The following is a 72,089-nucleotide window of genomic DNA, read 5'->3' on the forward strand; positions in this document are numbered from 1 at the left end:
GTTTTATAATTTATTTTCTATTAAGATGTTGACCGTTTCACTGAATGCAATTATTGTGTGTTTTTAATCATGATATGAAAGCTACACTGAAGTGATGTTTCTACGTCTTTCTGTTCTTCTTGCTTGGAAATTTACCACATTTATCTTTAAAGGTACATTTTAAAAGGTCAATGCTAAAATGTTTGTATTCATTTTCTTTGTTCTTGAGATGCTTTTTATAGCAGATGCAACAGCAGGCTACTGTGCTATTTGTCATACCATTCTTGAATTTTATTACACAGTAAACATTCAGGTAGGATTAGATGTGAAAGTTTATTGCATATTTAAAGCCACTTTTTCTGATTTGTCCTATGAAAAATGTAACTCTTTTCAGTTGTGCTGTTGTTTCAAAATACAGTGCATCTGATTGCACTTGCATTTGTGAATGTTCATTTACATGCACATAAATTGTAGGAGCAAGGTAGACACAAGTGCACTTTGTGCATCCACAGTTAGGGTCTGCATGTGTAACTTCACCAAAAATGTACCAAATAAATCTACATTCTTGAGGAATGGCTGCAATAGTCCTTCAGCTCTTGCTATTATATGAACTTTTATTTCTATGGAGGGCAGAATCATTCTCTCTTCCCTCTTCATGCATGGGTGGTTGAATACTGCCCTACCACTCTCAGGTGGAGAATATGATTGCAAATAAGAATTCAAACACTGTTGTTAGGTAGCTGCTCCAGAATCAAGTGGGTGATGAGTATCAGCAGGTCTGGATAATTAATTGTCCTTTAGTTTATTATCCTATATCAGCGTCTCCTTTTGACACTCATTTGTGTGGGTTTGTTTTTTTTTTATGTTATGTTTGTTGTTGTTGTTCTACAGAAATTGGAGAATATCTAACAAGATTTTTTTCATCCTCATGTTTTCTTCTCAAAGTTTAAGATTCATTTAATTATTACCATTATTTAGTTCTTAACCTTCCAAGTGTTTGAACCTATTTTTTTCAGCCAGTATTTTAGTGATGGAAAATTTTCTTTTCCTTTAATTTCAGCTAGACTTCTATTGTTTATACTAAAGTAACATGAAAATTCAGATTTGGGACTATCCAAAACCAGCATGTTCTATGTCATCTCTACATCACTGTTCTTCTGTCATTTGAGAAACCTCATTGGTGCTGATTTTATTTCAAACTATTTTTAATGGCACTTTTGTTCTCCTTAGCATTCTAATGTCAGAGATCTAATGATTACTTTTTTTTCCCCTTCTTTTGCACTATTCAAGCGACATGTCATTTTAGCTCTAATCCTCTATTCCTTTAGTGCTAGCAGTCTGCTGGACCTGTACAGGAGGGAAATTGAATATCTTTAAATCTTTGTTCCAAACCATTCACACAGAAGTCTGTTTTTTTTTCTTCCAGAGTACTAGCAGTATTACTACTTACATCAAACTTTCCAAGAAGTCACATTAGTTAAACAACATCTTAATGATGAGATTAAATTTTATAGAGTGGTAAGAGTTGAAATGGCTCCATAAACTTTGGAATCGAAGGCAGAGGGTTAGTTCATTGGTTGTTTTGTGAAACATAGCTGATTTGAAGGGTCAATCCACAACAAACATAAAGACCACAGCCGTTTATAGAGCGGAAGGACTTCACAGATAGAGGAAGACCTGGAGAGGGGCTGAGATTCCCCCAGCAATGAGTACAAAGCAGAGCCGCTACCACCAGCTGCAGCAGGGCTGCTTCTGTGCTCACTGCAACAAATGCTCCTCTGAGCTCATGCCTCTGCTATCATGCCAGGATGCTGCGTTAATTCACCAATAAAGAGACCTTGGGTCATGCAGTAATGTGTGCTTTTACCTTCTGCCAGCACCCCCAGGACTGGCTATTAATTTTCAAGTCGTTGAATTTTCACTTAATGTACTGCAGCTCTCTGAAGTGTGGCAAATTTCGTTAACCATTAGAGCAGCTGTAAACTGTATGCCTAAAACAGTAAAGGGATGATGGTGCATCGAGGAGAAGAACCCAACTCAAAACACTACTCTCCATCAGAATAATCACTGAATGGGGGATTATTTACGATGTGATACAGCTGCGTTTTTGACTTAAAAGATGACTACGACAATAAAACAGGTTGTTCTTCCCGCAGAGCTAATTGCTCCAGGAGTGCCCCATTGACAGCTGAATGCTGGGACTCTTCCGGGTCCGGGGAAGTTTGGGGAGGAGATGCAGGCCCCCCCCCCCCCCATGAGAGCCATGAGAGGAAATACGCGTTATCAATGCCCTGGTCCCGCCGAGATGTAGCCACCCGTTCTCCACCGCCGGAGGCTTCTGCGGGTGAGGAACAGCCGCAGAGTTTCTGCTACTGCACCATCGTGCAGATTTGCAAGGTTCAGAATTATTATTCGAATACTTTTCCCCTCAGGTCTCCCAAAAAAGGGAGGAGAAGGAAGCCATAAGGAGAGGGAGAAAAAAAAAAGAAAAGAAAAATAAAAGAGGGGGAAAATAGGGGGGGAAAAAAAAAAAAAAAAAGAGGGGAAAAAGGGGGCGTTCTGCGTTTTCCGCGCATCCTCCGCTTCCCCCCCGGGGGCGCTCCGCGGCCGCGCAGAGCTATCAGAAGCCTCCGAGTCTTGCGCAGCTCTCCTCCCCCGGCTGCGCGCAGATTCCGCACTCACCCTTACGCGCCGAGAGGGTGGCCATCATCCAGTGGGGCGGCAGGGGAGGCGGAGGGGAGGGCCCCTGGGGACGAGCTGGAGTAGGGGATCCTCCATCCCCGAGATTGCTGCCGCCCTCCCCCCAAATCAGCCGGCCCGCGCAGTTCCCGCTGGGCTCCGCGCACGTCACCCCCCGGGGCTCTCTTCCCGGCGGCGGGGCCGAGGGTGCCTCTCGCAACGCTCCCGTCCTCTGAGTACGGAAGAAAAAGGCTAAATATATGCTCGTGGCTTTAAATGCACATTTAATATTTTATATATTCCTCATTTATACATACTAAAGATCTGTTTTATTTCTCTCTTTGGAGAAAATAGCAAATCAATGCCACCCTTTTCCCCCAAGCATGTTTCCCTTCTAGTAAAGCAGGCTCCACCTCTGCTAGGGATTGATTCGCCCGGCAGTTTTTAGGATAATTTATGGAGCAACCTGATGAGCCTATTGGGCGAGTTGCTCCGTCCTTGTAGAGTGGGTTCCTACCTGTTTGGGTGTTTTATTTATTTATTTATTACCCTCCCCCCTCCTCCCTTTCCCCACTGTGTACCACTCGGGGGGGGGGGGCGGTGGGATCGGCAGGGTCGCTGTTCCCGAGCCTCTCCGGAACAAAGTCGGGGACGGGAGAGCGCCCGCACGCCCATGGACGCGTGGGGGGTGCCCGCATCCCGTTGGAGTCGCTGCCGCGGGGCTCGGCTGCTGCTGTTGCTGCTCACCGTGCGCCTGGGGAGCGGGTGAGTGCGGGGAGCCGGGTGGGGGGTGCCTTGAGGAGGGGGGTGTGCTGCGAAAGTGAAAAATGCAGCCAAATAATGGAAGGAATAATAATTAAAAAGATCCTCCGACAGGTTGCGGGAGAAGAGGAAACCGGCGAAGTAAAACTTCTGCCGCATCCCACTTGTTCGGGGGAGAGTTTCGCACCGGTCTCCCCGTGCAACAAGCTGCCCCCGCCGTCGTGCCCCCGCGTTTCCCTGGAGGTTCTGGCTACGCGCTGCGGGGCTGCGAGCGGCGGCTGCGGGCGAGAGAGTGGGCAGTGCGTGGTCGGGGGCTGCCGGCCCCTGTCGTGCACGGCCCCAGTAGAGAGATCGGGCCCACTCGTGCCCGGCTCCGTGCAGTTGGTGACGATCGGTTGGGGCGGTGGGTAAGTTGCTAAATTGAAGTGCTGAAGGCACAACAGTTGGGTGCTGTTGCGTAAATGTGTTATTAGTATCCACGAGAGAGATCTGATTTTTCAACTCCATTAATAATTCAGTGATAACGTGCATCATTCCACAGGTTATACTCATAACAATCACGCGGCAGTGTTGAGTATTCAGCTGTCGCTCAGTCTTTTTGAAGGAAGATCAAATTATCATTCCAAGAGGCTAAAGGAGATGTGGCAAAAAAAAAAAAAAAAAAAAAAAAAAAAAAAAAATCTATAAACAATTTTATTTTATTTTTTTCCCTACAAGCCTATTAGAATGTAAATCCCTTTCTCAAACTGACTGATCTTGTATCAATCTCTGTGAAGTATGTTGATCTCAGAGCATCTCTAGAAGGCTGCTGTGTTATCCCAGTTAGAGACACCACTGATTATACTTTTCTTATTCTGTCTTTTAAAACCTTGTCATATTATGGAAATGTTTTTCAAAAGCATTGATGGAAATTATACCAGTGCAGCTGTGCATTTCAGAATGTTCTTAATGAACATGTTGTACCTCAGGTATGAAATAATTATCAAGCGGTTTGAGAGAAAAGAATCTGCATGCTAATTGATCAGTTCAAAGTCTTGGCTACAGGGAGGAGGGCTAGCAGAAAAAAAAAAAAAAGTTACTTTTTCTTTTGTCAAAGTGGTTGTGATTACAGGACTAAGTGTAGATTGTTATGTATACATCTCATTAATAGTAGCAGTTATGAAGAAGTCGATGAGAAGTTTTCAGTGAGAAAAAGAGGAGACTTGTAAATGTTATTTTGTTCTGTGCTTCGAACAACTCAAATAAAATGTAACCTTTAGTATAAACATGCATATATCTGAATGAACACTTTTCAGCCTTGCCTTTCATTCAGAGGCTACATAGGAAAATGGTGACTATTGAGAGATTTCTGTTATTATTTTAAGTGGCCGCAAATGGACATGCTTTTCAGATCCTGGTTCTCTGATGTGTGCTGCATTACATCTCTGGGCATTTGCAGAGAGCTCAGGAGCTTCTACGCCTTTTAGCAGCCTGCCACAAAGTAGGATGGAAACACTGTTCTGCTTTGGATTCCTTTCTGTAGTTTCAGCTAGAGCTTTTCCTTGAAGTTCAAGCAAACACATATAGAAGCAACTCTCTCAAGAATAGGCTGGGCTGGTTTTCCAAAAACCATCCTGAGGGAGCTAACTCATCTTTCAAGATATACTTTTAAAAGGTTGCAAATTGCGGTTTTCCTGTGCATTTCACAGAATCATAGAATGATTTGGGTTGGAGGTGACCTGAAAGGCCACCTGATTCCAAAACTCCACTGATACACCAAATATTTTGTGATGAGGCTGGGTAGAAATTATTTTAGTTATAATATGTGAAGCTAAAGCCTAAGTGAAAAAATCAGAAGTTGACGTCAACCAAGAGTTTATCTCTTTTAGTGTATTGCTCCCCAAACCATAGTGTATCATTAGATCAAACTTCCTTCACTGAATGAATTTGCAGCAGTTGAACTCTGTCCCATAAAGCTGTTGTTTTCCTATGATTCTGTACACATGGTACAAACAGACCAGGATTTAAGAACCAGTACATTGCAGAGGGATGTTTTCAGTAGCTACACCTCGTTTGTAGGATAATTAGGGCTGTGAGCCTTTCCAGTGGATACGCTTTAGAAATGAGTATCTCCCCCTCCCACTGCAGTCTTACGCATTCAGCACACCCATTATTCTTTTTAAACTCAAATAAATGGATAATTCATGGGGAGACCATGAGGGTTGACAATTTAATTAATATTGCTTAGGTCTTAGTATACAGGTACAGATGCACTGCAATATTTCTTTTAATTTCTACAAAATAGAACGGAAAGCTCAGTTAGAAGGGACTTCCAAATATCAAATCCAACTGCCGTCCACTTCAGGGCTAACCAAAAGTTAGTGCATATTAGTGAGGGCATCCTCCAGATGCCTTTACTGTTCAAATTATATGTGTTGGTCAGCTTTTGTAAGAGTGTATTTTCAGATTTACCTAATGTTCCCATATCTTCTCTTTGGATTTTTTTTTTTTACCTGGGTGTTCTAAAAAATGATTATAAATGCTCCATCACTATCTGACTGGCAGTAGGAGCAAATGCCAACTAACATTTTCTTTTCCACTTCCTGGTATCTGTTAGGAAAATACTTATGTGAGATTTGCTCTGAAACTAATGACTCTTATTTTATTATGCTGGCCTAAGATGCCAGAGGCAAATGTTGGTGTTATGGCAGTTAGAGGCTGAACCTTCCTGCCAATATTCCATTGCATTCTGTTACTGTGCAACATATGACAGCAGAGGGGCAGTCTGACAAAATGGCATTTCACTTGGAAAAGCATATGAAGCAAAAGTGTGTCTCTGAATTCTTCCATGCAAAGAAAATGAAACCCACTGACATTCAACAACACTTGCTGAACATGTATGAAAACCAAACGGTGAGCACAGCGAGGTGGTGAGTGGTGCATTTCAGCAGTGGTAACAGTAATATGGAAGACAAGCCATGTTCTGGATGTCTGTGCAGATATCTACAAGCGTGGCTTACAGGCTCTTGTTCCTTGCTAGTGAAAATGCATAGGTAATCATGGTGACTGTTAAAAAGTCTGCTATAACAAACAGTGTTATTTTACTCTTTGAATCTGTGCTAGTTTCCATGGAAATAAATAGGAGGCATTACTTTCAGAGCGACTTATGCATAATACAGTTTACGTTTTCTTCTTGGATAAATTTCTAAATCAGAGTAAAACCTGTCATAACAACATTGGTTTCTTAATGCTTGATAATAGTGATTTAGTATTTCATTTGAACACATGTGATATTTATTCGTTACTCTTCGTTCATGAACAACTTGTTACTTAGAACAGTCAGTTGTTTAAAATACAATTTATTAACAGTTTATTCATATCCAAAGTAGAAATAGCTAAATATCAAGAATTACTAATTTTGTGCGTAGTTTTCTTTTCTTGTAATGGATTTAAAGAAAATCTTTGAACCATGGCAATCAGAAAAAAAGTTCTCAATTAAACGATATTTTGAATTGGTTTTAACTTCCTGTTTGTTAAATATTGTGTTTTTAAATAAGAACATCCTTGCTTCTAAGGTAAGGCTCACTAAGTTGGGTAAAAAACATTATAGGTGGATACTCATTGACTTTGGTCAGATTTTTCACAAATACTGTGAGTCTGACCACAGTGAATTACAAGAGGTAGAAGGACCAGTGTTTTTTCTTTGAAGCTGTAGAGGAACTGTAACAATCTGGGTTGAAATGCAGCATCTAGATTCTATGGCCAGTAGGCAGGACTACGTAAATGGAAATAACTGAGCCTCTTTGCATATACTCTGTGATGAAATGTGTTGCCCTGGTATGTGCTGTCATATATATACTGAAGAGGTTGTGTATTTTGAACATACGGGGAAAAAAAGCTGAGCATCTCCCAGGATAAGAAAAGAATCATTTTTTTATAGTTATATTTATGAGAGAATTGTGCCTCCTTTTTTAATTACCTGCATAGTCTTTTCTTGCACAGCATACTAAATTGAGCAAGCACTTGGATAAAATAATAATATCATAACATATTTGATAAAAAGTGATGGAGATAAATTATAGTTATAAATGGCAGCACACTGTCAGGAGCATTTCAAATGGTGGTGATGACAGTGACACTACGTTTTATTTCTTAACAACTTAACAGTAATAATTTGTAAGGAGGAGTAACTCAGATGCAATTGAATTAAGCTGAAGGTGACATGGAAGACCTGATTTTTTCAATTTTTCTTGTGTGAATGCTTTTATTAAGAAGGCTGGAAATAATGTGATGTGTTCAGTGGCCTACTGGCCTATGTAAAAGCTCAGTTCTGCATATTTAAACTTAAAATGTTAAATCATGTAGTGACACTGGAGATGTTGTGATAGTGCTGACTGCAGACTAGAAAAGTCATCAGGAATTGGTCAGAAAGGAATTTACTTTGAAGAAGGGGGGAATCTCTGATATGACAAAGATGAAAAGACATGCTTTCAGAAATACGCTTTCACTAATGGATGTTTATATCTGCAGGATCTGCTGTGATAATCTGGTCCAACATCAGAATAAACTAAGCTGCAAATCTTCATCTGACTTCTGCATCAACTTTGTTGCTTCAATATAATTGCTCTATGTCCCTGCATATTGATCTGATGAGGAGCCTAAAATATTTTATAGCATTTCTAATCTGAGGTTTTTCTAGTTTCCAGCCACTGGATCTTCTGCTTTCTTCTGCTTTTTTTCTGCTAGCTGCTAAAGCTGTTTTTTCTTTTTTTTTTTTTTTATGCCTTGTGCCATGTGCTATAACTGACCCAGCCACTGGATCCTATGTGCTTTGATCCATTTCTAATGAAGCCTATGACCCTGTTCATACCTCTGGTTCTGTACAGCAAAAATCTTAGTGCAGACCTATGGCTGCAGTTGCTATTTAAGAATGGGGGAGTGGTCTGCACAAGCTGCTTTTCATCAGAAAAAAAGTAGTTAAAAAACCTCGTTCTTGTCCAATGTGCCTTCGTCAAGTTTTGCCTTGAAGAGAACTCTCAGAGAACCTCACATTCATCCTGAAAATTCTAAGGGAATCTCTTCTTTTTTTTTTTTTTTGTTAGAAAACATTCCATGTTGTTTTCAGCATAGTATAGATTACTTTCCTGCTTGGAGAAATTTCCTCACCTCCCAGTGCTTGGAAACTGCTGTGTAGTTACATGCCTTTCAGTTCTTGTGGGATGAATGATCTAGTCTAAAACAAAAGTTTTATATAAATTTGTTGCAGTCAGGGATATTCAGAGAAGAGTAAAATTTCCCTTGAATTGGATTTACCCAAGCTGCAGTCTACTGTTGGAAGTATTTCCTTGGCATATGTAGTTTAAGAGGGAACTTGACAGCAGCTTACATTTTTCTCTCAGATAAGTAAACTGAGCTACTTAAAATTCTTCAGCAAATATTGAATTATTAGTTTAGCCATTTTATAAACCCTTTGCAATTTTTCTTTGAAGAGCAGACCTCAAAAATGGGCAGATTATACAAATATTAGCCTCACTGATGGTATATACACACAGAATATTACTTCCCTACTCCTTAATATTCCTGAAATAATATATCCTGGGATTAGCTCCAGTACTGCCCCGGTGTACCTTGTGTTTCTTTGACTTTCTGCCTTGATCCTCAAATCCTTTTTCTCATCCGTGGTAGAGTGTGAATGTCTTTCTGGGTTCCTAAATTACATGCAGTCATTTTTCTTGTTTTCAGGAAGGCAGACAGAAATTGTAGATAGAAAAGATCTGAGGTAACATGAGATACATTCCCTCTGGATTAAATTATTCAAGGTTTTACAGAGTTGCTGATGGTTAATCCATTTAATACGGTTTTCTTCCTATTTAAGGCAGTGTACCACGAGGCATTAAGTCTTATTATTAATAATTTAATATTATAGTTCAATTTGTCTTTCAGAACAAAGTTCAGTTGGATGAAATTTATATTAGGAAAAGTTGTATATTAAATATTAATTTATGTTGCTAACTCTGTCACTGATAATTTTTTTATCATCATTGTGCAATGTCACATTTACATGCTAGAATAAATTATGTAGATGTTTTTAAAAATAAACTAGCCTCAAAGTTTTTTTCTTGAGGGAGAAAGGTATTTGACCTCACTAGCTCACAACCTTTTAATATGTACCAGATTTTGTCATATCTGCTACAGGTGAGCTGTGGAGGTAGATCCTAGCATTTTGCTTTTTCAGTGAAGGCCATCCATCCAATGGTCTTCAGATTGCATCCTGTAAGGAACTGCTCCAACAGCCATACATTTTATTTATCATCTGATGAGAAGTGGGACTCTGTTCTTGTAAAATATATGCATGATATAGTATAGTGAAGAAAATTTTGCTTGCAGAGAGACACCAAGCTTTTTACTGCATAGTTTAGGAACTTGCATTAGCCCTTACTGAGTATATATACCTGTTTGTGTTATCATTCATTAATTCCACTGATGTTCACATTGGTCCACAATTGCCTAACAGCAATTATACTAAAATGTTAGTAGACTCTATTAACTGTATTTCTCTTAGAAGTGTGTTGTAATTGTCTGGTTATTATAGTTGTTTGGTTTTTCTATATTAAGCCAGTTTCATCTATATACTGCAATTATGGTGTGCTGTTCAATGCAAGACTCTGTTTCTGTTACTACTTCAGTCTATATATATTTCTTAGTCTGGTACCTGCTCAGTGTGTGCCAGAACTTGGAAGCATTCTGGATAAGCTTGTTTCATTTGTGTTTTGATATTTCTGTAGTAGATTCCCATTTACCTGAAGATTTTGCAGCGAATTCTGTTACAAAAAATGTTCACGTGAGTATGTAGAAATACCAGCAGTTGAAATAATTGAAAATACCCCAGAGATCTTATTTTATCCATTTCTTGTGATGTAGGTGAAATTTCAAAGTTAAAAATCTAACAAAGTAGACTTTGAGATTCGAAGAATTCTGTAGTGCCATTGGATGTAATTTAATTGGGATAATTTTTTTTTTTTTTTTTTTTTTGAGGTTCTATTTCTCAGCAGCACTTGGATTTATGCGTGTTTGTGTGATGACCCAAGTCTGACACTCCTAGGAGATCTGTTACTACTGTGCTTAGTATTTTTATCATTTATTCAGAAGCATGATGCTTATTCAACATCATGTCCTTCCTTAGTAGTTTGGGCATGTTTTGTACTTTATTTAGTAGTTAGTCCATTTGTCTCTATTCGTTTATATCTACTTAAGCTTTATAATTTGCTATGGTTGTCCTTTTGTCTTCTGTTCTCTGAATCTCAACATCTTCCCCAATATTTGATCTGATTGAGCAGTGGAATATGGCTATTTGCACTATTTACATTTTAAGTACTTGTTTGTATGGTCTGGCCAAAACTCACAAAGAAGATAAGACCAATTGAGAAGGTATGACTTACAAATCTACATTGCGAGGTTTCATTGAAATCCATCTGAAAAGAATCTCCCAAAGACTTTCAGTTCATTTACTCTTCAGTTTCAGCCAAGAATGTACAGATTTTCTTAAGACCTACTTTATCTTCCTGATAAATTTTATTTTCTGTTATATATAGTGGTGGGAAAGCTCTCTTTAGAAGAACATCTGGTAGAGGAAGATCAATCTATATTTATTTGTCTAAAAATTTTAAAAATTTTAGAAGGCAAAATATCTTGATCTCTAAGATTAAAGTAGAGATATCATAAAGGTTCTGCTAACTTCTCAGCTAGAATTAGAAATATTTGTACTAAAAAAGTACCAAGTTACTGAAGATAATGGGCACTTTCAAGTACTTCTTTAGACACAGAACAGCCTTAAGATATTGTAGTAATGATTTTCTGAGAATAGAAGGAGTGCTTTCACTGTGATTGTGGGTGTTACAATCAATAAGTTACCAAGCTTTCTTAGCCAAAACAAAATACATGACACATTCTGCAAGTTTGTAATCAGAGCATTGAGTAATTGGTGTGAAGAAACAAGACAAGTGAGAAGTGTGTTCTTTTTTCCTCACTTAGCTAAGGCAGAAAAAGGACTGCTCTGGAGTAATAATGTTAGCATAGTTTTTACTGAAGATTATTTATATTGTTTAACCTATTGAGAGACTGCTTATACCAAGTTCATATATTTGATGGTAGGGCTGCCATTCAGAGAGACCTGGAGAGGCTGTGAGGAACGTTATGAATTTCATAAAGTCTGAATGTAAAGTTGTGCAGGAAGACTCCTGGCAGCTGGATGGGCTGGGGAGCTGCCCTATCATATAGAGGCTGCGTTGGGCAGCAGGGTGCTTTGCCAGCAGAGCAGGTCAGGACTTTGTGAACAGGCACACACTTGGGAGGCTGAGGAAGGTGATTGGTCCCCTCTGCTCAGCTCCTGTTAAACCATGTGTAGATACTGCGATCAGTTTTGGGTCTAAATTGGAGGATTTAGCAGAAGGCCACTAGGATGGTCAGGCCCTTGACTTGTGAGGAAGGGCTATGAGACTGGGCCTTGTTCAACCTGGACATAGCCTTGAGGGGATCCAGCTGCAGCCTCCAGTACTTACAGGGAGGTGACTGAGAAGACATAGTCTCTTCACAGTGCTGCTTGGTAAGAGAATGAGGAGCAATGATGACAAATTGCAACAGGGGAAGTCCCAGTAAGGTATAAAGGAAAAAATAATCACTGAGGATAGCTAGGTAGTGGATCAGGTTGTCCAGTGAGGCTGTGGGATCTCTGCTGCTCTAATTTTCAAAGACCCAACTGGATTATGCTCTGCAGATGTAAAGAAAGTTTTCAGTTGGTTCTTGGACTGTAACTTGATAGGAATAGTGGTGGCAGTTATACCAGGTTGAGCACATCAATTGTGTGTGCCTGTTCACAATGATTTTTCAAGTGAAAATTATCTCAGTATTGTATGAGAGGACTGGTGGATAAAGAATCACTGTGATGCTTTGATTCCACATAATAATTTCTGGGAGATTTTTGAAACTATTTGAACTAATAAGAACAAATTTGACAAGAGTCATTTCAAGTATTACAGAGCATTTAAGAAAGTTGACATTGGAGGATAGAAATTTGTGTTGGTCTTGAAAAAAGTTTTTCTGTAAAGTATCTTTCATAACACCTGTTGTTATGAATGTCAAAAATTTCTATAAACATTATAGACATAATGAAGACACAGATTGTGTCTTTATTAAGTGATCATAATTAAGTCTGGTTGAATTGTTCTTAGTTTTTTTGCATTAGTATCACAGATAACCTTAAGATCATTTTATAAGAAATGTGATAATGCTTTTAAATTATGATCTTTCTGCGACTAAAATTAATTTCACTAAACTTATTGAGTGTGGAAGAAAAGTTTCATGTCTTTCAGAGATGTAATTCAAAACTGTAATGACTTGGAAGAACTCGATCACCCAATACTTATGATATTCATTAAGATGCACAAGTCTGATAGTATTCACGTTCAGATTTGGGGAGTCACATTTCTCCTTACAGGGAATGAATGGATGAGATACCATCTTTTATTATGTTAGGACTGTGACTTTAATTTTTTTTTTTTTTTAACAAAACTTTACCTATTTGATACTATTTATCCTAAAAATGGTTTATTTCTTTCTCTATAATAGGAATCTTAGATTTTTTTTAAAAGTTTTTTCACACTTTTCTCTGATTTTTTTTTTTTTTTCTAACTTAAGGTCCGGATTCATTTATTCAGTAAAAACTTGGAAAGAAATGAGGAAAGAGGAAACAGGACAGAAAATTGTAAGTAGTCTGAGAAGCATGAGATTAGGGAAGGAAAAGAACATAAGAGAGTTGGTATATATAGAAGAAGAATCAACTCAATGAAAAAAAAACTACAGTTAATTCAGGGGGATAAAGAAAGTTATTTTTATATAAAAACAAACAAACAAACAAAAATGCCAGACTCTGGCAAAGCAAAGCAAATAGGGGGAGAGGAGAGAATAAATTAATAAAAGCACCTGAGATGAAATGGATGGGGAGAAAAGAGAGATTTTCATCAGTGTCAAACAAGTTTAGGAAGAATAAAGGGGAAATATGTCAGCTCTATCCCATAACACTGGAAAGAGCTAGTAACACTCTGAAAACATGTTTTAAATAGCTGCATTTCTTTGTTTGCAGCTATGGTATTTTTCCAGAAATTTTCAGTGATGAATAAAGCATACCAGTGAAGAAGATGTAGAAATACATAATAGAGTTTATTTCCACTGAAATTTCCTAAAACAGATAAGTGTGAAGTCGGTCATCAAGTTTTGGAAATAAATCTTGAAAGTTCCCATGTCTTGTTTGTCAGTAATGTTTCAGGTCTTTTTCATGTGTGTGACTTGGCTGGGTACTCTGATTCCAAGTTCTCAATGAAACACACATCTTCAGTGCTGCCTTATCATGCTTGGTGTCATGAAGCAAGGTTATGTGTGGTTAGATGTCTGACCTGCTGGAAGCCTTCCCTGCCAAATTTATCTGTCTGGACTGACTATTATAAAATATTGTATGGTTAAATGATGTATTTTGACCAACTTCTGAAATAGTGTTTTTACTAACAATATATTTTCCCATTTTTGTAGTTTGAGGATATTACTTTCCAAGCAAAAGTTGGAGTTGAATAGAAGTTTTTAAATGAATACTCAAAAACAAAAATTAAATTGCAAAGTTGTGAAGATTGCAAAACTAATAACTAAACTAACTTGTGGGAAGCACAAGTGAATAACACTGTTTTTAGCATGTTTTATGTTTAACTAGTTGATTCTTGTGTGTAACATGACAAAAGCGTATGGACTGCTAGGATCTTAGTTATAAAAAGAAGCAGAGTATATATTGATTGTGGAGTCTCTTTATTTTTTTAAACTTTCTCTTGTGGATTTTATTCTTGTGATTGTGGCCAAGATGTGATCTTCCCATTTCTGCTGTGCTCTGTCATTATACAAGCGTTTAAAAGCTGAGTACACAGTATGTGCTAGGAGCAGACCCATCTGTGGTGCTTTCTCTCTCAAGTCCACTCAATGTATCTAGTGAGAGCCTTTTGTTACTTGGCTGTGGCAAGTGAAGTGCAGATTCTTCCTCTTAGCCTCTCCTTTCCTTTGTAAAAGGCTCTATTTGTGTCCTTAGCTGGTGAACCAGTTCACTCATTGGGCAGAAGAGCAGAACTGAGATGGTCTTCTAGAAATTCAAATATTCGAACATCTAATCATTAAAAAGAGCTTTCACTTTTGTCTTCTGTTTTGATATCTGTTCTTTTAGCCTATCTTGAGAGGTCAGATGTGTGAGATGCCCTGTGCAAGGCAGCGGGTTTCTTAACTTACTAAAATCAGAGAAAGTTAGTAGTTTTTTGGGAGTAAAATATAATTATGCTGATTTTATTCAGATGAGAGATCTGATTGTGGTTTTTTGTTTTTTGGACTTGAGTGAGTATGCTGAAGAAGTGTCACAGTCACTGACTATGTATTGGTAAAATTCACAGAATACTTGCTTTTTGACTGCTGTTGGAGAAGTTCCTCAGAAAAGTGGGCTAACACAAATATTCTTATGGCTTTCATTGATGTATGTAAGGCATAATGAAAAACGACATTGTTCCTTTCAGCTCTTTCAGTATAGAATTTATCTGAAACACTGTATATGCGCATATATATATGAAATAAAGTATGCACTTATGTTTACTTTAAGTGCTCAAACAGCGAGAATATTCTATGTAAAAAAGGACCACTTTATCTCCAAATAGACAAAGCTACTGTGCATTACTGTTTAAACTGCATGGCCTCTGAGAGCTTGATATTGCTTGCGCACAAGCATGAAAATTCAATGGAGATAACTAAGGTTTTCTGGACAGTCTCTAGTGCTTCTCCTGAAGTCTGTGGGTTCCACATAGATAACTCTGCCAGGAGAACTGGGGACCCTTGTGTGTTGTATGGGAACAGGAGCCTAGGAAATGAAAACAAAATTGAATACACCATTTCTGGTATATCTGCAGTTCTATGTGTCATGCTTTGATATGCATGATGTAAATAGCAGTAGCAGTACTAACTATATCCACGTTTTTCTTTCTTTTTTTTTTTTTTTTTTTTTTTCCAGTTCATTACATAATCTGACAGACATTAATCTCAACTTAAAGCTCATGTGATTGGTTTTTCTCATATTTAAAGTAGAACAAAGACCTATGATATTAATGTCTGAACATCACACTGTCTGATGTTGAAAAGGCTTATTCAATCATTAGTTGCTTGTACTGAGGGATTTATTAATCATGGTAATGTCTCCAATTAGTTGAAGGACAGAGAGCATAATTAGGGCACTTTGTGCCTAATTACTGTTCACTGTATACTTGTAGTTTACTTACTCCTGAGTTTGTGAGGCTAACTGAAGTGTTAACAACAAGCATGTTAGAAACAAAGTCTTTCATAGTTATAGAATTATTAAAATTAGGATTAATATAGTTAACAATAGCTGTAAAATAGCACTGTGCCATGAAAAAAGTGTTTCATTGTACTGATGTCGTATTTTTGCCCTGACTTTTCCTTTCTGCAAAAGACCTACTGAAAAAATTACAGTTTACAGTAAGTGAGGAGAGAATCAAATGTGAAAGTCTGTGTATAGTGAGATAAACTTTACAAGAGGTTGGAAAGGAAAAGAATTCCTCTTTAATTAAATTTGCCTTTCCTCTGGGAATTCTGAGAGAGGGAGGAAGGTGCTACTCTTAAGTTTAGGATGGAGTTGATCAGCATTAATCTTATTTCAACTTATTTCAACTACAAAGGAATAAAAAGATGCCAGAGTTAACTGTTGCTGCTAAATGTAAAATTTTGTTTTCCAGTTCAGACTGTTTTTTTTTTTTTTTTTTTAATTTTCTATCTTTTATCCCATTCCAAACTCTGGGGAAAAAGCTGGACTTTGAAAAGTGGATTGAGAAGTACAGAAAATTAGTTGAAATGTAAACAGTTTTGGACCAAGTTGCTCTCTAAAGTGAATATTTATTTAAAGAATATGGTCTAGCAACCTCAGTTTAATTCTGGTAACAGCATCTCAGCAAATCCTGATGGCTTCTTATTCTGAAGGATTTTCTACCTTTGAAATGCATTGGTCAATGAATGTAGCATGACAAAAGTAATTCTGATTCCAAGAAATGAATGTACCTGCTGTCTGGCATATTGCATTCGTGTTTCTGTGTGCTTTGTTTGGGAGCTAGCTGCTTTATACAACTTCCCCAAAAAACTCTGAATGGAGAACTCAGGTTGACAGGTGGTGTATGCTCCGCTTCACTGGAAGGCATACAGAAGACATCCTATATATTCTGGTCACTTCCTTTTTTCAGCTAGACTCATTTCTGTCTTATCTCTGTATGTGACTGCACATCAGTGGCTATGGCTTTTGAATCAGAAGTGGAGAGCTGGCCGCCAGCAGCATTACAAATGCCTTTATTACTTGCTTGATTTTGGTCACATTTCAAAGTAGAGTTCAAGAAAAAAAGATGGTATTCTGGTAGCAAGGTGTTAGTGTCATCTCTGAAAAGGCCAGTACGGTAGGAGTAGAGCAAGTGAGACTAGCTTATTTTATGGTGTGAGCCTATTTCCTCCATATTTGATTATATTAGTTTCAGATTTGCAATATTTTCTTTACTGGTTTAGCTAATGGATGAGATGCAAGTGAGATGCAAGGTAGCGTACTGGTATGGAATTAAAAAAATGTTTATTGTAGAAGTACGTCTTTGAATAGATATTTTTAGTAGTGACTGGAAAAAGTAGTTGGATGTTGGAATGGAATTCTTCCTTCCACCCCTGATGTTGCATTATTAATAGTTTTCAGTAAGCTATTAGTGTTCTCATCTATATACCAATTTTTAGTTCAGACTTTTAAAATTGGAGGATCAGAGGTTTCCCATTAAATAAAATAGGAAGTGAAAACCTGAAATGTACTTACATTTTTCTTTTATTTTTTCTTAATTTAGAATCATAGAACATCCTGAGCTGGAAGGGACATATAAGAATCATAATGTCCAACTCCCGATCACCCAAAAATCAAGCCTTATGTCTGAGACCAGTGTCCAAACACCCCTTGAACTCCAGCACCTCAGGGCTATCTATGGTCACAGCCCTGGGAGCCTGTTCCATCCCCATCACCCTCTTCCTTCACCCAGCCTGATTCTCCCGTGACACAGCTCCATGCTGTTCCCTTAGACCCTGTTGCTGTTATCAGAGAGCAGAGCTCAGTGCTGCCCCTCCACTTTCTGTGAGGAGCTGTAGGCCCCCCCCTCAGCTCCTCTGCTCTGGGCTGAGCAAACCCAAGGACCTCAGCCACTCCTCATACATCTTGCCCTCTAGACTGGTCACAGTCTTTGTTGCCTTCCATTGGATGCTCTCTAATAGCTCGATGTCCTACTTATATTGTAGTGCCCAAAACTGCACACAATTCTCCAAATGAGGTCACACAGCACAGAACAGAGCAGGACAGTCCAATCCCTCACCTGGCCAGAAGTGCTGGGCCTGAGGTACCTCAGGGTACAGTTAGCCCCTCTGTCTGCCAGGGCACACTGCTGGCTCAAATACAACTTTCCATCAGCCAGAACACCCAGATCCTATTCTGTGAGGCCACTCTCCAAGGTGGGCATGGGCCTTTGGCATTATGTCATGTATATTTCATTTGGACTGAATCTAGGCAGTTATTACTAATGATGCAAAAGGAAGACAAAAGAGGGACAAAACTGTGTGCTTGTCATTCTGCATCACTCTGTACAGAGCTCTCAGATCTTAGGTAGTTTCTTTGTACTTTCTGCTGTTTAAAGGCTGGGGAACAAAAAGAGTGAGGGGGAAAAAATCAGTTTGTAGTGAACATTTCCTTTCTTAGAGAGCTGCTTATAAGTGAAGTTTTATTCCTCATCATTTTAATGCCTCAGGGGAGCAAGGATTGCCTCTGCACTCTTAACAACCTTAAGCAAATTTACATAGCAATTAGAGATGGCATACGATATAACAGGGCCAAAAATAATAAGAAAAAAAAAGCAGTGTGGCAGTGAAACATGAAAGAGATGGTAGCTTTGCGTGATGCAGAGTACATACTTACAAACTTTGCTTTCTACTTCTTTAGTGCTCACATTTGCAGAATCCTGCTAATAGGAGATGTTAAATATTTAATATCTGACATTTCTATAATGTCTATGTTGTGCAATAAAGATATTCAGTATTACACAACACATTTCAATTTAAAAGAATGAAAACACTTTTTAGACTTTTACAAGGGGAAGCTAACAGTGAACCTCGTATTTAGACTGCACATCACTTTTAGCTATAATAGACTCTAGTGACTTGTTTGCAGCAAGCTAGGTATAAAAGCCCTGATATATAAGCAGTGCCTTTCATTCACCCTCTGGAAACACACTGAGTTGTGGCAAGCTCCCAACTACGCTTCCCAAATCATCCAGGCATGCGGAAAACACAGAGAAGTTTTCACACTGGTGGTAATCTTGAGTTTCAGTGAAACTTAGTAGTGTTATCTGAAAGGTGGTGCAAAGAATTATAAACACAGACTGTTTTGGTGCGTTCCCACTAAGGGCTACAGTAACAGCCAGGCATGACTGCTCCATCTCTGTCCTTTCCTGACTTTTTCTGTCCTTTACTCCTGTAAATTTAGTGTTGTATCCCCATGGAACACCTTGTGGTCTTCACTTCTGTAGAAGATTCACTGAAAAGTTACTCTTAGTCTTGAAGGCAGTGTATGGCTGTAATTTAAAAACTCTTGAAAATCCCTCTCTAATAATTTATCAGTAATATTTTTAGATTCAATGTAAATACAAATTGGTACAAGAACAGTACTTTAATTTCTTTCCTTTACTGGAATAGCTAAGCTTATGCTAACATTGGAACTGATTTATATGAATTGCATACTCTCAGTAATAATTGCTAGTGTCCATTTGTGAAGATACGTTGTGTGACTGTCAGAGTTACTGCTATCAGTCTGATGTACTTTGTTTGACTTGAAGCCCATAGCAGTTCCCTGAAATATGCTGGATGAGTAATGTAGATTGCAGACTTTAGCACTGGAGGAATATTTAAGTCCACACTCATTTGATTCAAATGGCAAGAAAACGACTTCCAGGCATTCTTTGACCTTTTGGTGATATCTGAGTGAATCTGCAGACATAATTAAGGTATTGCCATTTTTCTAATGACTTAGTGATAAAATATATATTGCTGCTTATCTAATTAAAAGATAGGCAATAAATGAACATGAGTGTTTTTCTTGTGCAATTGTGCTATCCTGATAAAAGAGATAGCTAACAAATAAGATTAAGTTAAAGGAGTGATACAAGATTTTAACTATACCACATCTACATGTGTGTACTTTACTGACACGTGACTTCAGCTGTTTAGTCATGGCACATGGATGCAGTGTTTGTTTGCTTTCTTAATGTTTGGAAGGAGTTGAGTGAGGTTACGTGAGGTTTAATTCTTTATATAATAGCTAGAGCAAGAGGCTATGAAGAAAGGAATGCTATTAATGTTGTTAACAACAAGGTGCATCTATTATGACAAATAAGCATCTCTTAGAAATATTACTGCCATGACTTGAAAATGGGGCATGTATTGGGGAAAGCTTGGAAATTCCTTTTTGCATTTTAAGGCAGGAAAGTGCTGAGAGTAAGGGTAAAGTTTTATGTGTTTGACTTATGGTTTGAGTTTCTCTGTATGCGTGATATGTCAGCCCTTCTCTAGATGAGTTTATTAGCTCATACTTTCTACAGTCATATAACTAAATGCTGATGTTTGAAATAAGGGCTTGCCTCTTTCTGTTGGCACCAGGATGCATTATAAGTGCTTGGTATTTTCCAGTTTCTTCATCTCTTCATTATTTTGATTTACTGTTTTTTTCTAAGCTTGTTTTTTTTCTTCAATTCAATCACTATTAGAGCTGATAAAGCAGATGATGAAGATGACGAAGACTTAACTGTGAATAAAACATGGGTCCTAGCACCAAAGATTCATGGCGGGGATGTGACTCATATACTGGACTCCTTACTTCAAGGATATGACAATAAGCTTCGGCCAGATATTGGGGGTAAGCACTTGAAATAATTCACTAAATAGAAGATGTGAAGCAAAGTTGTCATCACATGCCAGTGATGACAGATGATTTTTTTTTTTTAATTAAAATAGTAATCTAAGTATAATATCAATAAAATGCAGTGTTTTTCTAAAACTTGTGAAAATCATGATCTGTCCATAAGCAGAATTTTTATGCTATATTTATAATCATTTCCTTATGTATTTTTTGAGAGGAAAATGAGCGATATATTTATAATACATCATTAAAAGATAATTATATATTGTCTTGTTACTTTAAGACCTTCTGACAAACATTAGTGTATATATGAATTATCTCAATTTTGGAAAAAAATTTGAGTCTGCAGGAGTTTAAAGTATTATTCCTAGACATTTTCTCTCTCCCTTTAGAAAATGCACTATATGTATATTTTATAGAAATATAACTCAATTCAGCACTGATTTTTCCTTAGCTCAAATTTTGAAAAACTTTGCAAGAATTTACAAAGTCAGTTTAGAGCAATAGCTTTTCTGGAGAATTATAGGGTGGAAGACTGCATTACTGTAGTTTAAACTTTTCAGCTAGTAGTAAGTCAATTTTGTCTTTCACAAATCAAAATGTCAATTTAACTGCAACTGTTAAGTGTTAATATTTGAAAGTATTCATGTTGAAATCCTGGAATACATGAAAACGTCACCAGCTGTCATCTACCATGTGTTTGCTGGATCAAACTAAGAAAAATGTTTTCCTTAGGTTTGTTTTCTGAACCACAAAGAGAGATGGAAGACAAAATTATTTGCTAAATGCCTAGTGTTCCCTATGAAAGGAGTGCAGTGTAAGTCTATAAGCTGCTTATACAATAAACAGTAGAGCAATCTAGACCTTTTTCTTTCAGGTAGGAGAACAAAGAGATGCAATCTCAGATTTAATATTTTCTTTTGAAAGCTTCTGAAAATTTCTTTCCCTCCCTAAGTTTCTTAGTTCTATTTTATTGTTGACTGTTACCCTGAAGATATTGAATGGAAATTTTTCTTTTCCTGTCACAATATGGAATCTCACGAAGTTTATCGTAGAATCATGGAACAATTTGTGTTGGAGGGGACCTTTAAGTTCACTTAGTTCCAAACCCCCTGCTATAGACAGAGACACTTCCCTCTAGACCAGGTTGCTCAAAGTTCCATTCAGCCTGGCCAAGAATGCCTACAGGGAAGGGGCATCCACAGTCTCTCTGGGCAACATTTTACAGTGTCTCATTATCCTCACAGTAAATAACTGCTTCCTAATATCTAGGCTAATTCTACCCTCTTCCTGTTTAAAGCCGTTTTGCCTTGCCCTGTTGCTACCAGCCCTTACAAAAAGGCCCTCCCTTGTCTTTTCCTTCACCCCCATTTAAGTGAATTACTCTGAACAGACAACAAAAAACATCTCCCAGCATATTTTTTCTTAATTTCTCAACTTATAAAAGATGTATAGTATCACTTCTTCTTTTTTTCTTTCAGATTGTTTGATTCATTGGACAACAAAAGAATAATGAGGGAATAAATATTCCCCACTAGGATTCCTTCTAATAATTATCTGGTATGCAGGGATGAAAGTAATGTGAATATTTTTTCTCTCCCTTTAAAACTCTGAAATAATAAAAAATGGACAATAAAGGAAGAGGAGTTCATTCTTAGATGCCCAATGGATTTAGAGGAACACCAAAAATTTTTGATGTTATTCTTACCTTTGCTTTGTTGATTATGCACTGAGTCTTGGTTGAGTTTTGAATCTTTTTTTGAGTACTTCAATGTACAGATTTCTGGATTTCGATTATTGATAGGATTATTATTTCTGAAAGAAAGCACTTTCTAGCTTCTAGCTGCTCTCACATAAATGCTCTCTTACTTTTTCTTTTTCACTTTCCTGATGCTGAGTTTTTGACCTTTTCTATTCTGGACCTGCCTCTGTCCAAATACTGAAAGGCTGGAGTAATGAGAACAGGAGACACTTTGTTGCCAGGAGAGCAAATGTGAAGTCTGGCTCTCTTTTTGTATAGAGAGAAAGTTGCAGAGTTTTGGCAAAAGTAAGGCGAAATGACAGCTTTAAATACAGGTATCACATTCTGTCCAGCTGTTTGAGATATTTAACAGCAGATATCTAACATAGAAAAATAAAATCAGGCGGTGGCACATTCATCTTATTCTGAGTCGATTATGTGGATAAAATCTAGTGTCAGATTATACATCTTCGGAGTATGCCAGTACTTCTACAACGAGGTTATTGACTGGAATTATAATTATCTTTCAAAGTAATAATTTCCCACGCAACGTTATTACTGAATTACAAAGCTCAGTTAAACTAGCAAGACTTTTAGCATATTTTTGAGCCTAGGCTTTTAGGGTTTGAATTACAGAGTCAGATTTAATTTTCCACTTCATGTTGACACAGCATGTCAGAGTAGGAAAAGGGGTTTCATTGTTGAATATGCAGAGTGACGTGATAAAGGAGAGCCAAATGAAAATTAAAAAATCCTTTTCAGTACTGAAATTTCAGAAAACCACACTGTGTCATTTTGTGTGTCTCGTACTAATATCCTTGTGTTGCATTGATTTGTTAATTGCTAATCTTTCTTATGTTTATTACGCTTATTAGACTTTAACTCATTATATACAACATATTTTATATGGAGCACAAAGATACTATTATTAAAGTACATTCTGCTCAGTATGAAATAGTGGCAGTTACCACCTGGAGTTTCTGATCTATAGTATAAATCCTTTTAATTACTGATACAACCTTGGTGTGTTGATATATTAACAAAACAATATTATACTTATTGTAAGGTAAGAATACATATACATATGTATATAACTTATAACCACACTGTTTTAGCTTCAGTCCTTGAGCAAGTCAGAAGTTTTAAACTCTCTTTTTAAGAGAAAAAACTCTCTCTGCTCGCTATTCCAACCCTCACAACTTAGGGATACTAGCATATTAATGTTAGTCTATCAATTTATATTTTTTCCAGCTATGTCTCATGTCCAATGTCGTGTATTACATGAGTGAAACACAACTGATAGTCTGAAAGTTCAGTTAGAAATAGGAGTAATCAATCACATTAGTTCTCTAATGTAGCATTTTCAATCATTAACTTGAAGACAGACATTATTGATACAATTTTTAATGATGAGGATGATAGCTCATAAACATAAGAGAAAATCATACCTAGAGAAATTTGAATAGTTGTAATTGTCCTGTTAGCAAGGCATGGGCAAATAATTGCATCTCAGTGCAGTGTTGTGAAAAGTTATGTACTCGGAGGTATTAAAAACTGCAAGAACAAAAAGTGAACTTTCAAGAGACTTATAGAAGTGCTAACTCTGAAAAGATAAGGATATTAGGGGATATTGTCTTGAACTGGTGCTTTTAGTATAGCATACACAAAATAATGATGTAGGTAGGAAAATAATAAACTCATTTAAGCACAAAAATAGCAGGTAAAACTAGGGATGTACTCTCATAAAGAATATTTTACATGAATTGAAGGAAATTGAAATAAAAGAAGCAATGTGTAGAAGAGCATCTGCAGTGAATTTTAAAAGTACTTGATTGTGTGCCCTGCATAGAAAATGATGGAAAAAAAAATGGTGGGCTAGAGATGGGCTTCTTTTTAAATCAAAAATATATAAGACCAACAGTGAAGAACAGGGTTCTATTTCCATTAAAATCACTTTGAAAAAATTCTTTAGAGATAGAGCTGGAAGCCTGCTGTAGACATTTGAAGCTGAATTGTAATACAGATAGTTGTATAAATAATACTTTTAGATAAATTATTGTCAGAATTGTATTGTTATATTAAATGCTATTGAAGTAGTTTAAAGCATTGAAGACCCTGCTATTCTTGAATGTGGTCATCACCTAATTTCTTTGCTGAATAGTTACTTTATCATTGATTACTTAGGCAGTTATTGAGCAGTTACAGAAAGCTTGCTCAAAAAACAAAAACAAAAACAAAAAAAAACCAAAACACACAACTTGGGTGAAATTCACTAAATTTGTTTAAATTAAAAAAATTGTGGTAAATAAAGATATGTGTTAGACTTTCATTCTAAAATGCATGTTTTTGATAAGTTAAATGAACAAATTAGTGAATTTAGATGCACTAACTTGCTATCAGGTAATGTCAAGAACTAGATTAATGAAAATGGAGAAATATTCAGCAATAAAAAGGGCAATATTCTGTGCTTTTAAAATCAAGACTATAGTTTTTGTCAGGATAAAGAGAGGTCTTCCACATAGCAAGCAGTGCAAATATCAGTGGCTGAAAATTGGACCTGGTTAAATACAGGCTAAAAAAGAGACATTTTCAATAGCAAGAGCAATTACTAAAATTATTTGTCAGTGATTGAAGTGGATATGTATCAGTGTGATTTTTCTAATCCATAGTTAACATTTTCCAAAATACAGATTTTGAACCCAAATTGGTGTTCAGAATATGCCTGGGGATTTCAGCATCATTCTTTGCTAGGGAAGCAGTGGTCATGTATTCCAAGTAACACTTCTTTCCATGTCTTGCTTCTTGTGGGAATATTCATTCTCACTCTTCAACTTCAGGCATAAGAGTCACTTCTTTCCAGAGATTAAGCCTGTCCTTAGGTACATGCTTGTGTTAAATGATGCTCAAAACCAGTCAAATACTAGTTCAATTTCCTAAAGAAGACACCTTTTATTTATCAATACAATCTGGAGCACAAAAGGATTGAGCACAGCCCTGCAAAAAAGGACCTGGAGTGGATGGCAGCCTGGATGTGAGCCAGTAATTTGTCCTCTCAGCCCAGAAAGCCAACAGTATCCTGGGCTGCATCAAAAAAATCAAAAAAATGTCAACAAAAAATATGTCAGCAGGGTGAGGGAGATAATCCTGCCCCTTTGCTCTGCACTAATGAGACTTCAGCTGGAGTCATATCTGTGTCCAGATATAGAGTCCTCAGTACAGGAGAGACACGGACTATTGGAGTGTGTACAAAGGAGGGTCACAGAAATGGTCCAAGGGAAGGAATGTCTCCTGTTTGGATAGACTCAGAGAACTGTTCAGCCTGGAGAAGAGAAGGTTTAGGGAGATATGTAATAGTTACCCTTCAGTATCTAGAGGGAGGCTATAAGAAAGGGATAGACTCTTTAGCAGAGTCTGTGGTGATAGGACAAGGGGAAGTGATTTCAAACTAGAAAAGGGAAGAGTTAGATTGGATATAAGGAAGAAGCTTTCTACAGTAAAGGTAGTGAAGCACTGGAGCATGTTGTCCAGAGAGGTGGTGGGTGCTCTGTTCCTGGAGACATTCTATGTATGTCAGGCTGGACTGGGCAATTAGCAGTCTGAGCTAGCTGTAGGTGTCCATGTTCCTTTCAGGGAATTGGACTAGATGACTTTTAAAGGTCCCTTCCAACTGAAATGATTCTATGATTCTTGTGAAGAAAATGTGACAAAGTGGGAAATCAGAAGTATGTGTGTATTCATATCAGGCATAGTGTATGAGTTCCTTGCATGCATCAGCTACTTTGGGAGTTGATGAACTCTCTCTTGAGGGCAGCTGAGTGGTGCTCTTCACTCAACCTATTTAATATGCAGGGAGAACTACGGTTCTCTCACCTTCTTGCTTTACTCTTGCCTCTTTCTATGCAAATATTTAAAGTGGGCTATCATTTTCTCCTCTTCTTTAGAAATTTATGAGGTCTACTGTACCGCTTTGCACACAGGGTTTATAAAATAGCCTTCTTCCTACTCGTAGTTTTTTCAATGCTGTTACTACATTTCCTAAATAAAATAAGGAGAAATACCTTTCCAAACCATCTATCACTGTTAGCTCTTTGTAGAAAACAAATGAGCCACAGTAATTATTTGGAGGTCAAATTAGTATCAAGATTGTATTTTCTTCCAGCTTTTATCATTTTCACAGGCTCATATTACTACTAGTTCACAAACATGAGTAGAATGAATTCTTCTAATTCACAGAAGCACTGGGATTGGTTCCTCACAGAAGAACTAAGGAAACAAAACATCCCCTTCCAATCTTATTGCACTGGATCTGTCGCTCTGTATCATTTGGGTCAATTAAAATAATTTCAACAGAGGTGGATTTTCAGGCCTTTCACTGGCACTTGATAGCTCTAATAATCTTACTCAGAGCAGTATAGAAAATGCAAATTGAACTCGGTCACACATTACAGGAGAGCCTTTGGGGCAGATCAAGTACTGCTTCCTGCACACTGGAATTTCACAAAATTGACACAGCCCATATTAAAAACTTGCTCACTGACACATCTCAAAATTTAATTTTAATAAGGAAATATCAATGGTAGGGTTGTCTATTGTTGAGTCTCACAAGCATGACTTGATCAAGAATAATGATATCTTGAATGATTTCACCAATGAATTTTTGTAGTAAATTTGGCAGATGGCACAAAGACTGTTGGCAAGAGAGAAGTTGCATCTACAGAGTAATCCCCTCCTTCAGTAAAATCAGAGATACAGACAAAGGCTAATTGTAGGGGAAAAAAAAGTGAGATAACAGTGGAAAGAAAGCCCGTGGCTTATATTTCAATGTGAGATGTTCTTCACAGAAAACTGGTAATTTAGGAGAAAATTTGATCATTCTGTGTAGTGAGTTCTTAAGTAGATATCTCCCAGAGAACTGTTCTGAGGTAAGTCCCTTTTGAAAAGAGACATTTTACGTAGAAAACTAGAAGTGTTCATGAGGTGCTGATAGTACTGTTTAGAAAGAATGCCGGTTCTGGTGTCCAAATCTCAAGATGAGTGTGTCAAAAATAGTGAAAGTTTAGATGTTAAAGCTGAACAGATAAACCATGAGTTGCATTTTCAATGTGTGATATGAACTGCTCATCATATCCAAATTTGAGAGGTGACCTCAATCATTTTGTACAGATACTTGTGTCTGAGGAACAGGTTTAGTATGTGGCTAAGTAATGCTGAAAGTTAGTCAAAGAATTGAACCTCTAAATAAAACACAGTTTCCTACCATGAAGGAGAACTATATATTTCCTACAAATGTGGTGAAGAAATACTAGATTCAGCATTGCTTGAGCAGTGAGGAAAGATATGTTTTGACCCAGCCCCTTGTGTTCTAGTCTGGCAGTAATTAAATTGAAGAGTTTTTCTGTTATGTAGATAAATAAATTCACAAAATCATAGACAGTGGATATGTACTTGTGAGATGTGGCATATGTCAAGTATATGTTACATTATATATATGCATACAAATACATATATATACTTTTTTTTTTTTTTTTTTTTTTAATATTTCAGTCTGAGCATATGAGTTATTGTGCTCTCCCACTTCCTTTCTGAGCCCTGCAGATATTGAAGCCATCTGCAGCTCAGGGAGTATTTTTTTTTCCTCAGGAAACAAATTGATTTCTAGAGTCCATTTAAACTTTCTGTGGAGAACACTGGAGACAGGAGAGTGATCAAGTGACTCGACGTTCTGTGGTTATACAGAAAACCCTTTGTGCAGCCTGACTGGTGTGTCTTAGTCACAAGCTCAGGGAATCAGTAATCGGATTTGGGATCAGGGAGAATTTCCTGTCAAGTGAGATTGGCAGGGGAAAGGTATATGTGGATAATTAGGAAATGTATCTTGCCTGTTATCATAGCTGGCAGGGTTGTTAATGATACCCTATTTCTTTCTGTGTTTTTGAGTTCTAGGTATCTGAGGTTTGAAAAATCCTGTGTTACTTAAGATTTTACATCTCTTATAAAAGGCTTGGTATGGCATGCCATGTGAAGAAATCAAATCTGGTGATGGAGAATTCCTCTTCTATAAAATTGAAATATATTTTTCTTGTACCTTCCCCCTTTCTGTCTACAAATAAACAGAGGGACTTCACTTTAATGTGCTAGATCATGGGAGAAAGACCAGCAGAGCTTTAGAATTAACCCTCTTGTGTTCATTCATTGCCATTCCTTCTATCATACAAGCTGGAAAAAAAGTGCTTAGTAAATTGGTGTTGTTTAAATGCAGACCTCTCCAATAGCACATCCTGACCTCTTCCATTTGTACCTTTTTTCCTCTACAAAGCAGCCTGGAGATAACAACAAAATTATCAGTGGCACACACATCAGATGTGACTGTCATGGAAATTTGCCTAGAGTTTGTGTCTTTCTGTAAATGCATTAAAAATGTATTTCTAAAACAATTAACTTTGTCAGCTCAGAAACAATAATTTTACTGGAATTTCTTGAAGATCTTTCAGGTAGGTATGTGGAGCAATGTATTGGTGAAGCCGATGAAAGTGTATTGGCAATCCATAGGTGTAATGTAATTGTGTGAAGAAATGTGTGGTTAAAAGTTATTTTATTTTTGTTAGATATCTTCAGTAGGAGATGCTGCATATTGATTTCTTGCAGCTGGTAAACGTCTGCTCCCAGACCTTCTGGTTTACTGTACAAATGTTCATTTTCTGAACATTTTCTCTATTTGTGTTTCTTTTTTTTTTTACGCTGGAATAATCTGTTTTTCTTCCCACTTCCTTTACTTTTGATACTTTTTGTATCTATCTTATACCTATTCATAAAGTATAGATGGAATGTAAGTTGCCTTAAGATACAAAAAATGCATCTTGACAATTTAGCTTAATTCATATGGAATAAAGAAGTCGTGTCATATATGATTCTTCACAGAATGCGCAAAATAGAGATGTAGTCTTTCTGAATCTAATAAAAGAATATCAGATTTATTATTTCTTTAATAAAATACATTATCAAGGTAGAGAATAAATTGTATATGTAATTATTAAGGTTGCTGATTTTTTTTCTTTTAGTGAGAACTACTGTAATTGAAACAGATGTCTATGTTAACAGCATTGGCCCAGTCGACCCAATCAATATGGTAAGTTCAGATTATTGACAGAAAACATTATCAGAGAGATGTTGTGGGCTAGTATTATGAAGTAATTCTAATCTTATTCAGATAAGCTTTTTTATTTCTTACTATGTATTCTTATGCTGTTGGATATAATTCTGATTATTGCAAAATCAGATTTAGAGTAGCTGTTTGAAATTGTTTTAGTTATTTCAATAAACTTGTTTTTTAAAAATGAGACCATACAGAAGGCATTGCTTTGGGAGCTTATTTTGGCTCATGTTAAACATTTTCACTGTATTTATCTATACTTGGTTTACCTCTGGTTCAGCATGCAATATTTCCCAGAGCTGCTCCTTAGGGATTTGAAAAATAATGTTTGACCCAACATTTATGAACGTAACTATTTTCAGTGCATTTATTTATTTATTCAGTTCACTGGAAAAAACAATCGAAATAAACTCAACTGTATTCCTTCTTTCATGACTTATTTAGTGTTATGGGTCATCCTCAGTGTGTGCGTGTAGTTGACTTCTTCAAAGTTAAACAGTGCAATTCATCTAATTTCTGGAGGGATCTGCTGAGACTAGATCTCATTGTTTGATACAAACTGTGAGCAACACCTCTGAAGAAGTTGAGTCTGTGGCCTTTCCTGAAATCGCCTAGAATTTTTTTAATTTCTGTCTGAGTTCGATGTGTTAGAGGCCTGGCTGCATGACTTCTCTTGGTCAGTGCAGAGGCAGTATCTCCTCTCAGTAGCTCAGAAGCAGAAGGAATGAGGCTGGGACTGGCAGTTGGATGAGTCTGTGCTCAGCCCCGTCCTGTCTTTTTCATTTTTACTTCCCTATAGAATTGCTCAGTTTTGCATTTGTGTGCAGAAGGGCCTTTTCTTCCAGTCCAGGTATGCTATACTAGGCCAGCGGAGGGAATTTCTGAGCATTTGGCAAAATGATGCTATTTCCAGAAGTATATTAAAAATGTGTAGGTTGCACATGTGTCATCATGCTCAGGTAGGGAATATCATCTTTCAGAGATGAGATACCAGCCAAGAAAGACTGATGGTACTTAGTAGGGGTAAAGGTGTTAAAAATGCAAGATGCTGATATGGGCATTCATTCCAGCACAACAATTTACCAAGTTTAGGATTATCATCACCTGAGGCTGTGGCAGGGGTGCAATGTCTCAAGCGGGAGTTGTATGTAGAGAACCGCATGAAAGAGCAGGATGGAGAAGGGCTGGGGGAGATATATTGATGTTCAGTGTAAATGCTTCCTCTGGCTTCATGTTTTCCTACTCCATCTTTTCTTCTCTACTTCTCCCCATTGTATCCCCTCTGATGGAACTTATAGTGGGAGCAAAATGTGTGGACAGGTTTCTACTTCTAATAGAGACATAGCAAACAGTAGAAGTTTTCTTTATAAATTAGCAATTGCTTTATCTAAGCTTGGACTCTAGGAATCTGGATTGTATAAGCATCTAATATCACTAAAAATCATTTAAAAAATAAAAAATAAAAATATGCAAATTTATTAAACTTCTCACAAAAATGTCTTTAATCTAGGAAGCAACATTCTCGGCAAAAATAATTACAGATGTGACCTGGTAAGCTCTATGTGAGCTGTTTCATTAAGGAGGCACTTTCCCTGGCGTTAATATTGTTTGTGATTGTTACCCAATATTCCAATATTTGCTTCAGTTTCCATGGCTGTCCTTAGCCCTCATTTTATTACCTTATGTGAGAACCCATACCTGTGATTCCCCTTTGGATTAATTATTTCCCAGATATGTTAATTCACTCTGTCAGATGATAACCTTTAACTTTTTAGTTTAGAAATAAAAAGGTGTGACGTAGAGAGGGTGTGATTTTTTGTCTTTGTTTTGTTTTGTTTTTTGGAACAAAAAGTTTGTAGTGTGATATCAGGGGAATATGTTCCTATGAAAGCTTTATTTATTTATTTATTCAGTTCACTGGAAAAAAAAAATTGAAATTAAAAAAAAGCTATTTAAAGCTATTTTTTTTAAAGCTATTTAAAGCTATGAAAGCTTTAAAAGGTACTCATTATGAGAAGAAACTGACTTATTTTTTCTAATACATTTTATTTTCAACATTTTATTGTTCAACATCTTCATCAATGATCTTGATGAAGGGCTGTGCTGCCATTCAGTGAGACCTGGACAGGCTGGAGAGTTGGGCAGTAAGAAACCAGATGGGGTTTAACAAAAGCAAGTAATAGTGTCTTGCATCTGGGGAGGAATAATTGCATCCACCAGTACAGGTTGGGGGATGACCTGCTGGAGAGGAGCTCTGCAGAGAGGGATCTGGGTGTCCTGGTGGACGACAGGTTGGCCATGAGCCAGCAGTGTGCCCTTGTGGCCATAAAGGCCAATGGCATTCTGGGGTGCATTAAAAAGAGCGTGGCCAGCAGGTCGAGGGAGGTGATCCTTCCCCTCTACTCTGCCCTGGTGGGGCCTCATCTGGAGTACTGTGTCCAGTTCTGGGCTCCCCAGTACAAAAAAGACAGGGATCTCTTGGAAAGAGTCCAGCAGAGGGCCACAAAGATGGTGAAGGGCCTGGAGCATCTCCACTATGAAGAAAGGCTGAGTGATCTGGGTCTGTTTAGCCTTGAGAAAAGAAGACTGAGAGGGAACCTGATCCAGGTCTATAAATATCTAAGGTGTGGGGGGCAGAGTGGTGAGGCCAGACTGTTTTCAGCAGTGTGTGGAGACAGGACAAGGGGAAACGGCCAGAAACGGCAGCATAGGAAGTTCCACAGAAATGTGTGCAAGAACTTCTTTATGGTGAGGGTGACGGAGCACTGGAACAGGCTGCCCAGGGAGGTTGTGGAGTCTCCTTCTCTGGAGATATTCAAGACCCGCCTGGATGCCTACTTGTGCGACCTGGTGTAGGGAACCTGCTTTGGCAGGGGGGTTGGACTTGACGATCTCTGGAGGTCCCTTCCAACCCCTACGATTCTGTGATTCTGTGTTTTTCCTCTTGCTATGTAGTAGACTCATTCACTTTCATAAAACAGATTTTAAGTATATGTATGACATTCATTAGAATTTATTTTTAAAGACTCTTGGAGTCTGGCTTTCATTATTTAATTTAACAAAGATCTACATAAAATTCTAGATGCTATAGACACCCCATGCATAAAAGATGTCTTCCTGCAGCATGTAGTCTCTCTAGGCATCTGCAGCCTGAGTAAATATTCTTAACAAGTGTCTAGATCAGTGAAGTATTTAGGCTTCTAATACTCATTAAGCCTAAAGATTTTTGAATTTATTTTTTAAAGCTATCCTGCACCATGCATCCTGCAGCAGTCATATAAACTACCATTTTAGTGCATTTTTATGACCAAAGTCTTGATCCTCAAAAGCTCTGCAGTAGTCTGGCTTTTTCTTAATGGAATTTAGACATATGATAAATATTTTGAGCCTGTTTTTCTCTATGTGGAAGCTCATTCTGTTGAGCACTTAACGCAACTGTACTCTTACTACTTTTTTCTTTCAAGCTAGGACTAACATAAAAAAAAAAAACAACACACCAACAAACAACAAAAGAAAACAACAACGACAACAAAAACAAACAAAAAAACCACACTCTTGAGGTGCAAGTAGTACAGCCTGATATACGGCCATTGTGTGTAAATGATGTCCATCCATGCTGCCTATGGACCTCATGATCTTTCTCTGCCCTGTGTTCATCACCCAGTCCTTCTTTGTTCATTGGTGTTTTGTACTTTGATACACCAATTTATTTACAAATGTCCTCTGCTGCTGCCTGTGGCAGAACCATGCCAGCACCTCAGCTTTCATGATCTGGCAGTTCTGGTTGGAATTCCTTTCATGTTTGAAGACGAGAGAGATGTTCAGAGGAGAATCATTGTCTCTGTGAGCCTTCTAATTAATGAGTCAGAGGAATAACATGACTGCTTTTTCTCACTTTTGCGAATTTATGAAATTGCATAACTTTGTGTGGGTCCAGCATGCAAGACCTGCAGATTTTTGGATAGTCCATTATGTGCATTTTATGAAAACAGGTTCCATTTTCTTTCATGTGATAGGAACAGTACTTTGGAAATCAGAACAGAAGTATCAGCAAGCCTTTGACTATCATCTGTAGCTTATTGTATGGCACCTTCTTTGGAGTGAACAAGAATGACACTTTTTTTTCCCCAACTCACTCCTTTTTTTTTTTTTTATTAGGAAAGATAGATTTTAATAATTCTGGTGCCTGTCAACACTAAAAGTAGTCAGATTTAATTAGCCATTAACTATATGAGTGTTTGGAGACAGTGTTTTTTTATAGCAGCTGAGTAAATGTTCAGTAATTCTGCATATTGCTTTTTCTTTGTTATGAAATATACTTAAGTATTAAAAAACATGTCTATTAGTATGACTTATTTTGCCAGCTATAGGAACTTGAGTAATAATTCATAAATAAAATTTTATAAGTGCTCTCTGCTTTTCATGGTAAAAAAGAAAAGAGCTTAAGTTGATTAGTCTGGCTGTTGCTGGCAGTGAGCTTGCCTATTACTGTTGCAAGGTAGCTCTAAGCTTTTCCCATCTGGTTTCAGGGGAATCAGCCAAGTACAAGAAATATCCTGCTCATACTGGTTCAGCACAGCAGTTCCGATGTCACTCGCAATTTCTCTGATCATGTTGAAAGGAATGACAAGGGATGAGAGAAAAGTCAGCCTTTGTGTGACAGAGAAATATTGCAGTATCTTTTCTGAAAGCAAACCAAAGCAGATCAATCTTTTCAACCCTTGCTTTAGACAGTATTCAGTACTTGTTGGTATTTCAACTGCAGTTTACCTGTTGACTCTCCTTAGACACAAAGTCAGAATAGGTAGTTAAGGTCCCACACAAAGCATTAGAAAATCTGTGCTCATTTCTGTAAAATGTGCCTTAATTTGTGTGTGCTGTTCAGGAGCGATTCAATCTGACTTCTGACTTCTTGTTCTGTTGCTCATTCTCAAATTTTGTGTTTTTCAGGAGATACCTTTTTGTGTAGATCCATTGTATCACTTAAGCCACACTTAACTATAAACTATGAGAAAATCTACATTAACTCCCTTGACTTCATTTGAGTGTACCAGCATGCACTGGTTGAAATCCATTTTATATAATCTCAGATCTTACAGATAAACAGCCAAAGCAATAGCTCTGTGAAGTATCTGAGATTTCAGATGCCAGTGTTCTGTATTTGCATAAGGCTAATTTGTTAAAGGAAATAGCGGAAGTGCTGAGATGGCTGTATATGGCTGGGAGTAGAAAAAGGTGCTTGAAATATTTTCCTTTACTCTGTGATCAGAGTGTTAGGAGCAAGCACTTTGATTTCTTATGTTTCCAGTACTTTATCTATTTCACAGTAGATGTGAATGTAATTTTTAAAGCTCTTCCTTCAATATTTCTGAGCAGAGTATCTTCCATGGTAGTTTTCTGCTGTCAGCTACTTCTTGATAGCTTCATATACAAATTTAGCTGCCTTTATGTTGTCTGTAACTCTGCGTGCCTCATTCTGTCCCATATGAAATACTGCCTTGTGTACCTCACATCTGTTAACAGATCTTTAGATACCTCAATGTGGCTAAATTGTGACTTTAAATCTTCTCATTTCATTTTTTTACCCTTCCTCACTCTCCATTGCTGTGGATATTCTGTGTGGCATTGAAATCTAATATTTTTCTATGTTTTGATGGATCCTAGAGCCTGGAGCAAGGTTTCAGATAGCCTTGCAAATTCTTACTGTAAAGCAGCTTTCAGGGGTTTTATTTTTATTTATTCTTAATCCATTTATCGTAGTGGATCTCTTGTCCACATTTGCATTATTCTGATGATAAATTTTTGGATTGCAATTGCCATCTTGCTCCAGTTATACTACTTATAGATGTCCTACTGAGAGAATTTTCCTCTATTCCTATGAATCATCTCTTGCTCATGCTCCTCCTCAGGCTTCTCTTACACTGGATCTCACACACAAACTGTTTCCCTCAAGACACTTCAAAGCCTATTCGAAGCCTTATTTTTTTCCTCCCCTAAGAGACCAATTCCTACCTGAGATCTCAACAGTTTCTGTTCATGTCCTTTCAACTTTTCAACTTGGTATACCATATGCTTTCTCCCAGTCTGCCCCTTATACTTCAAATACACTTTCTATAAATGTAAAGCTTTTTTACTGTTTCTCATCATGTTCCTGCTTAAACTTTCTTTTTTCTCTCTCTGTGAAGGCTACAAAATGTGAACATTTAAACTTTTGTTGTGCTACTGACAGTTCTTACTGGTATTATGTTCTCTATTTCCTGCTGTTTTTGCCCCCATTGTCTTTCTAGATCTTCACTAAAAAGATGAAAGGCATCAACTGGCACTAAAGCTAAACCAGTCAGTACTTTTCTCCTGCTCTTCCCCCTCAACTGTACAGACTGTTTGGCTGCTCTGTTGTGCAGTTTATTGTTATTTCTGATATCTTAATATCTGCTCCAAAGCCTTTCTATCAGCTTCTGTTGTGGTTGTCTCTTGTGTCTGTAGGTGAGATAAGATACATTTAGTTATTTGTCTTGTACTTCTTATACTTAGGAGAGCATTGCTTGATTGTTCTTTGTTATTAATGCCTAATTCTTCTGTCTATATGGAAATGTGGGAGGCTGTATTCAAATTTTGTGAGTGATTCTGTTGGCCTAGATTTGCGGTTTTGGAAAGAAAGGTAAAAGTTGTGCTTCGACTGTTAGAACTTCTTGATGTTGTCTAGAAACAGTCCTTGGCAATGGCTCCTACAACACAGAATATTATTTTTTCCTTCTCTACTGCACTCTAGAGGAAAGCTGCTGCCCTGGCCGGTGCCAGGATCTGTGCTGACTATGAAAACTCACCCACTGTAAAAAGCTGAGCAATGTAATGAGCAGGATTTTTCTGTTCATAATATATGCTCTGGGAAGTCCGGTTTGTCAAGTGGTGGAACTGTCTGGATGCCCTTTCCTACAGCAGTACCCCTAGGATTTTTACCAAAGAAGTAAACCCATTTTTTGGAGGTATTGTCCTGCTCCTTTGCAGGACTCACTCAGTTAGTAGATAAAATAGCAGCTAGGAAATGCAATGCTCTTTTGCTGCTAAGGCGGGTGTAACTTTGATGCCTGCTGATCTTGGTTTTATTTATTTATTTTTTATTCTGTTGCATAATTGTAAATTTGGTCAGGTTATTGCTGCTTATTTCAACCACTGGAGCATGGAAAATCTGCATCTAAAACACTTCTTTTTGGACTATTTTAGAATGTGTTATTCAGTGGCATACAGTAAATGCTGTGTGAGATTTCATTTTCTTGAAGAAGAATATTGTCTCTTGCAGTGATTTATTCCCACAAAGCGTTATGCTCTTTTCCCTGGGGCCATTAGTTCAAGAGGTACTTTGGGGAAGTTCTTAGCAGTTGCCGTGTTCTTCTATCTTCATTGTAGCACATAGGTATTTGAAGGTTCCTGACTGCTTCAGCAACCAGAAAGCTGTTTAGAAGCGCTATTTCACATAGGAACTCACTACAGGAGACGCAAGGTGGGAACCAAACCCAGGTAATTGTCTCTCCTGGTTTTATCACTAATGTTGGGATTTTGGGATATGGCAGGAAAACCAGGAAAGCAAAAGGCTAAAAAACTTTAACTGAATAACTGCAATTGATCTGGCTTTAAAGCAGTTCTACAGTGCTGAATGGTGAAACCTTGTTTTTGAGAATTTGCAGCTTGTTTATAAGATGAAATTGTAGAAAACCATGTATGCTTGAGTGCTGCTCAGCTTTGTTGCAGAAATTTTGTGTGGGATTAATTTTGACTGCTTGATTCTCTCTTGTTACAAGAAGGTAGATGTAGGTCCAGAATTTAGAAAGTACAGTTAATTGAGTTGATAAATCACTCTTGACAGCCTCAAAGCCAAAGCCCTACTCCTTATCAGTATTCACTCCTGTGTTTTTAACATATAAGTAGTATTTATGTCTCATTTTTCATTTCTGAGTTTTGGTTCTTTCTGTAACTAAATATTTATTTATGAATGGCAGTGACTGAAATGTTCAAATTTCAATTGAAAAAGCAAAAAAAGAAAAACAAAAAAAGCACCCCTTTTTGTGTCGTTTTCAATGTGCAAATGTATATATAATGTTTATTTCCTTTTTTTGTGCTCTCTTCAAATAGCCATAATCATAGCTTATCAGCAGAGATTTTGCTGAAGTGCTTTAGTTACTTATCTAGCTAATCTTTTTACTAGTTAGCAAGATTTTTATTATTGTTTCTAATCTACAAAGCATTTAAATAAATCTTGCCTTTTGTTCATATTGTGATTTGCATCTGTCACTTTGCATTCAGAATAAGGACCGGATAAGCACAGATGCTAAATTATGGTGTGAAGAACAGTGGATTTCTTCTGTATTATGATTATGTTGGTCTCTTTGTACTCCTTCACCTTCTGTGGATATGATTTGTTGTATTTCCACTTATCCTGTGCATATGCTTTTATGGCATATTCCAGTGTGATTTTCTGCTCAACTATAACAATCTGACTGCTTAAAAGATTTTGAGAGCAGATGCTATATTCACCATATTTCTGGCAACCTCCACTTTTTTCACTACTGTAGGATTATTAATCTAATACAGATGTTCTTATCAGAATCATCGAGGTTTGTCAGATATTTTCGATCTCACTGTAGGGTCCATGAGTGAACAAACTAAAATTTTTTACTAAACCAAGAAATTTTATTTTTACTTTGGTCTCAACCATGGGGAACAAGCTCTGAAATCCTGGCTGAGCCTAATGAAGCAGAAAAAAAGAAAGAAAAAAAAAAAGTAAGAAGTTTTAAAGTAACCCATGAAGTAGAACAAACAATTTTAAATTTTTGTTAAAAGAACCACATATCAAATATAGCTAAGTATTTTAGTATAGCTAAGTATTTTAGTAAAGTACTTAAAAGCACTACACGGGTGTCCAGAGATAATCAGATATGGGAGAAGGTAAAGGTTATGAGAGCCTGTTGGCAGCTTTCTGGCAAGATGAAGATAAATTGGCTTGGTAGTTTACTTGGTTCTGTTCTTTTGGGAGAGCATGTGGATACCAGTGATTGTTTATGAATGTCTTTGCCTTTTAATCATCATAATTACCTGAGTCTTTGATACTAAACTGCATATCTTAATATAAAAACATGGTTTGTAAAATGCTTTCCCTGTCTCACTCTCATTAAATTTTTGTTTTACAAAATAGAAAACTGAATACAATGAACAAGAATGGGGAAAATATTATAGATCTTGTGTAACTGAACAAGATGAAGTCACTGCACATTTTGTAATTGAAATGAATTCAGGGCCTCCGTGTGAAACAAATTTCTGAATTAGTGTGTTGCATTCCAAAAACTTAAGGTGTGGATTGGCTCTTATGGAGAAGCAACTGTAGGTTTCTGGGCAAAGAAGGAGGAAGAAGAGGATGATTTTTTTTAATCATTATTATTATTATTATTATTTTTACCTCTGCAATTCATTGGTAATGATCTATATCATAGAACTGTAGCTGGGTAGTATTTCAACTCTGATTTTGGTGTTGGAGAAACTCATTGCATTTGTGTTTAGCCTGAGAAAACCGGGCCACTTTTTCCTGTTGTACAAATGTATCGCAGTTAACAAGAACCAGGCAACAACTAACCTACTCACTTCTCCACGGTTTTGCTGTGAAATATCAAATCATCTGTGGGAATGCTAGACAAAATATCCAAGAAAAATGGTTTTCTACTTTGTGCTATTTTTCAGTCCTTTTGATTTTATGTTGGAACTGGTGTGTTGTAGGTGCACTGAGATGTAACCTTATAGAATGATGGCTGCATCCCTTTCTTTCACAGCTTTCCAATAAAACAAAAATCTAGTAGCCTATCTAATATTTGACTGTTACTGAACTGTACTCATCCTTTTGAGAAACTAAAGTTGAGAATTTGGTGTGTTCCATACAGTAACTGTTCCTGCTCTTTTGATATAATTGCTTTTCCTTATTAACTCTTTCTCTTTGAGACAAAACACCTGCTTGTCAATATTCACTGAGTGTTCACTGCCTGTCCCCTTAATGGCATTCTCTGATTAGTCACTGTATTCCCAGCCTTTGGAGTTTGTTATTAACTTTTAGAGAGGACAGAGATGAAGGAGGATTGCAGTTATCTGGAAATAATTAGGCAGGTGGGCTCTTTATGCCAGCTGTGCAAAAGAGTTCGGTGATCTAATCAGATGCCAAATATGAGCTAACATGTGCAGTGTTTATTGAACCCTGTGAGTCTGAATATGAATAAGCACACATTTTGCTCTGGCTGTGACTAATGCACCCATAGATTGATTTCTTTTTATTCCGCATGGATGTTTTATCATTAGTTTCATTTAAAAGAGAGATTAGTAAACCAATTTTTATGGTTACAGAATGTCATTGAATGGTGAGCTTTATCAGACTAATAAAAGTAGTGATAAGTGTTAAATTTAACTTTTTCTAAGAAAATGAGAAAAGCAAAACAGTTGCTCAGAAAGAAAGAAGAAGAAAATTGTATTTTCTGATGTGCTGTTGTTCTTGTTAATACGGCGTGTGAACAAAGATAATGCTTTTGTTCAACAAAACAAAAGTGCTTCCTTAGTGTAGTCATTTTTCTACCACATTTTCAACAAATTTTCAGGGCCCAGATTTTCCCTTCTCATTAAAAACTATGAATTGATTTTTATGAGCCGCAAATTTAAGGGAATTTATTATATAAATCCATGAAACCTTAAAGCTTCAGGTCCATTTCAAAACTTGATCTTCAGAAAGTATACAGCTTTCTTATTCCCTTTTCAGATTTTTGCTCTCAGGTATCTACACTACCACAGCTGCATGCTTATTTAAGCCTCATTTTCCCAATCATCCTGTAATGTGTACCTGTGCTTGGAGGCTGTACAAGGTCTGTTTCGACCCATAACACCTGTCCTCTTTGTGAAAGAACTTCTGTTGAGAAGGGAATCTAAGTCCCATCTTCATGTCTTGAATGTCTACATGTGATAACAACATGCATATGTTTAATGTTTATGCTCAAGTTCATTTGAGTGAATGACAGTATAGATGAAATGAGCTGAGTGTGAGATAGTTAGGCAAAGGATATGCTGCCTAAAGGATGTACTAGGGATCCTCAAAGACTGCAAGGTCTCAGCAAGGCATAGGACAAGTAGGTATGCTGAAAAAGTAGATAGTTATGTCCAACAATGTAGGTATTAGAAGTAGAATAATTGCTCGAGTGAAATCAGAGAGCCACAAGTTGTGGGTCTTTCAGATGGGGTGAATGAGTAGGATTATGCCTTTGTCTGGGTGAACTCTGAGGGAAGAGGGTCTACGTGCTTTTTTCAATTTAGAAATGGAAGATCACTCTTTGCTGATAAGAGGCTAGCAATTGGACCTACTGTTATGCATTCAGCATTGGAAAAGACTAGTTATTAATAGTATATTGAATTATTATATATAAGATTTTTTTTTTTTTTTTGAGCATAGAAAAATGGTTAATGAAGGATTTTAATATTTTCTGCTTTCTTTGTGGGTTTTTTTTTTTTTAATACCTGGTTCTGATAAAAACTTGCACATTTAATACTGAAAGGTAAGAGAATCCAAGCATTTGGGTCTACTGGGGCTGTTCCTTTGCTTTGCTCATTCAAAATCATCAAGCTCTTCTTTCTTTTTCATCTTAATTTGATAGGGTTGTTGGTATTCTGTGGCAGCCTGAGTTTTCTTGCCCTGGGTGCATTTGACTGTAATGACACTTTGATATATTTATTTTTCTCAGACAATGTGGTGCAACTGTGAATTGGCTGCTTAGAGTAGCACCTTCAGACAGCCTGCTCTTATCGTACATTTAGTTGTTTCTGTTCATTTCATTCACTGACTTTTTTTCTCCTATTTTTTATTGTTAAGGCAAGAAGTCTTTGTTCATGTTGCTTCATTTAAGTCTATTAAAGCACTTCTTTAGCACACTGTCTTGTGTATTCATTTACAAAAGACTAAGGCAAATTTCCTTTCCAGCTGTAACCTGTAGATGAACACAAAAAGCAGGATGTTGAGGATAAACAGGCTGTGGGTTTTCACAGGTGTCTTGAAGATATTTTTATGCAAATAAAATAAACAAGGACTTGTTTTCACCTGCAGAAACTTCTCTTGATGACAAAGTCTGTCAAGGAGTAAGCAAAGTTTTAGACTGAAGTCATCTCCAGGATGCATTTTTGATTAGTCCTTTTGTTCCCTTGTCCTACTGCTGTTTGCCTTATACACCCATTATTTTTTCTTTGCAAGTCACTGAGTTACGATAGTTTGTGTGGAAGAGAGAGCAAAGGCAAGCCTTACCCTTGCATATCTATTATATTCCATATCTTTTCTTTTCACACCCAGATAAGTGGGAAAATGGAGAGAGATTTAAGCAGTCCTGGTATATCCACCTTTGCACTTCTGAAGGATGGAAATTTCACAAATTTCACCTGGGAGATAGCTGCTAATATTTGCAGAAATGAGAGAGGAATCTATAACTCATATAGCTGGATACTGTGGCTATTTAAAAATAAAATGAGCAATAAACCCTAATCCAATCAGCAAATCCTTTTACTTTCATTGCATTCTAATTTCATTGCCTCTACATTAATTGCATTAAAAGTCAGAATTGGCTATCTGCAGTGTGTATTTTTATTGTCCAAATTAGCTAGTAATGCATCCTTTGGCTCACACCAGCACTGTTTCCCTCTCTCTTCTCTCCTCACAGGTGACAGGGAGCAACCAATGCAAGGTGTCTAAGTCTGGCCTTCAGTGATTTTTTTTCCTTGTGGACTGAGCTCTCAGAGGAGATACTGAGTTGCTCATAGGAGGTTTCATGTGACAGCCACGTAGGAGGGATCTGCCACCATACAGAGTGGCTGTTGCTCTTAACATCAGTCATGATCTGGAGCTGAGACAAATGCTACAGAGTTTAGTCTGCTGCTTTGCTCCTTTATTTTGCTCCTATACTAAGCAACAAATGGTTGGATTCTCTGCAGATGCGATGAAATATTGTTTTTCAGTATTTAACTCCCTTGTCTTTAACTGTCTCATTAAAATCTTTGATTTGCCACTGTTTTGACCATAAAATCTACTGAGGAATTTGACTTTGTATCAGAAAATAATTTTCTTCACCCTCTAATAAGTGAAGAGAAATTGCATTAGGGAAATTTCCTTTCTGACTGTATATGCTTTTGTGTGCGTGCAGGTGAATATACAAGGTTGATGGTCAAGTTATTTCTGCAAGCAGTGATATTTACTTCTTGCATATACATGAATTTTTCAAAGTTTGAAATTTAGTCAATGTGTGTGTTTCATTTTTGTCAAAATACAGATGGGCAATGTTGAAGATGATTATAGCTTTCTTGAAGGATCTACAGATGCATGTTGTAAAATTCAAGGGGGAAAACACAAGAAATGAATTTTATTTGCTTTTGAAGAGATGTAAATCTATGTCTCTAGAAATTTGGCCTAGCCCAGAAAAATGAAGGTTGTCCTTAAATCTGTGTCTATTTCCCCCAGTGTGATTGTATTGTGTGAGGACTGCCAAGTTACAACAAGATCCTATCAGGTCTCTTCTTTGGCTAAACAGTGTGTCTCCAGAGGGTGGAAATAGAGGCAGAAGGCTATATGTGTCTTTCCTTAGTCTGCTACGGGCTGCTGAATGCAATATAAATAATAACAAAGAGAATAGAAGAAAGAGCCTTTGATTTATACCTGAGTAGAAAATTCTTGGCTTGCAGGCTTTGGTAAATGTGTACATAGATATTGTTTCTCTGTTTTTAGGAATACACCATAGATATTATATTTGCCCAGACTTGGTATGACAGTCGTCTGAAATTTAACAGCTCAATGAAAGTCCTTATGCTTAATAGCAATATGGTTGGAAAAATTTGGATTCCAGACACTTTCTTCCGGAACTCAAGGAAATCTGATGCCCACTGGATTACAACTCCAAATCGCTTACTTAGAATCTGGAGTGATGGAAGAGTATTATACACTCTAAGGTGGGTCCTTATTAACTAAATAGAAAAGATAGAACTGATATGTGTAAGAACACGAAAATAAAAATGAATCAAGTACCTGAAATTTCGTTTGTTGTTGACTACAGGAGTTTGCAGAGAGTTTGCTAAGATGGAAAAAAATGATTTGATAATGAAAAATATTAAATAAATATTATTCAAATATACTGCCCAGAATACTGGTTAAACGCAGTTGAAAGTGGTACCAAATTTTAATCCCTTTTTAGGTATAAACAAGGTTTAAGGAAAAAAATACCAACAGAGTTGTATTCTGTAACTAAGATATCACAAACCTGAGTCATAAATTGCTTCACAGACTTTCTATTTTAAGCAGTTAATAATCTAATTTTCACCAAATTATATTCTGTAAGTAAAAGATGAATGCTTCAAGTAATAAAAATAATAAAAAAGCTTAATTAAAGATAAGGTCCAAGTTCTGCATATACTACTTCCCATGTTTACTCTTACAAGTTATTAAAATCTACAAATCTGTTCCTCCAAATTAGGCAAAGGCAAACATATTAGTAGTAATTCTGCTTGGCAAATGATGGATGCTTGGGTTAATTTTAAATATACCATCTAGGCTATCTGTACTGATCTCTGAGTCACTTAACAAACAGTTCTTGAATAGCTGTAGTCTACTTACAGGATAATCTTTCAAACTTTCTTATTAAGCAAATCTAAAAAACCTTGAAATAAATTAGAAACTGATAGGCAAGTAGCATGTGCAAAAGATGACATATATCTGACCTTTTTAAAAAATCAAACAGTAGCAACTTTTTAATTACTTACACTTAGTTACTTACATTGCCTTCATCTACAGACTAGTAGCACTGTATGAGCAGTGTGATGCTCTCTCAATGGAATAACTTAGAATTACTGTGCTGAAGTTTGCGCTTTGAATTGCAGTGAGCTGGAAATGAAACAGCAAAACTGGGTGTTCATCTGGCACTGCAACATGCAAACATCTGTATAGATGAAGATATGATCTGAATTCAGCCTAAGGTGGAATAGCATTGAGAGTTCATATTGGAATAACATTGAGTTCATATGTTGGTGACTGAAGAAACAATAACTGGATTTGACAGTGCTCAAGTTCTTTGATTCCTATGTACCACCACTCTTTCCCCATTGGTACTTGAGGGAGAAGACACGGTGATTCTTTAATGTTCAGCTGCTCAATAGGGTCGGTAAGCTCATTAGGCCTACTGAGTCTATTGTGAGGTTAGACCTTGATTTTTCTATTGCACACATCAGATTCCAAATCTGGTTGCTCCGCTTATAATAAAAGCTAGGCTTTGTTTTTTTTAAGGGTTTGAGCATCCAAAGATTGAAAATGGAGAACTTAGACAATATGTGCATATATCACAGTTGGAAAATTTGAAGGGCAAAGTGTCTTACTTGGTGTCTTACTTGGAAATGGGGCTTTTTTTCTTTCCCAATATATGGCAAGAACTAGTTTTCCTTAAAATCCACCTTGTTTAGAAACTCTTTGGAAGTCTGTGATAGTATTTTCAAAAGCTGCAACTGATTTTTTCTGTTGTTTAAATGCTAGACTAGTTCTAGACTGCTTCTAAAATATATGCTACCTACTTGAAAACCTGTGTGATATTAGACATTGAATGAGTAGAAATGTCAAGATTGTTCTTCACTGTTCTTCTTCATACACAAAATATACACAAATTACACAAATTTAGAGCAGGCCTCTTGTTCCCTCTTATGTATATATATAGATGCATATATATTTATGTAACCATCAGATATAAGGATGCCAAATACCATGAGACTTTCCAAAACATTCTTTAAAAAGTTCATTTTATTGCTGCTTTTATCTCCCCTCCTTGTCCTGCCTTTAGCCTTTCCCTTTTACTCTTTCTGGTAGAAAATTAAGAAATTACCAAGTCAATTAGCATTTTTTAAGTGACTTGATATGGCAATTGAAATGACACAAGTCATCAGGTTGCATTTAATAATTTTGTTCTTTGGAGATGATGGTGGATGCCTTTTGCAGATACATAATTGGATATGCATAACATCCATTCATTGGCAAAACTGATTTTTATGCATGTGTTTATTATGTAGTCTGAAGTGTGAATGTAATCTTTCTTTTGTTCTTATTTTCTAATTAGACTGACAATTAATGCAGAGTGTTATCTTCAGCTTCATAACTTTCCTATGGATGAACACTCCTGTCCACTGGAATTTTCAAGCTGTAGGTGGTACAATACTTTGTTTTCTTTTCTCTTTACAACCAGGCTTTAAATTTCCTTAAAATCTATCAGCAAGAGAGCAAGTAATTACTTTTTGAAGCCTTGAAGTGAAGGAAAAAAAATCTATTTGTATTTTGCTTTGATTTATTGCATTATTTATTGCATAATTAAATGCAATAATGAATGAGTTGAATTACATGCATTTCATTTAGTTGCAACTTTAAAAACAATTGTATTGCTAAGGGGCATGATGCAATACTCATTCCAGTTAATAGGAATCTATTGCCTTGGAAGAACTTTATTTTTTATGCCTGTCAGACTTGCCAGCTTTGAATTGGTTCCATGTGTTATACTAGGAGGAAAATTAAGATCTTCCTTCTTCAGCTTGTTCTTGTAAATGCTTAATCAGTATAAACATGCCTTCTCCTTTCAGTGGGATGTGTTTTTGCAAGCAAGAAACATAACTTTCAGGCTTATTTTTTTAATATATTAGAAATAAAATACTGCTCCTAAGAGTATTGTGCTTTTGCTAGCAAAAGAATCCCAAACCAACTGAACATAGCTAAACAATTTATTCTTAAATGTGAAACCTAAAAGGCAATGAAATCAAACTTCAGTGAATCTTCTGAAATGAATATTTTATTTAGTGTTTCTTCCTGAATGCTAAATGAACTTTGATAGATCTGTCAATTAAATGAGCCTTAAGTGAGCCTTACTTGATTTCATTCCTGCTTTTGTGCTAGATAATGTGGGTCAACATGTGAGGCACATGAAAATCAAGAAGGCTGTAATTCCAGGTGGATTACTGAACAATGAATCAGGCCACAAAAATCCATACTGAGGAATAGGAATTTGATCATATTGTGTACTCGGAAGTATATGTATTTTTAAGCTCTTTGTGTTCTTCTAAAGCTAAAGTATATTGCATTCATGAATTAATGCATAGTGGTGTTTCTGAGTCATTTTTTCATGTCTTAACTCCAGAATATTGTGTAGATATTTCCTAAGCAATTATATTTACAGAAATTTAGGCTGATCTTAACAGTTAGGCTTAAAATTGAGGCTAGTTATTTTGTTATTAAATTTTAGGTGGATACAGTGGATTATAGATTTTCTTACTCTCTGATTCCCTTTGTTTACAGTCTCTGTTTCATTTCCAAACAACTTCAGAGATCACAATACATACTTTGAAATTTGCTGTGTCTGGAGTCTTGATTTCTTGTTTTATTCTAGATGGATATCCCAGAAATGAAATTGAATACAAATGGAAGAAAACCTCTGTTGAAGTGGCAGATCCGAAATACTGGAGATTGTACCAATTTGCATTTGTAGGGCTGCGAAATACAACTGAGATTTCTCATACCCTATCTGGTAAGGCAAAGTGTTAAATTTTTTGGCATGTATTATCTATGTGCAACAAAACTAACAGATATAATCCAAGATTATTATTATTTTCTTAATTCATAGGTGATTATATTATTATGACAATCTTCTTTGATCTCAGCAGACGAATGGGATATTTTACTATCCAGACGTACATTCCTTGTATACTCACAGTTGTTCTTTCATGGGTGTCATTTTGGATCAACAAGGATGCAGTTCCTGCAAGGACATCTCTGGGTAAGGATGCCTATTGTCACCCTTGAGGGTTCTGGAACAGCAATACAAATCTGCAGTGTGCACTGGATTAACTGAATTAAATGATTATGACCATTGGTCATACTTTCTATTGAGTTACAAGGTTAAGAGTAGGAGAATCATGCTGTGGTGTCACAACAGAATTTAAGGGAGGGAGTGTTTATAATAGAAACCTGGAAATCTTAGGCTTCTGTGGTGATATAAGACAAGGGGAAAATTTTCATGCTTGAAGAGGGTAGGTTTAGGTAAGATTTACAGTGGGAGTGGTGAGGAACTGGAATAGGTTGCCCAGAGATGTGGTGGATGCCTCATCCCTGGAGACTTTCAAGGCCAGGCTGGACAGGGCTCTGGACAACTCGATCTAGCTGTGGATGTCCCTATTCCTTGCAGGTGTCCCTATTCCTTGCTGGGTAGTGCCATCCTTGTGGATGTCCCTATTCCTTGCAAGGACTAGATGACCTTTAAAGATCCCTTCTAACATTAAGGATTCTATGATCTAAGCCTTGTGGATTCACAATTTCTTATGTAAATATATATTTTTTTCTTCTATATGATATTTCTGTCACCTCCAGGGATGGTAATATGGCAATGATTAGTCTGACGAGTATGATTAAACTTCACTTAGCATAACGGAACATAGGGTGTTACTTCTACACAGGAGAAAACTGTGAAGATGTGTATTGTTTTTGTTCTGTTTCTGTTGTTTTTAAATTTTAGTGTGATCTTTGTGCATTTTTTTTTTGTAATAATGAAGTAAATCAATATGCTCTTTTAGGGATAAGAAAGAATATTTGCAACTGAAGTTGAATTTCAAGGAGTTAGGCATGTAACTTGCAAAAACCTAAATTGCTGTCCTTCAGGACCTTGTTTTTATTGCAGAATTTTTATTTTATTTTAATGTTGCAAGTTCTTCCGATTATAATTCAGTATTAGTGTCAAACTTGGCTGACCTGATTAGTGTGGCTCTGGCCTCCTATGTTTGACCACTTGGGAATCATGTGTTGTCTTGGAGAAGTGTCAGATAGAGATGTGTGAAATTCATAGGATGCACGCTAACAACTCTCAGATTAGTAGTGACAGTTTTCTGATTTTTTTTTATGTGTGAATGCTCCAAAGTCAATGTTTGGCAGATTATAGGGTAACTATTTTCACATGCAGATTTTCTAGTGAAGAAAAAAAGCACTTACCAGTCAAAAAGATGTGATTTTACATGGTAGGGGAAAGACTGAGAGGTTAAGAGAAGAAAGCCAACGCTAAGTAAAGCTAGAAGTTGTGATAATTGGAAGGTTTTCTCCCTTCTACACAGTAAAGAGGACTGGGAAAATCCATGTCATCTTTCCTTGTCTTGGAACAGAATTCAGTATGGTGGGTATCATCTCCAACCAGGAGACTGTGTTGAAGCCTGGTATACGGAAGATGCTTGATAATTTTTCTTGTGTGCATGTTGAAGGATCCTGGCAGATTGGTTTTCCAAAGTATAAGATGATTAAATGCATTTTAATATCTGAGTATGCAGAGAAATACCTAAGTGATTCTCAAAAGCATCTAGTGGGAGCAAAGCATTTTTAAAAAACTCCATGATTATCTGTATGCCCTTTTTAGGCATGCAATTTCTTTGAGAAATCTGTTGCAAAATCATCAGTGTTTTCCTGCTGTACTATAAACTAATAGCAACTCCTGATTCCATGCTTTGACTGGAAAGACATAGCCTAAGACTATTGTCACAGTTCACTGTTGTTTTTGTTTGTTTGTTTGTTTGTTTTCAGTAAGCCTAGACATATAAGTCAAATTATTATTTTTGTGTTCAAGTATTGCACTCCAAAGGAAAGGTTACATCCTAATTTTGAACTACTAGGAAAAAAAGCTTTGCATCTCCCTATGGGATAGCTTACAAGAAGGAAGCATTAACACCTTCTAAATGTTAAACCAGTGAAGAGTGGTATAGTTAAGACACTAAACATGATGCCAATAAGGACAGCTTATTCATTTAATTAACTTGTATGTGAATTCAGGAAAATATTTTCTATTACTTAAGGCACAATATTGAAAATATATTTAGTAATTTAGAGAATGAGACAAGAAAGGCCATGAAATTCATCTAATTTGATCTACTACATGTCATAAGCAAAGAGTTAAGAAGTTTATTCCTTTTTCTAATACTTTTAAAATTAGTTTTTAAAATTATTGATATATAATAAACCCTTTTCTGTTTGTGTGCTTTCATATATTTTAAACTTTCAAGAGCCAGATGTCTTTTATCTGTTTATAAAATATATGTGTTTTTTTTGTGTCTACTGCATTTGTTGTATGTATGCTTTCTTTAAAAGTTTTATAAAATTACAAAAACTTTATCAGTGTCTTGATTTCTTCAGTATGTGCTGAAAATTAAAGGAATTTAAACTAGAGTGTTAAACTAAATGTGTCACAGTCACAGAATTATAAGGCAGGAAGGAACCTCTGAAGGCCAACTAGTCCAACCCCACAGCATAGCAGGCTCCCTATGGTAGGTAGCTACCTAACCCTCGCTGGTGTTTCCGAAGATGTCATGATGGACGACCACTTCTTGAGCTTCCTGAAGCTTGCCAACAGTCCATGGACACGCCCCATGCTGGGTTACACAAACAGCCAGCTTCTGTATGATCTAACAGTGGCCTCTGGATCCATAGGGATGGCTTCTTGCAGTAGCACTGTTGTCTATGGATGTGATCTAAGGTGAATTCTGCTGTGCCTCAGTTCTTGTATGCCTTATGAATGAGCTATCGGCTAACTTGAGGATTTTGTGTGTGTGTGTGTGTGTGTGTGTGACAATATGTTTGAATTACTCATACAGTCTCCTTTTCCCCATCTGTCTCTCTTACTTTCTTTATTAAATAGGTATTACAACGGTGCTGACCATGACAACATTGAGCACAATTGCCAGGAAGTCGCTCCCAAAAGTTTCCTATGTGACAGCAATGGATCTTTTTGTCTCAGTTTGCTTCATTTTTGTGTTTGCTGCCTTGATGGAATATGGCACCTTGCATTACTTTACTAGCAACAGAAAAGGGGACAAAGGAAAAGATAAGAAGGCAAAACCTAAGCCATCAGTAAGTTTAGTCAAATGATTAAGAACCAAAAACTTGCAATTTGTTCTTTATTCGTTGGGAGTTTATATTCACCTTCTGTAATACTGTTAACTTGCAAAATTTTGGGGTCATTCAATTCATAATTAAATTAAAATATATAAGCCTAATTTAGAGAGTCTTTAAAAATAGTTTTCCATGCTGTTCCCAAGCCCTTGGTGTTTCTTGAGCTGTCTGTGGAGCATGTGCTAGTAGAGGTAGTTCTATTTGGGCTTAATGTTTCTGAAAAGTCTTTTTTGTTCATTTACTCTGATGTTTCTTTCTACTAAAATGATCCTCCTTCTTTTACAATTTGAGGTTTGTATGGTATGAATTCTCACAAATCCTAGAAATAAATATTCCATTTAAGAGATTTTCTCTTCATGTAGTAAGAATACTGGAATTTCTGAAGAATCTGTCAGCATGAATATTTAAAATTCATATTTACATTATTAAAGCATTTAGGAAAAGGTGTTAAATAGATTTTTCATTAGAAAACTAGAAGTTTGATTGTAATCTTTGGGAAAGAATAAGAAGAAGGACCAATGCTGTAAAGCCCTTTTTCCAGTCAGCTTATGCAACTAAGATGTTGCATAGCTGAATCATATTAGTTGACTTTCCTGGGTGAGGGCTGAATGTTGCCTGTATACAATCAAGCAGAAGATGAAATGAAATAACGAATAGGCATCTTTCCTTATATATCTACTTAAAAGCAATGAGTTTCTAAGTTCAAAACAAATTTCATCTGAAATTTTATGTTTTGTAAAAAAAAAAAAAGACCTCGTAATGTCTCAAATATAGCGGCTGTAAGTATTGTCAGTATCTTATAATGACTGAAAAGAATAATGAGGCCCTTTAGGATGATAATTAGCTCCCTAGGTCATCATGTCTAAAAAGTGTTGAAACAGCAGAGTGTGTAAATTTTCCTCCGGTAAAAATATTTATTAAAATACTTACTAGACTATTAAAAAATATGGTGGATACTGCACAGCTGTAACTCAAGGCACCATTGCCTTGAGATTTGGTGGTAAAAGTTCCCCACAGGAATAAAGTTAGTCCGTTATTAGAGATCTGTGTATTGGTCAAAGTAGTTCCCTGGAAGTGGGACAATTCGTTCCTAAAACCAACAAAAAAGGATTGAAATGATGTGGCTTCTTGCTTTTTATATATTTTTCTTATTTGTCTATCATGTATAATTCTTTTCTACACTTCAGTAGCCAGAGTTGTTAATTATTTCACTGTAAACTCACTTCCTTACTTCGTCTGACTGCATCGTTTCTAAATGTTTTTATTCAATACATGGCAAAATATGGAGATTCAAGAAAAGAGAGGAGAAAATGTAAGAGTAGTATTAATGTAATTACTATATTTTAGTCTGAAAACTTTAGAAAAGATGCCAAAGGTGGGAAGGGACTGAAAGAATGAGAGTAGTCTAAGAATGAGTAGTCTAAAAAGGCTCTGGGGTTTAGAAATTAAAACAAGGATAAATAAGGAAACAGAGAATGTATTTTTGAATACTTGGGAAAGCAAGGATGCTGTATGAAGATCCACATGGAAACAAAATAATATAAGGAGAAAAGATGGGCAATGATAGTGCAGGAAAAGGGAAGGCAAAAAGTCATGAGAAATGTGAAAGCAAGTAGTTAATGTACTAGGCAATAAAGCACCCAAAATATTTCTGTGAAAATTATTTATGAATGTTAGCACCTATTTCAATCAGTTTGAACTTAATTTCAGATTGAGTTACGCATGTGGAAAGTAGAAGCAAGAATTAAGAGCTAAAATAATCGTTTTTACTGACCTTCATGGCATTCTCCTAAGGTGTTTTATGTATTTGTGTATGGGCTGGGCATATTTTTTACGGATTTACCATCAGAGGGTTAGGCCTGTGTAGAGGCTGTGGGTCAGCCTCTAAAACTTCACCAGAGATTTTGTCCTAATACCACTAGCTTGCCTTAGCAAAATTTATTTTCTAGAAAAACATCGAATCTGATACTAAAAATTCCAAATGATGGGAAAGCTATCATTCCCTTGGTAGTGATGATTATATCCTTCCTAAGCCTATGTTGTCTATGACCCAGTTGTCAAGCTGTGACTTACTTCAAAATGTTCTTTTGTGTCATGTACATGGGATCATCTAATCCTGTCTGTATAACTAATTATCCAGTATTCCCAATCCCCAGCACAACCCCGCTTTCACCATGGCAGGTGAAAAGCATTCATGATCTTTTGCCCGCATGAGCTAATTGCATAGACTAGTTCATAATTTGCAAAGCTCCCCACGTTGTTTTCCTCCAATGCTTGAATTTCTATATATTGTACTGAAGAATCTGCTTACACTGGCCCTTGCTGTGGAATTGCATGGAATTATTTGAGGGTAAAACAAAAACACGTTTTTCTTTTTTTTTTTTTTTTCTTAAGAAACCATCTGCAATTGCTGTTCGACCTGGATCAACACTAATTTCAATTAATAACATTAATCATCTCCCTGAACGTGATGATGATTATGGATATGAGTGCCTAGAAGGGAAAGACTGTGCTAGCTTCTTTTGTTGTTTTGAAGACTGCCGCACAGGATCTTGGAGAGAAGGAAGAATACACATTCGTATTGCAAAAATTGACTCCTATTCTCGAATCTTTTTTCCAACTGCCTTTGCATTGTTTAATCTCGTTTATTGGATTGGGTATCTTTATCTATAAATTTTACTGGCTAGACAAACTCAGAAAAGAACTGAACAGACATTAATGTTTTTCAGAGAATTGTCAAAGTTTAGATCTGATCCAAAATTACTAAAATAGATGTTTTTAAAATTTGAAACAAGATGTTGATATAGTCTCCCTCTTGTGATCAACAATAAAAATGATATCAGTATTTTGACAAGAAAATTGAAAAATTAACTCTTAAAATTTAACTTATCTGTATACACAACTATTTTTGTCCAGGTCTAACAAAATACACAGAGAGAGACTAAGTTGTTGAACTGGACAGTTCTACAAAATTTTTAAATTTTAATTCTAAATGACAATACTGATGAATTTTGTAGCATCTCTTACAGTTTAACAAAGAAAGCCTTAATAAAATGGGATTAGTTATTCTCATCCATTTCATCTATAAGATGATAATTTTTATTAATTCTTGATTTTTAAATAAGTGATAAAAGTTAAAAGCACTTCTATTTTTCAACTAGCCATTTACTCTCTGCAGTTAAAAAGAATGATATCATAATTAATCTCATTCATATTTACACAAAATGCAGAGATGAGAGCAACAAATTGTTTTACCACCAAAAAGCCCATAGAGGTAATTCTGAGCTTGTCTTATACTGACTATTGATGTAGGCTTTTGGCTTTCAGCCTTTGATTACATTTATGTCTGTGCTCCATCTGCTGTTATATCACTGTGGTGTGTTCCTCAAAGTTCTCTCCAAGAGGGCTACAACTTTAAAAATTCCTACCTATATGCCATTGCTCTAATTTCATGGAAGCCAAAAGTTGGATAATTGATTATGGCCATTCAGATAATCTTTTCACATCCTCTGCATTTCCCTCTCCTTTGTCTAGTTCATACTCAGGGGCAGAGAAGGAATTATGCTGAACGGACTTTGTATCATCAGAATTAGGAAGAATCCTTTGACAGTGGTACAGTGTATTAAAAACCACTGTGCTAAATCTCCATCCCTAAGGGTAAAATGTGTGACCTGGTATGCTTTGCATACAGTACAATTTTGTATGTTCTGCTTGTTTCTGCTTATGTTACTCCCTGAGCCAAGTCAAGACAGATTTACTGATACTGTGTTCTGGATCGCTGTATAATTACCTCCTTGATATATATAATTCCATCAGAAAAAAAAAAAAAGAAAAAGAAAAAGTATATTTCTAAAGGAAAAGCCCTTTTACAGGGACAACGTAATAATTCTTATGCATTGCAGATCTTCCTCCATGATGGGATATATCCCCTTGGAAACATAGAATTGTTTCTCCAGTCTGTGAAGAGAGTTCCTGTTCGCTTTGGTAGGAATATTTTCGTAGTAGTCGCCTTTCTGGATTGACTTCTCTGTGTTGATTATTGCTGGCTGGCAGCATTTAGTATCTCATTTCTACTTTTGTGGAAAAATGTGATCTTTCCTCCCTTCTCAGAAAGAAACCAGTCTCAAGTGAGCTTGCAAAAATCCCTGTAAAATTAAGATATGCGTTAACTAAAAGTCAGAATTACACAGAAGACCTTACAGATCTTTAAAGAGGATTAATGGGATTAAAATTTGGCTGTAGATGAAGATGTTTGGTACTGGAGATAAATATATGATTAATGGTTAATTATAGAGAATGATACATGGAAGTACACCCTCCCCACATACACTCTCTCACACAAATTATTTCTGTTGAATGTGCTCCCTCTTGATTTTTTTCTCAGAAAAATAATTAGAGTATTATCATATACTAGTTGATACAAACATAAAAAGATATGACAAATGCGAAATGTTGCTGCAGTGTTCAGTTCCAAAGTTTAATAAAGAATGCAAGATTATCTGCAGTGATTCTGGAAGCAAGTGTTACTGAGAAGATCCCATTTTAATGCAAGCTTTATTTCATTATTTAGCCAACAAGATATGAAAGTGTTTGAGAGAGTCTGAATGTCTGCTGTTGAGGTTGGCAGTGTTTTTTGTTGTATGACCTTTCTGAGCAGCAACTTCTTCTGACTGTTAGACTGAAGGTAGAAGTGCAGCAACACTAACAATGCTGATGCAATAACTTATTGTTTCTTTTTAGTCTCATTTTCAGAAAATGTTCGGTACAATGGAAATATGCCAGTTTTAATTCCATGGTGCAGTGTGATGCTTTTTGATAGCACAGTAAACACATTCTTCTGTAGGAAGGATGAAGGTGGCTTCAGTAGCAGTTTGTTGAATGTGTACTTGAAAGGCAATCTACTTGCTACACAGTACAGGATCCAATTTTTTTGAGCTCCTGACTTTCATTAATTCACCTTTAAACAAAGAGAATTTGAAAGAGCTTGGCACTTTACAAGGGAAATACAAATTTCACAGCACATCCAGTTAGTTCTTTCTATTCATCTGGTTGTCAGTTGCCAATCAGCCTCCAGTGATTTAACTGGAAAACAGAAAACATCCCGAATTGGCAAGGGATGGATAAGAAGTCTTTCATCACTAATTTCTATGAAACAATGTAATAGAGTATTAAAGCTATTGAATGTTATGGCTGTTTAGTTTAGAGATACACTTGCTTCTGTCTGTTGGTAAACTTTTCTTTGTATTTCATTTGTTTCTGATGATATCATTTCGGTTTCCCATAGTACTGTGAGTGCAAATTGAAATGGGAATGCAGTGAACTGTAACTTGGCATGTAATAAATGTGCTGTTTTAGTCCTATGTGTTTTCTTTGTAGTCTGCATGTAAGCACTTAATTCCAAGAAATCAAAGTGATTTAAAAAAAAAAAAAAAAAAGAAAGAAACAGAGCCTGTGGTTACTTGGGCTTGGATACTGCGACCATTTTTCAAATCTACTTGAATAAAGCTTCATTTACTGATAACTGGGATTACAATATTTGGGCCATATTATTCTGACCACTACTGTTTTAAGGACGTCCTTAAACCTATTCCTAATCAATATTGTAATACAGCTAGAATTCAGAAATGCATGTGCTTATGTACTGTCGTCATAAAGACTGGTATTATCCTGAATTGATGCCATTAACACATGCTTAATTTACATTAATTTCAGTAATGGGTGTTCAGTAGCTCAAATGATTGAGCATCAAGGATGGGAACCAGAGCCTCTTCAGTAAAATATTTTCTCATTGAAAGAAAGGTACATAGAGGAGAAATTGCCAGAAATGCATAGATGGCTGAAACAAGTCTGGAGAAATTGTTTTATACTGCACAAATTGCCAGCATCTCCTGAAATGTATTCTTAAAAAAAAAAAAAAAAAAAAAAGTTGTTTCCTTGATATTTCTATGTTTGTGTTCCCCACTTGTCTGTTTTAGTAGTAAGTATAGCTCAGTGTGTTATTTTTGGTAAGTTTTTGTTTATGACTGTTCTCACTGATCTTCAGTGCATGTCTTATGTGTCTGAGTGCATCTATTTAATTAACAGCTAACATTGGCAGTGCAACCAAAGCATGAGCTCTGGGTAGCATATTTTATATTCACACATTGATGTACTTCAAAGGCTTTAACCTTATCCAGTTTTCTGGCATTCAGATACATAGGTTTGTGTAAGACTTTGAAGGAGAATCACCTCCAACAGAGTCCTTATACTTTTGTGATTTATTTAATATTCTAGTAAAAGATTTGTTTAAAATTGGTTTCTGAACTCTGCAATCTGTGAGTACCCTTGGCCTTTCAATTGAAAACCCAACAGAGGTCTGGATTTCAATATTAATCTGCATAATGTAAGGTACATTTTATTTAATTGTATCAATCATCATTTTTGTTTACTGTTTCCACATAACTGAGGATTAATGCAAATACATCCAATTTACATTTTAAAAAATCATTGTTTTTATAATTTTATTTAAAATTAATTGCAGTTCTTCTCAGTTATATTAAAAGTGTTCATCATTTCATTTATTGTTAAGTATAATTGTATTTTGTAGTGACTATCGTAGAGAAAATAGTAGCCAAAATAGAATTCCTCAGCAAGACTACAGCTTATTAGAATCTGAAACCAGGAATTAGAAAGAACAACTATGCTTTTATTTCTGAAAAAACTCAGTGAAAGTCCATGCGGCCCTCTGAACATGCCACAGGGGAAGACTGTCTCACTGAGAGAGACAAAATGTTAGGCAGGGTATAGAAAAGACCTATCCATTTGTTCAGAGCAGAGACTTTCCCAGGTGGTTTAAGTCAAGAAATGATCAACCCATTCTTCTTCAGTGGTCTTTTCTGTTTCACTTGTGCCAGCAAGAGCAGTTGTAAAGCCATGCTGTTAGATGAGCCAAAACTTGAAAAAATATGTTTTATTGTACTTTTCCCTAAGTTAATATTTCAGTCAGATGGATGGGCTCATCTGATTGCTGATACACTTGATCATTTGTTCTCCTCCAAGACGCGTGAGGGGAGCTTGTAGCTGGAGGCAAAAAGGATGACTTCTTGTGATGGATGTATTTCATTCAGTTGCAAACTGCTGTGGAGATGGTGGGGAAAAAAATTTGGAAGGGAGGTGATACCAGAATCTAGTTCTATGGATCTGACTAGGGAAGTAATCCTGCCCCTGTACTTGGCATTGGTGAGGCCTCACCTCAAGTACTGTGTTCAGTTTTGGGCACCTCAGTACAGAAAGGACATTGAGGTGCTGGAGCAGGTCCAAAGAAGGGCAACAAGGCTTGTGAAGGGCTTGGAGAATATGCCCTATGAGGAGAGACTGAAGGAACTGGGGCTGTTTAGTCTGGGGAAAAGGAGGCTATGGGGAGACCTTATTGCTCTCTTCCAATACCTGATAGGCACTTACAGCAAGAGTGGGGCTGGTCTCTTCTCACTGGTGACAGGTGACAGGACGAGGGGAAATGGCCTTAAGTTGTGCCAGGGTAAGTTTAGGTTGGATATCAGGAAACACTTCTTTACAGAAAGAGTTGTTAAGCACTGGAATAAGCTGCCTGGTGAGGTGGAGTCAGCATCCCTGGCTGTGTTTAAAAACCATTTGGATGTGGTTCTCGGGGTCATGTTTAGTGGAGGGTTGTTAGGGTAGTATGGTTAGGTTGTGGTTGGACTTCATGGTCCTTAAGGTCTTTTCCAACCTGAGAAATTCTGTGGTTCTATGATTCTATGAATGGCTTATCTTTAGTTAATCTATTTCTCAGTGGTATTTGTGACTGTTCAAAATTTTTCTGCTACATTATTATTGTATTATTATAATTACTGTTAAAGTGTATTTCCTGTACATTCACTATCGACTAAATGAGAAACAGACAGTTACCTTGAGTGACTGTTGAATAACATATTAGACAAAATAAAAAATCAGGTTAAATTTGAAAAAAGGTTATAAAAATGTTTGAGTATTAATTTTAAAAGGCACTGAGAGCTAGCACTCAATGTGTTTACAAGTGCTGTAACCCTTGAGGGCTATAAAATTTGGGAAGGTAAACCTGACCCTGAATTATATCACTGAGTCTCTTTCTCCTTCAGGGAGTGGAAAGGTTCATTATGATCACATCAGGTGGGATCATGGATATCCACTGTTCTCCAAGAATGCTGGTAGCAGTTTCTTATTAAAACAATGAGAGATTTCTGCCTGCTAGACTATGATTTGAAACTGCATACTTTTCTACAGAAGGTGAGTCTGAACTGTGACTTCCAAAATGATAGGAAAACATGAACGGTGCAGGACTTTATCTCTGCCCAGGTACATTCTCATGGAGCTGATTTGATGTTACAAAGCTCTGAGGTGTTGCCCGTATGATACAGTAGGAGAATTTAGATTGCTCTCCTGGGCAGTGTCCAAAATTGATCACAAATCTTACAGTATTGTGCATTCTGGTTTGGATCTGGTATGATGTTAGTGAAAAGTTAGAGCTATTGGAGTTAGGCAGTTAGCTAAAACTGTAATAGACTGGAGGTTCTATGCCTTTTATCTATGGGCAGGTGTTGTTGCCCACTGGAGAATCTAGTACTTTTTTTTTTTTTTTTCCTACAAAGCCCTTAAGATGATAATTCAAGGAGGAAACATAATTCATGTAAAATTGCCATACAATCTCATTTTTCTTTCCTAAATCTTGCTTTACCTGCTGATTTTGCTTATATTAGGTCAACATAATTTGGGCTGTGTGAGAGAGACAAAGAGGATGTAAGACCAGGAAACTATTATACGTAGTTCTTTCCCTCCATCCCATTTCTTAGTCAAGGAGAGAATATCAGAAGAGTAGAAAGCATAGAGCATGTGTAAATGAGGACAAGTTTGCCACTGACAACAGGGCTTGAGTTCTACTCACTGGTATGATCAAGAGAGACAGGAGTCTGCTCAAAGTGGTAAGGCCTCTCTTTTATAATTCTTTGTAGTAGCTGCTTTTCTGTACATCTCTGTATGCCTACCTGAAACTTAAAGATTATCCAGGCTGGAAGTAATTCTTTTGTATTTCTGGTTTCACAGAATGATCTTTATCATCTTGGTTTGAGTCTTGCTGAATTCAAAGGAAAGATTCCTTTGAAAGATTTCCTCTTCAAGTCTCCCTGGCTAGGAACTAAAAGTATGAGAGGTATAGACAGCAAATATTGGAAAAGTTTTCTATGGACACAGCTAAGGATGCAGACTGTCTCTGTACAGTGGCACTAAGAATAATTTGTCATTTGTCACTTGAAAATGTTAGTACTGCTAGAAGCAATGACCAGTACTGTCCCCATGGAGAATTACTTTTTTCAACTCAATATTTAGATACCAAAATCTAAACCGATTACCATGGGTGGAAGCTGAGTCTGTTTCACTTCAGAAACCTATTTTCCCTTGAATTGTTTTTTCTCCTGACAAAGGCAGGAAATAGGAACCTTTTGGACCTGTGAAATCTGCAGAATGAAAGTCTGAGTTATTTTAAATAGGTACAGTTATGTTTATGTTTTTCCCTTTCCCCAGTGAAGATATAGGAACAGGAACAAGGGGACCTGCATGATGGCTCCAGTTTTCCAAGGTAGGTAAATGTGGACATCCATATGTTCATAGACCCAGCGTCTACAACTATTTATACTTTTATGATCTATGAAATCTTAATGATTGGTTTATCTTCAAAGCATCTTTTGTTTTTCCAGCTGTTTCCCACCATGAACTTTCATGGACATCAAGGTTTGCATTATGAAACCTTTATTTAGAATTTAAATACAATAGAACATAAATACTCCTTAAAATGAAACCGAGAGTTCAGAATCTGGTATTCTGATGGTGATGCCTGTCTTGAAAAATACACTGCCTTTTTATAATCTCAGGTTCTAATTAATTAAATAATAACTCTAGAATTAATATTCCTCTATAGTCAAATTTTACAGGTAGGTTTTTTTTTTTTTTTTTTTTTTTTTTTTTTTTAAGTTTATGTTACAGTGTTTGGTCTAAAGACTACGTTTACAGAAATACCATTCCAAAATAGCACATTAACTTATTGTACTGTGAGTCTATTATAACTGAAGTTTCATTATTCTTTCTGATTTAAATGCACATACACTCTTATTGCAGTTCTCTGTCCCAACATCTATAGTCCACGTTATGTTACTCTGATTCACTGTTTGTCCCTTACTAATGCTTCCTTTAAAAGAAAATTGTTTTTAAAAAATCTAGAATTTTTAATAGCTTAATTGAACATTCAAACCAAGTGTTTGATCTGAGAGCGTCTTGGAACCAATGGACAATATTGCAATATTGTGAATCAATGTTCCTTGTAAAATTACATATGAAAGCCCTTGTATCTTACTGAACAAAAATAAAGAACATTGAGATAAATTGTGTAACTTTCAGCAGTTCTTCTGTGGAGTATGCATGAAACACATCATATTGATAAAGATTTATTCTCCTTTCTCAGTTTTCCTTTCAGAAGTCTCCTCAATTGGGCTAATATTTCAAGTGTGCTGATATTTACAGTTCTACTCAGTTATTTGGTACCTCTCCAAAAACCTTGGTATGCAATCATTCATTATTATATTAAATTACCCAGAAACATCAAGGTATCCTCACAGGCTTTTAATGTAATTAAGCCATGACTTCTCCAGTCCCTCCTGAAGTACCATTGTGTTTTGTGTGCAATGCCAAAACTAAAGCAATTCCAGGTATTAAATTGAACATTATTTGTTTCTCCACTTTGATAAAGTCTGTCTGCCAGATTAGTGCAAAACATTGATATCATCATTTTAATATTTGACAGCATTATTAATGAGCATAAGTCAACCCGAAATCTTCAGAGATAACAAACTGATGATGCTCTTGTATAAATCACATGTGACGGAGGCTTTGGGAGCATGGTAGAAATGATGATTTTGGCAGTGGCAAAGACATTTCCATATGCAGACTAAAGAGCATTAAAAAAAAAAAAAAAAAAAAAAAAAAAAAGCCCCAACTGGTATTTTATGAAGCTTTTTTACTCATGCAATAAAAAGGGTCCCCCTTTTTTTTTTTTTTGGATTTGTAGAGTTAAAATGCAGAGGAGATTCAGAAGTTTAAAAATAATTATGGCTTTATTTGATTTATTTGATGGCTTTTGTGGATTAGTTTCATTTTTACTAAAAGCAGTTACAGAACATAATTAGTCTGATTGTAGATAAGCATCACTGAAGCTAAACATGAAAATTCCCTCTGTGTTGTAAATTTAAGGAAAGAATTTCTTCAGTACTCAGGAAGCTGCTGTGATTGCATTCACAGAGTAGATGGATTCTTCTCTGTCAGAATTATATTGCTACCAAAATAAAAGATTGAATAAAGTTTTTTAAAATTTTTTAGAATGCTCCTTGTTTTTGGATGTCTTATTTTCCAATATGCAGTTTAAGATCTGCCTTTTGGAAAGTTTTTAGCCCTTTCTATTTTATTTTATTTAAAGTACTCCAAAAGTAAGGGACTCATATGAACCAGATATCACTATATTTAGATTTCTGTTGTATGTTACTAAATGTTCAAGTATAGCTCTTGTATTTTGTTCTATCTTGTCTGTTGTATTATTTTATTTTATTTTATAGGTCTGTGGAGAGATGAAAGCAAATGGAGGCATTTCACCATGTTTTTTTACAATGGTATACCTCATACAAATTAGTACATTTGTTGCTAAAAGCTGATTTGACCCCTTTGACACTGATGGCAGGAATAATACTAACAAGCTCAGAAAGGAGGTACTTGTGGCCCTCATTATCAGCAGATTTTCAGATGCTCTAGGCTTTGAAAACAGAAGTTCTGTAGTAAGGTTATGGGGGAAAAAATTGGTTTAGAAGAACTTCTAGGAAAAAAAATCTCAGAAGACTCTTGCAAAGAGAAGACTAATGTTAATTTGAGTAATAGGTTTTATAGCTCATGACTATACAGTGATTGTTAATGTCTACTAAATCTTCATATAAATGTTGCACTTGTCCTTGTGTGTTGAAAAGAAATGTGCTTGCACTCTGGCATATGGTTCATATAGGTGTCTCTGAGTCATGGCTTGCAATCTTTTTAATGTAGAACTCTGAAAGCCATAGTCTTAAAAATGAAAGAAAAAAAATAAAAAACTCCATTGAAAACCATGTGTTTTGTGCAAAATGAACATTTAGTTAGATGTTTGTGCTCTGATGTCTCCTAAGCTGATAAGAATCGAGAGTTTCAACTCTGAATTTTGTAAAAAAAAAAAAAAAAAAAAAAAAAAAGTTGTAATGCATTGTTTATACTGTTTTATCTGTTGTGAAGTTGGTTAAACTGTGAAAGCAATTAAATAGAGCCTGGCTACTTACTTTATGATATTTATCTTCTATGTGGCATACATTCTTTTCTCTTTAGAACTGAACACAAATTACTATTGTCCTGGTGAAAATAAACTCTCACACTGCTCTGATCAAGAGCAATAATTTTCCTTGCTCATATTTTTCTTTATTTTCCTCCTCTCATCTCTTCCCCTCTTTTCTTGCTTAAATAATGATGTATATAGAAGACTTTGGCCTGGGTCAAAAGTCTGGAGCCCAAATCCTGTTCTGTTTGGAACCAGTTTTACATCACAGAGCTAGTGAAAGATCTCCTGCTTGCTTCTGACAAAAGGTCCTGCTCTGGCACTTGGCTAATCCCACTCTGCTTCCCCTTCCATGATCCTTTTTGGCTATGATGTGTGGCTTCATCTTCTTTGTCTTTCTTGTTATTTTAGAAATCCTGTATTTTTCAATTACATGTGCCAGGAGGCAAGGAGTGGAGTCCATGCTGAATATAGATGCCTGGGGAAATTATTTCCTTCACATGCTTTTTTCTATGGTCTGGGTTCTCATTGGAGGATCTGCGTGTAAGTATTAGATTCCTCTGTGATCAGTCCCAGGAAATATTTTTAAGTTATTCTACATAGAGTGTGGAAAGGTGATGATAGCAGGATACATTCAAAATAAAAATTCTGGGAAAGAAGTCAAAGATGCTCTAAGCCACTTTAGGCACTCAGAGTTCTGGATAGCGAAATAGATCTATGCAGCCTCTTGTACATTTAGATTAAAAACATTAATACCAGTGTTACCTAGGTTCTTTGCTGTGCTATATGTTCTTCTTTCCCTGGTAACTATTTCCATTCCAAAGTGTTATTTAAGTTTTAAATTTGCTTAAGCTATAATAGCATATATTTAAATTTTTATTTAAGATTGTTAATATTCTCGTTATATGAGCAATACAGTGAAGTGTGGTATTGCATAGTAACAAATCTCTGAGAACATAATGGTTTGAATAGCTTTCTAGTTAAAAAAAAAAAAAAAAATCAAATCTCTACTGAAGCAGCTGATGAATGAGGGAATTAAGCAAAGCCCTTATGTACAGACTTCAAAGTAAATTCTGTCATCTATGTTTTTAAGGTAAACATTTTTCATTATCACTGTCAACAGAGTGAACTTCCACAATACATGCCCGTGAGAGCTAGTAATTTACTTCTCATTGACAGACTGAAATATATTATTTTCTACAAATATTAGACTGCAAAGATTTGAGTGGGGACAAGCCCTGCTGATTAAATTTACTAAATGTCAATGCAGAGTTAGAACAAGGCAATACATTTTTAAGAGAGTTCCCAACTTCTTTCTCCTAGTGATTTCTAATCATAGTGATTATTTTGTAGTAATTAGTAGAAGAATTACTAAAATTAGTAAGTAAATACTGCTTCAGGTTTCACCCACCTCTTCTTCTTTATGACTTCCTCCTACCATCTTGCTCCTTGCTGTACTAACTTTTCTCAGCAAATATGATACCTGGTTCACTTCCTTGCCTTAGAAATGATTGTGTCTTCCTAAATTTTCATTGCACTGTCCATCCTTTCACCTGCTTCCGCACCTTCATGTTCTCATTTTCTGTTCAGTCCTGAGTTAATTCACACATTCACAGGAAAGAATTATGGAATATGAGAGATGATAGCTGTGAAAGTGCTGCTGACTTCAGAAATGAGACCTTTCCTTTCTGCACACCACCAACAGTCTGATGGTGTAGTACATCAGCCTCCTGTCATCTGATGTAGCCCAAAAGAGACTTCTGTCTGCTCTGTAGTCATCTCATATAAAGCAGTAAATAAGCAACAGGTCTTTCCTAGCACTCTTTTAAGGATGCTAAAAGTTGAAAGGGACCAAACATCCTTGAGAATTATTTTTCTTTCTACATAGGACCTTCTGTCAAGATCGGTGAGCTCTCAAAAGGAAATTCTTCAAAGCTGGTTGGGTTGGAGAGCCAACCATATTATGAGCTGCATCAAAAGGAGAGGGCCAGAAGGTTGGGGGAAGTGATCCTGTCTCTCTGTGCTGGTGAGACCTCAGCTGGTGCACTGCATCGAGATGTGGAGTCCTCAATACAGGAGAGAGTTGGACTAGTTGGAATGCATCCAGAGGAAGGCCACACAAATTATGCAAGGAGTGGAAAGTCTGACAGGCTGAGAGAGCTGGGGCTGTTCAGCCTGGAGAAGAGAAGGATCCGGGTAGAGGTGTTAATGGTCTTTCCATATCTAGAGAGGAGCTATGAGAAAGAATGGGGCATACTCTTCAGCAGGATCAGCTGGGACAAGGGGAATCAATTTCCAGCTTAAAGAGGGGAGATTTAGATTGAATATAAGGAAGAAGCTTTTTACTGTGAAAGTGAAGCACTGGATCTGTTTGCCCAGAGAGGTGGGTACCCTGTCCTTGGAGACATTCAAGGTCAAACTGAACAGGGCTCTGAGCAACCTGATTGAGCTGTAGGTGTTGATGTTCCTTGCAGGGAAGTTGTGCTAGATGACCTTTAATGGTTCCTTCCAACTCAAATGATTCTATGATCCTCAGAATAATTTAGAGATTAGGGCTTACCTCAAGAAGTGACAAGAAGCAGAATTATCAGGAGAGTAACCTTGGAACACAAAAACTCTCTGAAAATGATGTGAAACCAGGTAAAATGATATATTTCAGTTTTTATTAATTACAATTCATAAAAGCAATTCTTATCTTACTTATCTGTTTCCTGTTTCAGAACTGTTGCTGATATCAACACACTGTATCAGTATTAGCTTTATTTGTTGTTTGTCGTACGAACAGCATTGGAAGACCATAAGACAATCATAGTTGCATTAACTTAAGCTGTAGTCATGCATGCAACTCAGTGCTGCTTTAGTACAGAATGAGCAGATGATTAAAAATAGTCTGAAAAAAATACAAAGTTAATAGCAAAGTTTAATTTCTGCATTGAGAATTCTAACTGCTGCTCTAAGTTTATTTAAAAGCTGACAGGACCAGAATATCAGTGTGTGGTTCTCTGAAATCAATAGAATTGCACTGATTTACAGCTGCGACTTTGCATAATCCAAATTATTTTATAACTAAAAGCTGTATGTTCTGACTTGGGTGAGAAATAGCACAAGTGTTTTGCAAAGAAGTAATGGTTTTGGAATTACAGCGCTCTCAGCACATAGCAAACTAGTGAAATCACTGTCATTGTTCAGACTGTCAATGTTCAGCACTGGTCTCATCCATAGCTGCTGCTACTTAATCTGTGCAGTTGGTTGCATTGTGTACTTACGTTTCTCAACATTAGGGTCATGTCTGGGATTGATTCTCTGTATTTGGAGTTCTACAGCAGTATGCAGTAGAAGGCCATTAGCTATTATTTAGCAAATTATTTTCTTATTTTACATAATGTTTGTTAGGTTAGAGATTTGTTGCTACCTTCTGACAACACTGATTGCTTTAAAATCCTAACCTGGTCATCTATCTAAATGGGAAAAGCTTGTTGTAGACACCCTTCAAAATTTTGCAGCAATAACAATGAAGATGAATGTGCATGTGTTATTGTCTCTGTATTCTATAAAGCACATTAAGCAAAGTTATGAATCAAAACTGACTTGTTCTCTAGATTACTTGTGATTAGCGTGTAATAGCTGGGCAGCAAATTCAGCCAGTGTCCTGTGATATAGCCAGTAATCATGCTGACATTGTGAAGATAAGTAGAAGTAGATGATATTAGGCTGTGTTGACTTCATAGAACGTGATTAATTCAGTGAGAATTATTAATTCCTTGGTGTACAGTTCCTCTAAAACCCATCAGCTTTCTGTGCACTCTGCTGCCTTTGTGTTCTGAAGCATTTCAGTTGCATCTCTGGGAGCAGACCTCTTAATATCTATTAGCACAGAGTGAGTACCACACTATACTCACAATACGAGCCTTAGGAAAGATGACTGCAGTCACTTTGCCAGATATTATTCTCAGAATTTGATTAAAAGCAGCATTGTAATTTCTGTTAAGAGACTGGAATTGTAGCTGATCTAACTGCAATGGAAAGAACGAAAGGGGAACTGATATGAATTCCTGTGACCTTTTAGCCTCATTGAGAATTCTATGTCCTTCTTCTCTCAGATGTGCCTTTCTGAGCTCAGCTATGTCTGGAACAGCTATGCTAATATGTTTTCCTGACTCAGTCAGGCAAGGTAGACCTGATGGGACTCTATTGCTTGTGAGTTGATTTCCGTGGGTAGGGGGCCCTGGCAGAACATAGGCATCTGGCCCAAAGACGGCAGTGTGCTGCAGACATGTCTGTCCTCTGTCACGCACATTACACTGGTGAATTCATGTTCTTATTTAGCATGACAATTTCCAGCATTTCTGTTTGATTCAGCAGGGAGCCAGGAAGAACATAGTTTAGTGGGAAATACTGGTGATCAGTGGATGGTTGGAATGGATGATCTTAGAGGTCTTTTCCAACCTTTGTGATTCTATGATTCAACAGAAGGACTTTCCAGCATCACTGCAATTTCCTGCTTTCTGGGACAAAGACAGTGGTGCCTTCTGCTCAGACTAGTGGCTTAGGGGGAGAAAGGAACTGGCTTTCCTTCTTTCTCCACCCAACCCATCAGTACCTATTGATGTTTTTCCAGGTCTAGTTGGCACAGCATTACCACGTCTCTGTCTTTCTGTTTTATCTTTCCTGTCACTATTTAACATTCTGATTCCTACCCTAAAAATACAAATGGATCAGGTTCACAGATACAGATTTTAAATGGATTTTAGAAGAGTGATAAACGAAAGTCTCTTTATTTGAGGTCTTTCCAGCTCTTTGAGGCTCTGAAAAGATTAGAGAAGTGGGAAGGCTTGCACCAAACCAAGATTAACCTTTCTTTGCTTTACATTTCTGAGCTCTTTGTGTTCTTGATTGAAAATATTCCCTTTGAAGGCTTTCTCTCATGAAAGGGATTATTGCTTGTCTGAGAAATAATAATTAGCTGATAATTTAGACAGAAAATAAGCCACTAATTCATTATTCATAGTCCAACAGAGAAATGATAGTTTTCTGTGCACAAACTAATGCTTCATTCTAACAGTTATTACTCCCTTGATGAAGACCATGTGGAGGCTACATTTTTACATTGAGATATCCTCACTGAGAGATAATGCCTACTCACTCCATTTTACTCTCCAGATAGATTTTTCCAGGAATAGTCTCTCCACAGCATCCTGCTCTAGGGGCATTTCCCTAGAAGGTGAAAGCAGAAAGATGAAAGGAGAGAAGGAGCTAAACAAAACTCCAAATGCCATTAGAAGACACTATACTTTTCATTACATCACCAGATGCTTTGCTTTTCAAGGGATAAAAGTTTGAGAAGGATACAATTAGCTGCTGGGTACTCTCTCCACAGGCACAAATGTCAAATATTGTTAGGATCAATGAAACAAAAGCCCGTTCAGAAAGTCTGTGATAATGTCGATCTTAAATATTACGGAAAATAACATTTGAGTCTATGACTTTTTTATTTTCCTGATTAAGTAAGAAATTCAAATCATCTGAAATATCTCTAATATGGAACATTTATTGCCAGAAATGTAAATCTAAACATTTTAATTGGATTTTTTTTTTTTCGTATTAACCCCTTTGTGAACTGTACAGCCAGCAAAGTCTTAGTGCAAGGGATTACATTCAGAAGAATGTTTGGTATAGTAGTTCTTAGGAAGTATAATAACTGTATGAGATGTGAACAATTCTGTTACAGAGAGAAGAGAGAATGAGACAGTTTAATGCTTTTGCTGTTAAGAATACCCAGAGAGTGACTGAAAAATCTAGATGTATATCAAAGCCTTCTCCTTTCAAGAACTGAATTCCTCAGGCGAATGAGTAGAAGCAGAAATGCGTTTTGAATTTCTCTACATGCACTTGGGAAAAAGTCAAAACTACGTAACCAGGAAAGTCATATGAAGAAGCCTACAAAGCTTGTGAAGAAGCCTATAAATAGCACAGGAATGTTTTCTGAAACTAAGGAGGAACAGAACATAGAAAGCTATGTTAAAAGAAAAATGAAAACAAGGTTATAGAAAGAAAGGAGGAGTATTTCAGATGCAAAGACTTATGGAAGGTGTTTCCTACAGCCTAAGAAACTGAATAGTTGCTTTAAATTGTTAGTTGAACAATTTAAATCTTAGAGAGGATCTGCTTGGATCTTCTCTGGGGACAGGGAAAGAGTTTCACAGAAAATAATTTTCTTGGGAAATGTTTCAAATATTTGCTTTCCAGCTGGCAGCAAACAAAAAGAAGGTAAAAGAAGGAGGGGACGTGATGGGAAGGGAAAGGAAGAGAAAAAAAAGTAAGAGAAAAAAAAGGGAAGGCAGACAGAAGGCAAGGAAGTGAGGAAGTGGGAAAAAAAAGCCAAATTATCTTCAAAACTACTCATTATAAATGAAGCTAGTCTTAAATAATTATTGCTGATGAATTCTAGACATTTTGAAAATAGTTCTTATTTCTTTTTTTTTTTTTTTTAGAATTTTTTTTTTTGAAGTCAGAAAACTCTCAAATATGAATTTTAATTATTGATAAATATTGATCTCAGTATTTAGTTAGACTCTCACTAGTTTCAGTTATAGATGGTGTTGGTCTACACCGGTAGGTCTACACAGCATGCAGACCCCTGAACTACTGTAGACACCACACCAAAACTGGAGGTAAGTGATAGCCCTGTATCATAACTGATTAGGCTGTGTGTAGTACTGTGCTGTCCATGGGGCAGCCATTATTTGCTTTGCTCAGAGTAGGCGTACTTGCTCAAGCAAAATCAGCTGAACTCTCACAGTCCTATGCACTTTATGAAGAATACACAAGTGATCAAATATGTCACAATGTCAAGTATGTACACAGTTCAATTTATCAGCAAGCTTCTGTGTAGGCTCCTTCTGTAAGTGATGATTTTCCTTCTGAAAATGACTGTCAAACTGTAAACTGAGGATTCAGAAGCCATAGCCAGGATCCTCCACTTCAAAGCTGTAAAGAATCTTGAAGAAATGACATTTTGGCCTAACCTGAAGAAGAGAGATTTTGAGGTATAGAAATGAGTCATCTATTTATTCTTTCTGATTCAGTTCAAAAGTAAAGACATGACTTGTTTGTAAGATGGACTCTCTAACCTCCTTTGTAACAAGAGTGAACTATATTTTTTCCCCCCATGTTTTGTTTGTTTTTCTCTTACAAAAACATTTTTTCCTTTTTTACAGCGTCACTGGTTTAAATACATAGTCACCATACCTGGGCAACCAGGAAGTTACTTAATAAAGATGCACTAAGGAGGTAAAATCTATGATCAGTGACCAACACAAATAAACAACTGGTCAAACACTTTCATTTGAGAGAGAAATAGCAAACGTTGTTGAAAGGCTTGTGTTCTTTATATATTTATTTGCAGAAAATTTATTATTATTTGTTTCAGTCTGGTTCCTGACAAGGTTCCAGGAGTTTATCTGGTGTGACCTATGATTTATCACAAATTGGAGCATTTCATACAGTTTGCAGAGAATATGGAAGCTGAAAACCATGAGTCTGGCTGCATCAAGATTTCATAAAGGTGATTGCTCATGATTTAAAAACTAAGAATAAGGGGATGCTACTCTTTGACTTGATAATGTAGAGAAGAGATCAGCTATCCTCATTGCTTTTTCCTTCCCCTTCCACTTCTCCTCTGCTTTTCCATTTCCTGTTTTTATTTTCCGTCTTTGCATCCAGGAAGCTTAAAATGACTTAAAAACATTAAAATGGAAGGAAATATAATGATAAAATGTGAGAGCTACATGTAATGCAGAGTTTGACTGCATTTTTATTTCTATTTCAATTGTAATTTTTAATTTTTTACTTTCTTATTTTTAAATCTGTGGCACGTATGTTCTTGCGAATGGAATACCGGACATGTAACTGTGGTAGTCCTCGTGGAAGAAAGATAATAGTTCACTTCTGTTAGGTTCTCTGCAGAATGTCTAAACTTTGTTGGTAACCCATCAACCATTATACATGTGATTGTCAAATTTTGGTTTTGAATGCTATTGAAGGGAAAAGAAATAGTAGAAAGAAACAGCTTTCTGACTTTCATACTGCTCTATGGGAACAATTTTCCTGTTACGAGCTATAATTGCAATGATATCTTACTTCTAACTTTTCAGTAGCCAATACATCCTTGATTTGAATAGAAAATTGGTGACTTTAAATGAACAGTACACTTCAATTCTGGATAACTTTTAGTAACCTGTATAGTCACTTTATTCCGTGGAAGAATATAGCATATTCTGCCCCTCTTAACATATGACTTACCTTTGATATGGCATTCCATGTTACTTTCTGTTTTTTTTTCAAGAGGCTTCTATGATGAGTAGCTTCACAGCACTTCCACTGATTTATCTTTGCTTATAATCTGTTTTTGGGACAGAGCTAATGGCAGGAGATAAGTACTGATATTAGTCTCTGAAATACATCTCTTCCTATAATGCTCGGTGTGGTTATTTTCTAGGAGTGGGGTAGATCTGAAATGGACAAATTACAAATGTATCAGATTTCTCCTCTGTAGGAAGTTACAGCATCCTGAAAACTTTGTCTACTACATAGGTAGCTATTGACAGGAAATGTACACTTTTAAGAGAGATTTTCACAAAAGGTCTGGGAACTTGAGAGTCTCGGGTTCTGTCTACATGGATCCTGTTGTAGAAGTTACAATAGGGAAAACTGGAGGTGATGTACTTGAATCAGCTTTGAAATGGCAACTTGTTCTTCCTCAGATCTCACCTCCAAAAAGCATGGTCTTGGAGGATATACACCACTGAATATTCAGAAAACCTGTGCCTCTGTGGAGAGATAAGCTCATCCAGAATTACCAGCTTTTGTTTGGATCTGTGCTGCTAGGCAATAGTTTAGCTTAAATCTGATACAGGAACATTTGTAGAACTAATTAGAAAGCTGGAGTCCATTGTGTAGAACTTTAATTAAAAGATCAGCTAGAATAGGTCTTTGACTTAATCTAAGAGAATAAAAGATAATCCGGGAGAACTGTTTTGGATCTTACATAGCTAGCTGTGAACTTAAAATAAATCACAGCCTTTGTGCAGATGCTAGGTGATTTATTTTATTTTATTTTTAATGATGCAGATTGCAGAGCAAGCAGAAAAATGAAACTGTGACTATATAATAGAAATATTTGCAAGTAATAGTTGCTTTGTGGTTGAATCCATGGGATTTGGGTAATTTTGTATATAGTTTTACTGAATATTACCAAGTGATTTGAGCTATGTTTGGATCAAATCATATATATATACATATTATTTTTTTTCCTGATCTGACTGCTTAAATTTTTGGAAGGTAAAGAAGTTTGTTAAAAGCACAGCTGAGGGAAAGAATCTCATCTGC

The 72,089-nt window shown here is 36.5% G+C and overlaps 1 protein-coding gene across 3 annotated transcripts; it reads left to right on the forward strand.

Moving 5' to 3' along the window:
* The first annotated feature begins 2,238 nt into the window (after positions 1-2,238).
* Positions 2,239-55,694, forward strand: GABRG1 (gamma-aminobutyric acid type A receptor subunit gamma1). 3 transcript variants are annotated; one of them, XM_090139484.1, is made up of 9 exons: positions 2,239-2,323; positions 20,307-20,455; positions 29,258-29,325; positions 43,127-43,347; positions 45,492-45,574; positions 46,806-46,943; positions 47,040-47,192; positions 50,085-50,296; positions 52,733-55,694. In XM_090139484.1, exons 3-9 carry the CDS (start codon positions 29,323-29,325, stop codon positions 53,009-53,011), a joined length of 1,089 nt encoding a protein of 362 aa, XP_089995610.1. In that variant the 5' UTR covers positions 2,239-2,323; positions 20,307-20,455; positions 29,258-29,322; the 3' UTR covers positions 53,012-55,694. The 3 variants fall into 3 exon arrangements, with proteins under 3 accessions (XP_089995610.1, XP_089995611.1, XP_031444399.1); XM_031588539.2 differs by lacking the exon at positions 2,239-2,323 and adding an exon at positions 3,151-3,423; XM_090139485.1 differs by lacking the exons at positions 2,239-2,323; positions 20,307-20,455 and adding an exon at positions 3,146-3,423.
* Positions 55,695-72,089: the final 16,395 nt, after the last annotated feature.

This window comes from Phasianus colchicus, chromosome 4 (assembly GCF_987193195.1).
Source record: "Phasianus colchicus chromosome 4, bPhaCol1.hap1.1, whole genome shotgun sequence".
In the NCBI taxonomy this organism is placed as follows: domain Eukaryota; kingdom Metazoa; phylum Chordata; class Aves; order Galliformes; family Phasianidae; genus Phasianus; species Phasianus colchicus.

What these genes read in the sequence shown, in the direction of transcription:
- GABRG1 (XM_031588539.2), top strand. Translation starts at nt 3,332, where the DNA reads ATGGACGCGTGGGGGGTGCCCGCATCCCGTTGGAGTCGCTGCCGCGGG. An exon ending in GCTTCGGCCAGATATTGGGG is followed by an intron (nt 20,456 to 29,257) that starts GTAAGCACTTGA and finishes TTTTTCTTTTAG; the next exon opens with TGAGAACTACTGTAATTGAA. An exon ending in TCCACTGGAATTTTCAAGCT is followed by an intron (nt 45,575 to 46,805) that starts GTAGGTGGTACA and finishes GTTTTATTCTAG; the next exon opens with ATGGATATCCCAGAAATGAA.